This window comes from Podarcis liolepis (genome assembly GCF_965112155.1).
Source record: "Podarcis liolepis genome assembly, chromosome: 8".
Lineage (NCBI taxonomy): Eukaryota > Metazoa > Chordata > Lepidosauria > Squamata > Lacertidae > Podarcis > Podarcis liolepis.
The window spans coordinates 73,292,608-73,364,696 of NC_139560.1; the positions used below are offsets into that span (position 1 = coordinate 73,292,608).

The 72,089-nt window shown below is 43.4% G+C and overlaps 2 long non-coding RNA genes across 2 annotated transcripts; one reads left to right on the forward strand and one right to left on the reverse strand.

The window, feature by feature from the left end:
- Positions 1-29,792: 29,792 nt before the first annotated feature.
- On the reverse strand, positions 29,793-33,128 carry LOC310713659. Its single transcript, XR_014529388.1, has 4 exons — positions 33,055-33,128; positions 31,542-31,599; positions 30,601-30,671; positions 29,793-29,916 (listed from the first exon to the last, which is right to left on the reverse strand). It is a non-coding gene; the product is annotated as an uncharacterized lncRNA (long non-coding RNA).
- A 230-nt stretch (positions 33,129-33,358) lies between these two features.
- On the forward strand, positions 33,359-34,281 carry LOC310713662. Its single transcript, XR_014529390.1, has 2 exons — positions 33,359-33,513; positions 33,965-34,281. It is a non-coding gene; the product is annotated as an uncharacterized lncRNA (long non-coding RNA).
- The last annotated feature ends 37,808 nt before the right edge of the window (positions 34,282-72,089 follow it).

The following is a 72,089-nucleotide window of genomic DNA, read 5'->3' on the forward strand; positions in this document are numbered from 1 at the left end:
TTTTAAGCACCTTGGGAATTATACCTCTGTGAGGGAAATAGGGCTTTCCTAACAACTCTCAGCACTCTTAACAAACTACACTCCCAAGGATTCTTTGGGGCCGAAGCCATGACTGTTTAACGTGGTGTAAGAGTGCTTTAAATGTACAGAGTGGGTTCAGCCCTTTGATGAATGTGGCTGTGCTAGTCTATTACTCAAGCTGAAAAGAACTCAGCTGAGAAGTCTAGGGTTAGTCTACCTGTAATTGGAGCACCTATTCATCTATTTGAACTCTTACAACTGATGTAATTTTCTCCATATATTTTCCAACAGAGCAGAAACTTGGAAAATTACAACTTAGTTTGACTCTAATTAGTACAGTAGGAGATATACCAGATTCATATGATGTGCAGTTAATAATCCTAAACTTGCTTCCTCCATTGAAATTGATGGCATTAACTCACTCATAAGTGTGTTTAGGCATGAAAATAGAGAATTATGAATAAATAATTTCTCCTAATCCTTCTCTTTCGTGACATATCACATTTTCCCCCCTCTGACTCATTTTCACGCTGTAAGTCTAAAGCCTTTTTCTCTTTCTCCATCGACTGAAAGCCCAACATTTACATCTCCAGTCCCTACTTATCAACTTTTAAAGTATGGATTTTACATTTTTAATGCTTCAAATTTAGTGTCAATTGACATATAACGTGTTTCTACACGATTTTTGCCATATTTATCCATTACCCAAAACAAACACAAATGTACTGCCGTAAGACATATGTCTTGTGTGTACAGGAATACCTGTACATAATAAGGCATTACACGTTTTCATTCGCATTCAAGGAATCCTGAGGAATACCATCAAAATGGAAGAATCCACCGCAAATCCAAAAACATTTGGTGAATTCAATGTCACAGTAAGGCAATCGTTTGGTCAGTGCAAGCATTTCTATTTGTCTGGTGGAATGATCTACCCCTCCCTCCTCCCCACAGGTCCTGTTCTGTGGTTTCCCCTGACTGAACACCCCCCCCCCACTCCCAAGCCAATTGATTGATTGATTGATTGATTGATTGATTCCTTTACCACTTAATATCTTCTTCTTTGGCAATCACTCGTAGCCGAGTAAGATTGTCTTCCACAAACACGGTTTTAACAGTGACTGTATAAGTGACTGTGGAGGCCAATTCTGTATCCACACATCCTTCCATAGTGGAGACATAGGTTTCTGGGCAGGAGTTGATCACAGTGAGGGTTGCCAAGCGTGCCTTCCTCTTAGCACGTTTCTCCCTTGCGTCCTGAGTTCAATAGTCTTCAAAGCCCATGACACCTTTGGTAAAGGCTGTTCTCCAATTGGAGCACTCGCAGGCAGGTGTCAGTTGGGAAACACTTACCACTTAATATATTGAAAATATCTCTAAGCAGTGCACAGAAAACTCAAGCAACAACAAACAACTTAAACAAAATATTACAACAATACACAGTTACATACAGTGGTACCTCGGGTTACATACGCTTCAGGTTACATATGCTTCAGGTTACAGACTCCGCTAACCCAGAAATAGTGCTTCAGGTTAAGAACTTTGCTTCAGGATGAGAACAGAAATTGTGCTCTGGCGGCGCAGTGGCAGCAGGAGGCCCCATTAGCTAAAGTGGTGCTTCAGGTTAAGAACAGTTTCAGGTTAAGTACGGACCTCCGGAACGAATTAAGTACTTAACCCGAGGTACCACTGTATAGCAATGTTACATTAATAACCAAGTTACTAATAAATATATTTTGTTCCACGCAGACCAGGTTTTGCTGCTGCTACTAACTATTCTGTATTTTGGAACAAGCCTTGCATTTAAATAGATGGCTTTCTAGTTTGGGAGGATTGGGAGTGAGGTATGTGGAGAAGCCCCATAGCAATAGGAGGACTTGCTCTGCTGCCTCCCAGTACTGCAGCCATTCCATTGATTTTCCCTCTCCTTCTATCTTGAGCTCTGGACATTTGAATAGCTGAGTGACACTATCTATCTATCATCTATATGCAGTATATATATGCGCACACAGACATAATAGTGGGTTGGAATGAGAGGTTTAAACCAGGCATAGGCAAACTACTCAGCCCTCCAGATGTTTTGGTACTACATCTCCTATCATCCCTGACCACTGGTCCTGTTAGTTAGTGATGATGGGAGTTGTAATCCCAAAACATCTGGAGGGCCGAGTTTGCCTATGCCTGGTTTAAACCTCTCTGCTCTGCCCAGCCTTAAGGAGCATATCCACCCCCATTGCTCAGGTCCTCCTCCGAGGGTCTTCTGCTGGTCCCCTCACTGCGAGAAGCGAAGTTACAGGGAACCAGGCAGAGGGACTTCTCCTTAGTGGCACTCTGAAGAGAGTGAGGTACCACTCTCTTCAGATGTCAAGGGAATAAATAACTACAACTTTTAGAAGACATCTGAAAGCAGTCCTGTATCAGGAAGTTTTTTAATGTTTGATGTTTTATTATGTTTCTATATATGCTGTAAACCACCCCGAGTGGCTGGAAAAACCCAGCCAGATGGGTGGGGTATAGATAATAAAATTAGGATTAGGATTGTTGGTGTCATGAAGAATACAAATTGCATCCTTCCTATTAATGTATTATTTGATGAACCAAGGGTGAATGCCGCCCTTAGGCCAAGAAGGGTTAGATACCTGTTCTAAATGCTTGTTCAGAGTATGCAGCCAGAGCATTGTCTCAGGTATACAAAGATGGTTGGAATTTGTCACACAGCCACAGAAGAGAAAGTGGGGATGAGCATCTGCGTGGAAACGCCCAGGGATTCCCTGGTCTCTGTAAACAAGAGCTATATTGATTCAAGATAATAACCATGAATAAACAACCTCTAAAACAACCTTGAACATCTTTGACTGCAAGCAAGTCTTTTAGGCCCTGTCTTTGCCATTAAAAACACTGCAATTCTACTTTGTAGGATGCCTTTCTCTTCCTCTTCCTGGGTGTTTTTTATGTTTTATAGTTTTGAGGCTCAAGAGAATTGTCATTAGTATTTAGCACTGGATCTTTAAATAACCACCCTTCAGTTTTGCACTGTGGGGCATTCCCATGTCTAAGCTGCCCCCCTCTGCCCCATATATACCGGTAGGTTCCATGTCGGTGACCTCAATTCAAGTTTGTCCCGAGAATAAGTGGAAATGGTGGGATTGTAGAACTGTATTTTTGGATTATAATAATAATAATAATTTATTATTTATACCCCGCCCATCTGGCTGGGTTTCCCCAGCCACTCTGGGCGGCTTCCAAAAGAATATTAAAATACTGTGATACATCAAACATTAAAAGCTTCCCTAAACAGGGCTGCCTTCAGATGTCTTCTAAAAGTCTGGTAGTTGTTGTTCCCTTTGACATCTGGTGGGAGGGCGTTCCACAGGGAGGGTGCCACTACCGAGAAGGCCCTCTGCCTGGTTCCCTGTAACTTGGCTTCTCGCAGTGAGGGAACCGCCAGAAGGCCCTCAGTGCTGGACCTCAGTGTCCGGGTAGAACAATGGAGGTGGAGACGCTCCTTCAGGTATACTGGATTAAAATAATTAGGAAGAAATTAAAAATTAGAAATAGACCCTATGGTGATTCTGTTCTCTTCATAGGAGAGGAAACTAGGAGAAAGCTCCATTGAACAAGCAGAAGAGTGTTGCTCAAGAAGAACAGCAGCTTTGGATACAGGATGGGGGGAGGGGGAACTGAAGCCAACAGATTCATCTCCACTTTTGACTGTTTTCAAAAATGAATATTCTCCACATCTGAGGGCAGGGAGTGGAATCATGGGGTGCGGATAAAGAAAGGCGTGGGGTCTGGGCTCATCACTTCTTCTCTAGTCATGTTCTTATCTTGCCAGGGCAGTGGAGTCAGCAGAACAGTGGTGAGTCCCTGACAGCACGACTCCTCTCAAGCTGAGTTAATCGGAAAATCCTATGTTTAAAGAAATATTAAAAACAGCGAGCTGATGGTATTTATATTCCGATTTAATGTGTGGATCAAAGAGTAGAAATCTGTGGAAAACATCCCCAAATTCCTACCAGCAAAAGAAAAAAATTAGTCATCCAATTAGCATTTCATTAGGGGAAGTATTAAGGTGAGAAAAATATAGTAGCATATTCCATGAATACTTAATATAAGAGATGTGTGTTCTCTCTTTATCTAGAAAGGCACCCAAGAAAATTCAATAGCTATGTGGGGGGATGGGGGCTAGTGCTGAGCAGATGGTTTGGCCATTTGTTGGGGTGTTCGCATTCATTTTGGGGAGGAACAAAACAGATCACCTAAGAATATAGGAGTGCTGTGGGAGAACATTGGTGAAGTTTTCATTGGTGAATAGGCATTCGTCTCTTTTTGCTTAGCTCTTACATTACACAGTTTCTGAATAGTGGTGCTCTTTTGTTTGTTGCTTCGTGCCATTCATTGGCATTTCTTAGCCTCCTGTGCTTTTAGGAATGCCCCCCTTTTTTTTGACAGGAGGGGGAAAGACATTACACTATGACAGCCTTTGATCCACGTAATAAATCAGAATTTGAATACCATCAGTCATAGGGTTAATGCATGGAGGATGTTAACAGTACTGTCCCAGTACGACACGCCCTGCTGCCTGCCTTCCATGTATACCTATTGAGATGTATGTTCACACATAGGTGGTCTCTTTGTAGACAGGAGGGAGCGGTGCTTAGTTACGAGTCCTAGAGATGCAAGAAGGCATGATTTGCCATTCATGCAACACTGTTTATCTTCCACTGCAGCTCGTCTTCTGCCAAAATTTTGGTTATTTGTCTTGCTTTCTGCTGCGGTGAAATTACATGAATTGCACATGTTGTCATTAAATTATTTGACCCTATTCATTTCAATGCAAAGGAAACACTATGCAAATTGGGGTATGTGTGTAATTAATTTTAATATTTTAATGTTTCGATATTTTATTGTTGTATTTTAATCTTGTTTTTAAGTTGTATTCATTCAACTTGTTTTTATTATTGCTTGTTAGCTGCCCTGAGCCCGGCCTTGGCTGGGGAGGGCTGGGTATAAATAAAAATGATGGTGATGGTGATGGTGATGGTGATGGTGATGATGGTGATGGTGATGATGGTGATGGTGATGATGTATCATTTGCAGACTGAAAGCAACAGCAGATAATACTGATCATATTTGCTGGATTGATTTCCATGCTGGACATGGGATGAATAAGTAGACATGGATATGTTTTGCTCCTGTTTCTGTTTTCATTGAAATTCTCCAGCAATCCTAATTGTGACTTAATGTAATAATGTTACCTTGGCTTTAATCCCTATCTATCTATTATTCTGAATGTTAACTTGGTTTGCAGAAATGAACAAACAAATACCTTATGGTAATAACATCTTATGTTTATGTTATCTTAGCAATTTTCTGGGGGATATTTGCAGGAAAAGATCCTGGAAATTTTTAACTTTGATTAACTTTGATTTGACTATGCTAAGAAAAATATATTGAACTTTCTGTCCAAACACAGAACAACTATGCCATTCCGTGCGCTTTCAGTGGTGGCAGACAACAGGGGCTATTGAACAAAGAGCAACAAAAATGAAATCTATTGTTGACTTAATAGCCAATGAACCAAGCCAACCAAAAGGAGCATTAAGGGAAAGCCAATTAGATTTACAAAATCACAGCATGCAATTTACTCCCCCCTCCCTCCAGATCAAGTCAATGGTTCAATAGTAAATTAAATAGAGATGTTCTTTTTATGATACACAGAGAAAAATGGACTGCTTTAGTGCCTAGGATATTCCCTTCTTTGCTACAGTAAAAGATATCTCAACATTTGTTGGCTGTAGAACTGAATATGTGATAAAGCAGACAATTGGAATTGTTGAAATGGTGATGAATAGAAGAAATGTATTATTCACAAGCAGAAGGGGGATTTTCTTGGGAGACAGACCAAACACAACAGAAGCTCTCTCTCCCTGAGTTTGCATTCAGAAAAAGAGTGCGGAGCGAGCAATGTGCAGATAAATATTTATACTTCATTCCTATCATTGCCAACGCTCTGATGAAATTAAAGTACAGTGCAATTTATCTCATAGTCTTTCTTAATTAAAACATCTGTTCTGATTCCCCGAGAACCCATGAATGATTCATTGCAGAGATATAATGTGTTTTTATATATTTGCTTCTTTTTTGAGTCAATATTATGCAGATGGTATGATCATATTTGCATTTGTTAACATTAATGAAAATCCATAAAGCTGTAGTAGAATGGGGAGGTTTGGGAACAAACAGGATATAGTATCATCACTATAAGATGATTCCATGCTCTTCATGTCTACCCAAGATGAGGAGCCTTCAGCCCAGAGGCCTAATGCCTCTCTCCAGGCCTATTGATCTAGCCCTCAGAGGTCTCCTCAGACCAATCTCTTTACTTAGGCCACACTCCTCAGCAGCTCTGCTCCATGCCCTCTGGGTGATTTTATCTGTCTGAAACATTCCTTTTAACTATGATAATAATACCTCATTCTTCCCTGGATTTAAGACAGAGAGGCGTGTAGCCATGAGCGTAAATCTCTGCCTTTTGCTTGTGTGGAATGGAGCCTATCGTGCAAAGGCAGAAGTCATGTTCGAAAATGCCCCCGGTCCAATTTACGTCATCTACATTGTAGGTTTACACAAGGCAGGATCTGTCAGAGATCCAGGTTATTAATCGCACAATCCTAAACATGTTGGCCAAGAAGTAACTATAATGGTTTCGCATGGGACTTTCATCCCAGCTCAATGTGCATACCAGATTGCATGCTTAAGGGTATTTTACATCATCTGCAAACCCGAGACAACTCCTGAATTCATTTCCTCTGATTTGCTTACATGTTATAGGGGTAGACCTGGAGGCTAAATGTTTTCTTTAATGAGACAGGTTAATTTCAGGCCTGATTTGGGGGCGTAGCTCATATATGCAGTCTCCCCAACCATGCAACCCCTGAAAATGGCTTTCCAGAAAGTTGGGAGAGTGTCTTCTGAACCATGAGTGTTGGGTCATAAGTGGGAGTGGAGTACACCTAAAATCAGGCAAATGAACCTTATGTAATTCCTCCATCCTACTGAGACACCTTACAATGGACCACACATTTTTCATTAAGATCCCTCTGGAGAGACTTTTCAGAGCTTGCAGGGATTGTAGAAGGGTAAAAGAGAAAGACTGGGTGTATGAGCTGCATGCCCCTAGCCCAACCATTGACTATAACCCCATATCTCTTCAGAAACAACATTCGTGGGACAAAATACCGTATTTTTCAGTGTGTAAGGTGATGTTTTTTGCTAAAGAAATTTAGGCAAAAAATGGAGGTCTTTTTATACATAGTGAATGGGGGGAGGTGATCGGTGGCAGTAGCGGTAGTGGTGGGTGGACGATAGGGGGTGATGAGCGATTGGTATCAGTGACCCCCCACAAAAATCTCAACAACTCAATAAATATTGATTTATTAATTTTGGGTTTTAAAAATAGATGTCGTCTTATACACAGACAAATACAGTATATAAATTACCACTTTCTCATTTGGGGGCTAGTACTTGCCATTTCATATTCACTCTATTTCAACTCTATGCAAAGTCAAAATAATTCAAATAATTCAATTCTGACGAACAACTGGTGCGGGTCTATTTTCCACCTGTCCATAGAAAACAGCAAATTTAAAATAGCGGCAAACATAGAAAAAACACAAAGCTAGCATGTAAAAATGTCAAGAATTTCATCAAGATATGGGTTTAAAGTTCATCTCTCATTATAAAATCTGTCAATATCTAATGTAGAAACACAAGTGAGTCCAATACATGCTTTCTCTCTCTGTTTCTCAGTCTTAGGATGAATCTGTCGGGAGCAAATACTAACAAGCTGACCCATATGTTTTCCAGAGCAAGCTCTGTTAAGCACTTTGCAACTGTAAAAGAGTTACATGCAAGATAAATGGCAGGACTCACCTATTTATTGGAGGTGCGGGTGACAGGCAACAGTACTAGAATGCTAGGCTATTATCGTCTCTCTGAGCTACATAGAATTAGCTCATATTAATGCATCTTGTTTGAGAGAACAGTCCTTAGATTTTTATAAATGATAAATTTATTTATAAGTGCTGAGCGGGAGTGGGTGTCTTTAAAATATACATTCACAAAACCATTTTTGACAGGAACATAATAGTCTACATTAAATCACAACAGTAACCGTTTTGTTTCTCGTCATTCCAGATATTTGTTTACATTCCAATACGCTGCAGCTTTCATTCAATGTGTTCCTACCGTTCATGGAAGGCTCTTTTGATCCAGATGATATTTCCATGAATGGAAGGGGCAGGAAGGCTTCCCCCTTTCTTCTGCAGCTGCCAATGCAGCTTCTCATACTGTTCTAGACAGTCCACCAACTCTCTGAAGCAGATTGGGTGGGCGCAGAGGAGCTGAAGAGAGAAAGGGTAATTTGTGTAAATGCCTCACTCTTCCTCTGCTGGATCAAAGAGCTTTCCAAGAACAGAAGGACAGCATTAGTTATAATACTATGCATGAATGCCAGTTTCCCATAAATATGTTAATGGGCCTAGATCTAGCACGCTGCAGTCAGATAATGGTGCATTAACACTGCGTGCTAAAGTTGCACATTTATGAATGCAACTACAACTTACTACTGTAAGATGTTAACTGTAAGCTGGAGCAAATCACATATTCTACTGCCTGGTTACATGCAGCGGTAATAGCAGTAGTAGTACAGTGGACACTTGAGTTGCGAACGAGATCCGTGCGGGAGGCACGTTCACAACCCACAGCATCCGCAACCCACAGCGCCATGTCTGCACACACACGGGTTGCAATTCAGCACTTTTGCACATGCGCAAAGCGCGATTTAGTGCTTCTGCGTATGCATGAGCGCCGAAACCTGGAAGTAACCTGTTCTGGTATTTCCAGGTTTCAGCACGTCCGTAACCCGAAAACGCGCAACCTGAAGCGTCTGTGACCCAAGGTATGACTGTAGTAGTAATAATAAGTATAATTTATACCCCACCTCACTGCAGGTTTCTGTCCAGATTTTTGTTCCATTTCATTTTTCATTTCTTATTTTTATTTTTTGAATTTATATACTTCCCTATACCCGGAGGTCTCAGGGCAGTTCACAAAAAAGGTCACAATATATAAAATAATAATAAAAACAACAACATAATAATAACCCCCCCCCCCAAAAAAGAGGCACATTGTAAAAGTGTATAGGATGTTGATCAGGTCAACCAAAGGCCTGGGTAAAAAGGAATGTTTTTGTCTGACGCCTAAATGTGTATAATGAAGGCACCAAGTGAACTTCCATGGGGAGAGCATTCCACAGACAGGAAGCCACTGCAGAGAAGGCCTGTTCTTGCGTTGACATCCTCCTGACCTCTCACGGAGGAGGCACATGAAGGAGGGCCTCAGAAGATGATCTCAGGATCTGGGTAGGTTCATATGAAAGAGGTGGTCCTTGATGTATTGTGGTCCTGAGCCGTTTAAGGCTTTATTTCATTGTGTTTTGAATTCTTCTAGTGCCAGACTCCCCTAAATTCCTGGATCCAGCACGTGTTAGAATTAAATCAGAGCTTGGGGTTAAACTGGATGCCAGACTCCTAGTTCCTGGACGCAGCTTACCAATGGGACACTAGGAGAACAACAGGAAGGGGCTGAGGTATTAGGAATGCCAAAGAGAAGGGGCTCTGTGCCAGACAATAAATGGGAGGGGCCCCTCCATCGACACATCATCATCATTTTTAATTTGTATACCGCCTTTCTATCTTACAATACTCAAGGCAGTTTACAAGCTGAAGAAACAAAAAATGTACATCTTATAACAATCTAATGCAATACAAAAATGTGATAATAAAACATAACTTTAAAATAGGCAACCTCCATCAAAAAGTAGCATTCAACAATCATTAGATTATAATAAAATAATAATCAACATATAAAAGTTAAACAGAAATCCACTCAACAGTTACAATAATATCTAAACTATAATCAATAAAACAACGGCAAGCCACAGTACATAAAACAATACAATACACAATGAGAAGCAGAGGGTAGAGCAAGGCAGGTGGAAGGAGGCCTTGCCTGATGGAGTCTCTCCCCTCACAGAATTAGTTAGAAGAAAAAAACAGAGTTTAATGTAGATATTTTAGATTTGGTTGTGCTAGGACTTGGCGGGGACGGTGGTGAGAGAGGTTGCAAGCTGGAGAGAGGATCAGAGCACAATGGCTGATTTATGTTTGAAATCATAGCTGTGGTTATGGGAGAAGCAAGACCCTCTTGAGGTGTTGATACTGTGAACCCCTCCACCAGGTTGCATATACAGTGGTACCTTGGTTCTCGAATTTAATCCATTCCGGGAGTCTGTTCAACTCCTGAAATGGTTCAGCAACCAAGGCATGGCTTCTGATTGGTTGCAGGAGCTTCCTGCACTCAATTGGAAGCCACAGAGACCACGTCAGACGTTCAGCTTCCGAAAAATGTTAGCAAACTGGAACACTCACTTCTGAATTTGCGGCACTCCTAACTGCTGATTTGTTCAGGAGCCAATCCATTTGACTACCAAGGTACCACTGTATGTGCAAATAAGCCCTATAGCATAAAGACACCAGAGTCTTTGCTGCGCCTCATTGCCAAAAGGAAACATGAACCCCCAGTAAGCACCCTGAACTCCTGAAATTCCACTCCACTCAGAGATTAGGGTGGGATGCAACCATCACATTGTCAGGGGAAAGAGAAGCAGGAGCTGTCAGGGCCAGTTCTGCAGACCCCATTCACAATTAGTTACTCCAAGGACTGGGCAAAACACTACTTTTTGGTTACTTTGTGTTCCTCATTTTCCAACGTTAAATTCAGCACTCCAGATTTTCCCATGAGTTTGTATTAAAAAAAAAAGTCATAAAAAATCATTAGCATTTTAGTATGAATTTCTCTCAAGAGACACATGTGTATGCAACTTCCCCTAATATAACACATTTTCATGTTTTTTTCACTAATAGATGTACTTTTATTCACACTTTATCTTAATATAGGTGTTTCTGTACACATTACTAGGCTGGAGAATTGCATTTCAAAAATCACGGGTTCAAATTCATTCAGTTCATCCTTTGATGTGAACTTATCCGATTTGCACTTCCCAAACCAATCTCTTAAACTTCACACGTCTCTGAATTTTGGGATGCAGTGGATTGCCTCTCATGGTGCTCCAACTCAGAGTAGACCCACTGAAGATAATGAACACGACTAAGGGAACAATTGTATGCACAAGAAGCTGGTCTACATTAAACATTAAACCTGCCTAAATTAAGCCACCTTAAAGTTCCATCAGATCAAAACCCCATTCAGCAGTAGGACAGCTACTGCTGGTGCTCTACCTAAGCCTTGTACAGGGGAAATAACCCTTGCAAGACCAGTTTTCTAGGTCATGTGAGCAAGCTGAATGGACTTAGGATGCAGCCTGTCCACCCCCATCCCCTGCTCTAGTCCCACCTACGACCCCCTAACCCCAGAATGCCCATTTGGGGATTTACTTCATCAGCTAGCTTTGGTTCAACTAACTGAGCTCCAGCTGAGCAACAATGGAGCTCAGTGGAGTAGGAAAGCCAGCCAACCAGAAAAGCCTCTGAGGTGGACTTGCCTGGAAGCAGAGGCAGCATCCAAAGTCAGGTCCAGTCCCAGGGTCGGGCAACAACAATCCATATGGTCAGATGGTCCAGGGATCAGGGAATCTGATGATCATGGGGTCAAGGGTCAAAACGAGCAGGAAGCAGCAAGGTAGAGCCAGGATCTGCAAGCGTTGTTATCAGCATTTAACTGCTGCTGGAAGCTCTGCTTAATAAGACTGAATGCAACTGCTTTTCATCAGTGCCTTCTCCTAAATATAGGCTGATCAGCTGCAGGTGGAGTCACTCATCTTTTCCCCCTTCAGGCAGGCAAAGCTGACTCCTGGCCCATGACACAAGATGAGCAAGTTACGTTCATATATCTATGAATGAATGTGGGTTGCGGTCTGGCTCAGCCACAGATTTGCTACATCCAAAGTGGCTAATCCCACTGGACCTTGCAGAGTACAGTGGTACCTTGGGTAACATACGCTTCAGGTTACATACGCTTCAGGTTACAGACTCCGCTAACCCAGAAATAGTACCTCGGGTTAAGAACTTTGCTTCAGGATGAGAACAGAAATTAGCTAAAGTGGTGCTTCAGGTTAAGAACAGTTTCAGGCTAAGAACGGACATCCAGAATTAAGTATGTAACCAGAGGTACCACTGTATTGCCTCCTAATTTAGGTTCATTACTCTGAATAGGACTGGCATTAGGTGCAACCTAATATTCCAACTTTTTTAAAAGCCTACCCAAACTTACATATTATGAAAAAGTGCATGCCAAAAGGTATGCATGAGTGAAAATAATGTAAAATATAATGCAAAAAATGCATTGTATTAGGGAGACATGCTTGCAAAATTGTACGAGATAAAACTCCATACTATATGTGTATATGGAAAGGAAGGTGTGTGAAAATGGGCAAAGATTTTAATCACAAACAGATGCAAAAATGAGGTGAATTGAACATTAGAAAAATGAAAAATGGAGAGAAACTCTAAAGTCACATATCCACCCCAATCTATGTCTGCATCTTTGTTTTCATCAATAGATATAAATACATACAAACACAAACATTTTTACGTAAAAATGTGTGACTTGAATACTAAGCATGGAGTTTAAAAGAATTAAGAAGTAATTTTAATACTGTGAAATCGCCATACTTTTTGATAGATGCATTGCATGTTCTGAAGTGCATCAGAAGTATATATATATATAATGTTCCCAGCCCCGACTGTGCTAATGGAAAGCAGGTGTATGATGACACCCCCCAGAACGCTTCCTATTGCAGTTCAATGGATATTGTGCTTGGGCTTAATCACTCAATTCTTACATCTATAACTAGCTTTGTTTTCCTAAGTGCCAGCAGGAGCTACACATGCCACCGCAATTTCCACTTGCCTGTTCTGTGCTTTGTGCTTTGATTCTTTGGGCGTCTGCCACCCCAGTTGGATGGGAATTCATTTTCACAGGCACAGAACCATGGGAGTGGAGAGGCACAGTGAATGGATGAGAAGTCTTCTCTGGCTCCTCGTTTCTTGGCGGCTTTTATAATCCACTGCTGTGGGTTACTGCTGGGTGAATAGGTCTTTCTGGGGTACTATAGTCTCATGCATTGCCAATGAATTTGTCTGCTGCCTGCTCAGAAAGCCCAGCTGCTTTTAGAGATTTGGGAGTGGGGGTTTGTTTTTGCTCGCATCTTTTTGTGTTGGGGAATGGATAAGGAGCTTTTTTTTGAGAGGGGGGGGGAGGATGAATCTTAATTCAAAGGATCAGTGCATCAGTTTCATTTGAATCATTGCAATTTCCATCAAACAGCCGCTCATCCTTTGTGGTGTTATACATATGTCAGTTGAAGTGGTAGTTCCTTATATGTTCATGTGTGGAAAGATGAGGAACACGGACACACACAGAGAGAAGCCTTCATTCAGATTTCTGGAGTCTCTTTGCAGGCTCCGTTTCAGACTGGACCTTTTCTGAATTGATCTGAAAAGAATCAGTTTCAGATTATTTTGGTTTCAGAGAGTCCTCATTTTCATATCTTTCCCCAAAGGTATTGGGGAGGAGCAAGGAAGGCTCTTTGAAACTGCTACCATAGTCCCTTGGACTTAAAGACCATGGCCAGCAGCATGGATGATAGCTTCAGGAATGCCAGAAGCTATGGTGTGGTGTGGGAAGGAGAAGTCCTTTACCTTGGACTGAAAAGGACACAGACAGGAAGGGATAATCAGAGGTGGGGTGGTGGTGTCCCTGTATGAAAGGCAGGGTCAAAAGGGTCTCCCAGGGTGAAAGATTGGGAGAAGAAATAGGGTCCCAGGTGGGAGATTGGACAGTCTACCTCTCTGTATGTGGATATATATGATATAATTATGGTAAAAGGTCATATGGGTATTTTCACTCTCTTTCTTTTTTCTTTTTCTTTTTTTTCTTTTGGGATTTTTTTTAAAAATATATTATTATTTTGTAGACTAGTATGATTCTTATTTTATGCCCATTTCTTTTCAGTTAAAAATATTTTTAAATAAATGCCTGAAACTACATTCCCCATGCATCCTGCTGGCAGCATGTAGAGCAAGGGATGTGGGTGGCGCTGTGGTCTAAACCACTGAGCCTCTTAGGCTTGCTGATCAGAAGGTCAGCGGTTTGAATCCCTGCAGCAGGGTGAGCTCCCGTTTCTCTGTCCCAGCTCCTGCCAACACAGCAGTTTGAAAGCACGCCAGTGCAAGTAGATAAATAGGTACAGCAGCGGCAGGAAGGTAAACAATATTTCTGTGCACTATGGTTTCCATCACGGTGTCCTGTTGTGCTAGAAGTGGTTTAGTCATGCTGGCCATGTGACCTGTAAAGCTGTCTGTAGACAAATGCCAGCTCCCTTGGCCTGAAAGCGAGATGAACACTGCACCCCATAGTCACCTTTGACTGGACTTAATCATCCAGGGGTCCTTTACCTTACCTTTTACCTAGAGCAAGGGTGTCCAACATGTGGCCCTCTAGACAGTGGCGTAGCATGGGTTGTCAGCACCCAGGGCAAGGCAAGTAATTTGCGCCCCCTAACCCGTGGATTTGCGCCCCCTAACCCTAACCCCCAGATGTTGCGCCCGGTGCGGCTGGCTCCCCCTGCACCCCCCACACTACGCCACTGCCTCTAAATATTGTTGGACTCCAACTCCCCTTGTTCCTGACAATCGACTGGGTTGGCTATGGCTGATTGGAACTGGAATTCAACAGCACTTGGAGGAATCAGCTCAGTTGCTACTCTGTCTCAGAAGGTCCCTTTACTGTCACCAATCAGTAGCTTAGGGAACAGACAGCTGTTGCAAGGAAGGCTGCAGGAAGGCCTTTACATCAGTGTTCTTCAACCTTCGGTCTTCAGATGTTGTTGGACTGCAACTCATTCCTGATCACAGAACTGGGGATGATGGGGTTGTAGCTCAAGAAGATCTGGGAACTCAAGGCTCTGGCTTTGTCCCACTGAATATGTTGCTTCTGTTGTGAGGAGAGAAAAGTGGGGGAAAACCAGGCCTATTTGTAGCATCCCTAGCCAAAATTCAACAGACTGAATATAATCCAGATAGATGGTGAAACATTTCCTTTCCCCTGCCCTCTGGAAAAAAACAAAAAACAATTCCACAAGTTATGAGGCATGTGTTACGTTCCACTGATTTCATTTGTATGCAATTGCAAATAACATGTGGGAGAATTGTTCATCTAGGCTGCAGTCCAGAAACCTGGGCATACAGGAATCCCAGGCATTGAAAATTCATCCACCATAGGCCCAGAGACATTAGCCATCACATGTTCTGACCTCATGGAGTTGAGCTGAGGCCTACCTTTGCCCTTTCCATTGTACAACACAGAGGGACTTTCCCCCTGGGCACCCACAATACTACACAAACCATCACAACCTTTGGGCGACAACCTTACTTCTTTTGGCCCTAGAATTTTTGTGGTAGTCAATAGTTGGAAAATGCAGTCAGTGCCCGTTACTAAAGTTATCCTTTTTATTTCTTATTGCATTGTGACACCTGAAGGATATACATGCTCACTAGGAGTCAGCCTGACAAAGATTTACAGATACAAATGGCCAACTTGGGGAGTTTATATTTTCATTTAGATATCTAGTCATAGATCTTAATTTTGAAAGTGATTTGAACAGCCAGAAGCTATTCCATTCAGAAACAGGAATGGGGCCAAAATAAGAGGCCTTATGAAACAGCTGCTTAGATTTAGGTATCTTCCTTCACAGAGTTAAACCATTACCTTCTACTTGGGGACAGGAACAGCCATTATTACATTTCCACAGCAGAGCTGCTAGCTCCAGTCCTGGAACTCTCCTAACAGATTTAGAAGTACCATGACTTAGTCTCTGGTGGTCCTGATTTTTGATTGGCAAACCTCATTATCTAGTATTGGCTTTTGCTTAGATTCTAGGTGTACCTTTTAAGGGGGGAAATGTGTACATAACAAGCTTCACACATGTGCTACCAATGGAAAGATTCACTTGAACTCAAAGGACAATTATTGTAAAGCTGATGTTCCCTCTTTGCAGTAAAACTCCAGCACCCACAGTGTGATATTTACAGTATTTATTACATCTATACAAAGAACAGCTGCAGTTCAAAATCATGCTTCCGAACCTGTCGAGTCAGATTCGGGGAGTGGCTTCCTTCGATTTCGGCTCCAACAAAGTAGGCGTGGAAACCTTGCGAGATGTCTTTGCTCTTTACGTTTCATTTCCCTCCTTGCCTGTGCTGCCCTTTTCTGAGTCTGAACTTCCTCCTACCGGCTCTGGTGGGTTGAAGGGCTCGTCACCATCCCTGACCCCCTGCTCCTCCTGACTACGCCTCGCCCCCTGTTCTGCTCTGTGTGTCAGTTCCCTGTCTTCCTCTTCTGCCAGTTCCTGCTCAGAACCCTCCCCTGCTACTGACAAAACCACGTGTTCTGGCTCCACCTCCATCGTTCTACCCGGACACAGGTCCAGCACCGAGGGCCTTCTGGCGGTTCCCTCACTGCGAGAAGCCAAGTTACAGGGAACCAGGCAGAGGGCCTTCTCGGTAGTGGCGCCCTCCCTGTGGAACGCCCTCCCACCAGATGTCAAAGAGAACAACAACTACCAGACTTTTAGAAGACATCTGAAGGCAGCCCTGTTTAGGGAAGCTTTTAATGTTTGATGTATCATAGTATTTTAATATTCTTTTGGAAGCCGCCCAGTGTGGCTGGGGAAACCCAGCCAGATGGGCGGGGTATAAATAATAAATTATTATTATTATTATTATTATTATTATTATTATTATTATTATTATTAATTATGGATGGGTTGTCCCCCACAATGTATCTCTCAGAATGGAGTATCGCACAATTAACAAAGTGCATCAACTAATCAGAGCTGCTAGGAGTTTTGCTCATCCCTCTGTCCAAAAATTTGTCATCGTCCCCGGTCCAAAAGATAACTGAACTTGCATCCCTCCTTTTGCAGCCTCTTAGGACTCATCTACACTGGCAAAGAAAAGTCGCTTTATATGCGTTGCTTATGCATTATAACACTGTGACACCAGGTGGGGCTGTGGAGTTCTGTTTTTGCTAACCCAATTTCTCATAAAAAGTTTGCAATGTGTTTAACTGAAACGCTTCTTGGATGTGCCTAGATCCAGCCTTAGTCAGATTGTGAAATGGGGCAGGGGGGTTGAGTCCAGTCTTCGGATGCCCTTATCTCTTCCATCCCCACACCCATTTGTCTGTTCAAGGTAACAAATATTGCTGACTGCATTTTGCCTGCAGCCTTTCTATCAAAATTTCTTAAGAATGAACAAAGTGATAAACAAAGTGATCTGAAGCATTTCTGACCCTGCTGCTTCAGAAAGTAACAGATAGGCTGCATTCACACAGCAGTTTATTCTACTTCCTCAATGTTTTCTGAATGGTTACTTAGAATCATAGAGTTGGAAGGGACCTTCCTCAACCTCGGTCCTCCAGATGTTTTGAGACTGCAGTTCCCATCATCCCTGACCACTGGTACTTCTAGCTAGGGATCATGGGAGTTGTAGGCCAAAAACATCTGGAGGGCTGAGGTTGAGGAAGCCTGATAGTCCAACCCTCTGCAATGCAGGAATGTGCAGCTTTCAGCATTGTATTTGAGCTTTCACATGACATAAAAGCCAGTGTGGTGTAGTGGTTAAGAGCGGTAGTCACGTAATCTGGGAAACCGGGTTCGCGTCTCCGCTCCTCCACATGCAGCTGCTGGGTGACCTTGGGCCAGTCACACTTCAGTGAAGTCTCTCAGCCCCACTCACCTCACAGAGTGTTTGTTGTGGGGGAGGAAGGGAAAGGAGAATGTTAGCCGCTTTGAGACTCCTGAAGGGGAGTGAAAGGCGGGATATCAAATCCAAACTCTTCTTCTTCTTCTTCTTCTTCTTCTTCTGGAAAACTAATGATATATAGTGCATGTTTAGTGCTCATTTCCACGTTGTTTGATTCCAGAAGGAAAATCTGTTTGCAACCCAGTCAACCTATAAAATCGTGGGAGTACAATTGTCAGGGGTTCAGGAGCAGAGGCGAGGGCAAGGGAGGAAACAGAGAGCGAGGGGGAGGAGTCCGAAGAAAAGATGAGTGATGACGACGACCCGAGATCTCCGAGTCTTTCCAGTGAATCAGAAGATTCACAGAAAGGAGCGCCAGTGGCCAGAGCAAGGGGGGAGCCTAGGGGGACACCCCAGGAAGAAGGGTCCAGAGGGGGTTCAGAGGGCAGCAGTTGGAAATCGGGGCCAGCGTCACCAATAGAGCGCAGTGGAGAGGAAGGGCGCCAGGTATCGAGCTCTGGCAGCTCGCAGCAGGGGGGAGGGCATGAGTCAGGAGTGGCCACACCTCCATCGGGGAGCGAAGAAACGGTCAAGCAGAAAGTGGAAGGTTGGGCGCGCGCGCCAAGTTCAAATGCACAGGAAGGCGGCGCAGTAAGCAGCCCGGAAAGGGAGCCAGGTCCTAAAGCCCGACGCAAGGAGACAGAAGGGTCCGGGGGGTCAGCGTCAGAAGAGTCCCGGAAGGAAGAGACCACGGGGGGGCAGAGGGACCCAGAGAAGAACGGTCAGGCGGAAAAGGTGGAGTAAGGCTAGGGTATTAAGTTGGTGTACAGGGGGCGGAGACTCAGACGGAGCTTCGCCGGTCTAGCTTATAAGACGTAGAGCTGCACGCGGCAGCTTGAAAATGGAAACTGTAACTCAATAAAGACTTTTATAAAGTGAACGTTGGCTAGCGTGATCCTCTGTGAGCTAGGATCTGGGAGCAGCTCTGACAACAATGATAAAATTTGAGGCAGTATACCAACACATAGTTCTTTCCTGCTGTTTTCATGGGCAAGCAAAAATACGCATGTGTAGAAAGGGTTGGGGAGTAGGGAATTATGTTCACTGTTGTGTTACACTATGCCCAATGGTGTGAATGTCATTTAGTGCTGCCTGTTGGTATATAATCATAATTTAATAATAATAATTTATTACTTATACCCTGCCCATCTGGCCAGGCCTCCCCAGCCACTCTGGTCGGCTCCCAACAGGATTTTAAAAACACGATAAAACATCAAACATTAAAAACTTCCCTAATCAGAGCTGACTTCGTATGTCTTCTAAAAGTCAAATAGTTGTTCATTTCCTTGACATCTGATGGCAGGGTGTTCCACAGGGAGGGCGCCACTACCAAGAAGGCCCTCTGCCTGGTTCCCTGTTACCTCACTTCTCACAATGAGGGAACCGCCAGAAGGCGTTGGGCCAAAAAGTTACAGTTCCGTAACACAGCAGATACTGCAATGTAAAAAGGATAGGGGAAAAACTAGCATTATGACCAGGAAAACATATGCAATATTTACTGTGTCTGATTGTGCCTATGGTAATATAGAGCCATTAGCAATGAGTAAGGATGGTGGATATGTTTGTGCAAACATAGGGAGAATTCTTTGGAACATGGTACAAGCCAGGATGCTACATGTCATGATGAGGGCATGAAAGGTTGGGTGCAGAACACAGGGTTTGCATTCCTGTTAAAGCCAGGCTGTCATGAGCTGTGCCAATATCAAAAAGTCAGTGTCGGATACTTCTGCACAGACTGTCCAGAAGGAACCTATGTTTTTCATTTGAAGCCCTTCACCAAATTAACACCTGCCAAGTGCCATCTGCCCATTTCATAAAGTATACAGGAGCATGGAGCAAGGGTCTTCTCTAATGTGTCACTTATCGGCTGTGAGACTCAAGGAGGCCTGCCAGGGACCAAGGAGGAGAGCTTCAGGAGACAAGTCAAAACTGGATGTGCTCCAAAAGGGCATCTGAACTGAGGGCAAGCTGGGCAACTCGTTCCCACTTCATTCCAAAAAGAAAAGAAATCACCGGAAATAAATGTTTATACTGGTTTTCCTTGGGAGATTTTATCTTATCTTATCTTGAGTTCAGGTTATTGTCAGCTCCCTGTAGCTTTCCTGTAGGAAAGAAAAGAGAAACCAGGAAAATGAAATAGGATACTAAACTGTGCTTTAGTATGCTACACACAGACATTATGTGCAGCACATACGCCCTTGAGGAAGAGCACATGTTTTGCATGCAGAAAAAAAATCACTTCAGTTCCTGTTATCTCCAGGCAGCGATGGGGAAGAGCCTTATCTGAAATCTGGAGGGAGTAGCCTACAACTCCCATCAACTCTGACCATTGGCCAAGCAGGCAAGGAGGAGGAGAGTCTGTTGCTGCCACCGCTGAGGTTCAGCCTTGTGTGATGTGCCAGCTCTGAGATGCAGGAAGAGGGCTGAGCCACCCTGGGTGGGAAGAAAGGGGACACAGAGCAGAGAAGAAGAGTTTGGATTTGATATCTCACTTTATCACTTCCCTTAAGGAGTCTCAAAGCGGCTAACATTCTCCTTTCCCATCCTCCCCCACAACACTCTGTGGGGTGAGTGAGGCTGAGAGACTTCAGAGAAATGTGACTAGCCCAAGGTCACCCAGCAGCTGCATGTGGAGGAGCGGGGAAGTGAACCCAGTTCACCAGAGTCCACCACTCCTAAACACTACACCACACTGGCACTACAGCAAACTGGTGCAAGGAGTCTTGGCGTTGTTGTTTTTTAAATGCTTTGTGCATCTGCATCCAATCTTGCCCCTTTCCAAATTTTATTCAATGGTGTGTGTATTTTCACCTGAGGAATGTTGGAAGGCATGTAGTAGCAGTCACATTAATAACCTAATTATCCTAGGGGTGGCTAACCTGTGGCCCTCCAGATGAGATTGGCAGCTCTATCACCCTTAGGCAATATGGTTAACTATCAGGAATGATGGGAGTGGAAGTGGAAGAGTACCATATTAGCTACCTCTGGTTGATTATGACCTGCTTAAATCCCGCAGAGGCAGAAGACAAGTCCCAACGAATAATAAATTTCTGTGTTGCTCAATGGCTTCTGCGGGTGATTATCCCTGGCCAAATCTAAATAATTAAGCCAAAGGCCAGAAATTTATTCAAACAGTATCTCTTTGTTTCTGGCAAAATCCAATCACTTTGTCAAAATGATTCTGGACTCAATAATACAGATTTTTGTTGTTATGCTTGTTTTGAAATAAAAGAAAAGAAAATGCATTCAATTAGCCAAAGTATTCTAAAAAGGCCATTTTATAAGCAAGAAGATTTGTCTCATGAAAAAGCAGAGAGGTGTTTGATTTGTTTGTCTTGTTTTTACTGCCCAAGTCTACAGGACAATGTTTTCGACCTGTCCTCCAATGACATCTAAAAACTAGATGCATCCTTCAGAGATACAGATCTATAAATTAACTGGCTCATGTTTTACAACGGAAGTAGCACTGGCTCAGCATAGCAAAGATGGGGCAGGGTAATACTGCAAAGCCATCTCCTCCATTGTACCGCCTGAATGCAGCACTAAATTGACCAATAAAATATCACATATTTGATTAAATCAACAGCTTGTAAGTGTAGTGGGTTTTAGTGCTGGCAGCCTGAGTGATACAAGATCCTGGTGTAACTTAATATAATTGACTTTAACCAAAATATATAGAAGTCAGTGCCATATTTTATCTGCAGCAGAACCTCAGCGCTTTGTGATTGTACCCACAGAGCCGAGAAGAGGATATGGATTCACATCGCAATTCTAATAACTCACAGGACTCATCGTACCATGACGTTTGAACTTTCTGCTATGCAGAATCAGGAAGTGTGATTGATCAGTAAGAACGTGCCTTGCTGCATTACTACTGGAGGGTTACATGAGAAGGGGGAGAAAGTATCCATATTTAAATGAGTGACTGGGATTAGAATGCCATTGTTATTCAGGGGGAAAAACCTATGCCTGAAATGTAAAGGTCAGAATCACTGCTGAGGACTCGCCTGTAGCACCTGCAAGTAAAATTCTCCTTCACATGCAGAATATATATAAATCCCCTTCCTTCTTTTGGTACTATAGCAGAAGCTCCTAGGTGGCTGGAGATTTTTTCCTCTCTTAGTTTCCATCTCCCAGAATTTGTTAGTTAAAGAACAACAGTCAAATTTGCCTAATCCTAGTAGACTAAACCAGGCTTTCCCAAACTTGGGTCTCCATCTGTTTTCAGACTACAATTCCCATCATCCCTGACCACTGGTCTTGCCAGCTAGGGATGATAGGAGTTGTAGTCCAAAAACAGCTAGAGAGTTTGGGAAACACTGGGCTAATCCTATGCACATCTCCTAAGAAGTACCTCCCACTGAGTTCAGTGGAACTTACTGACAGGTAAATATTGGTGCTTACACTGAATTGAATTGAGGCCAAAGGCCTAGACCAAATCAGAAGAAGAGAGAAGAAGAAGAGGATTTGATATCCTGCCTTTCACTCCCTTTAAGGAGTCTCAAAGCAGCTAACATTCTCCTTTCCCTTCCTCCCCCACAGCAAACACTCTGTGAGGTGAGTGGGGCTGAGAGACTTCACAGAAGTGTGACTGGCCCAAGGTCACCAAGCAGCTGCATGTGGAGGAGCGGAGACGCGAACCTGGTTCCCCAGATTATGAGACTACCGCTCTTAACCACTACACCACACTGGCTCTCACCAAATCAGGCTGCTTTGGGTGAATCCTGGTTTTGCTTGAGCCAGTTTGAGACACTCCTAGAGCACCATAGATTGGACAGGGAGGCCAAGTGTGATCTGGGGAAGACAGGGAGCAGGACAACAGGGAGGAAGGAGAGGCAGGTGTCACATGGGAAGAAGCAGATGCCAGACCCTCCAGCTGTCCCTATTTTCCAGAGACAGTCCCAGATTTATAGAAGGGTGGAATTTTTTCCTTACCAGTTGCTAAGTGAAAGATGTGATCCTGTGGAGTGCAGGTTGCTGTTTCTTTGAGAGATGTTTCCCTGCAGGGAAGGCACTCACCAAGTGAGCAGTTCCATGCAGGATCAAACCTTCCTGCTCTCCATGAGGAGTGGGAAGAAGGAGATGCAGTATTCCCTTGTCCCCACTCCCATCCACATATTGAATTGGAGTTTTAAAAACCCTTAGCCCAAACCCTTGAATTCCATAAAGGATGTGTCCAGGGTAGTCCGGTTGGTACATGAGTTTCCACAGATCTGGAAGTCCTATGTCAGACCTGCAGGGCAGATTGGCGGTTTGGCTCACAGCCGTATTAAACACCGTATTTCACCATGTAATGGTCACCATCACATAATAGTTGTAACCCCCACCCCTTTCGAATTCTAAAATTGGACCCCAGAACATTCCCTGAGTAATAGTCACAGGGGTGAAAATGCCTTGCCAGCGGGACATTTTGTTTTGCTCGTGTTATGTACTGAGTTGAATAGGATCCAAAATGCAGAACAATAGGATTCAGAATGCAGCAGTCCGATTGGTCCTAGAACAGTAGGATCCAGAATGCAGCAGTCTGATTGGTCCACAGGAGAATCCCGGAATTAGCCAATCACGTGGAGCCCATTATGTAAATAATGTATATAAAGCAGACATTCTGGGGGAACTTCCATTCCTCCTCACCACTATGAGCTGAATAAAGAGCATGAAATCCACTCTCGACTCTGAGTATATTTCAGCTCAACAGCACTTCTCCGCTTTTGTAAATTAAATGGCTATTGGCGCATTCATTCCCAGCCTCTTTGTGTCCCACTGCGGGCTCAGAACTGCCTGTGGGACTTGCCTTCAGCCTTCAGCCTTCAGCCTTCAGAGAATGAGGCAGTCCAGTGAGGGGAGTGAAGGCGATGGCGAGGTCCTGCCCGGAGGCAGGTGGTTGAGGCCCATGGATGTGCCCAGCCCCCGGTAACTGCCTGCGCTGGGGAACAAGCAACCGGGGGGGCGGGGCATGCCTGAGGCAGGATCTGTGAAGTGGGCCTCCAGCTTCTCCATGTGAGGCTCACAGAGTGGGTTTAGATACCTCAGCTAATCTATGCATTTACTTTATTTCACCGTGTAATAGTCGCCACCGCAGAATAGTTGCACCCCCTTTTTAAAAAATCCCATAAAAATGTGACCATTATGCGGTGAAATGCAGTATGCATGAAATTACAGCCTTGTTTATTTCTTTTTTAAAAAATAAATAAATCTGGGTTCCACACATATCTAGAAAATTACCAATTTGTCCTTCCCTATTCTGGAAAGTAGCACACAGTAATTTTGCTCATGTAACTGTCTGCACACATTTAACAGGAGAAGTGAGGTAAGAAGACAGCTTAATGCTGATCCTTCCATTCATTTCAAGAGAGGTTATTCTGTTAGGTCCCTCTACTGAAACGCTTAAGCTCACAGTGATTTTTTAAATACCAAAATCTATACAGTGATTATGGGCAGCTCTGGGAGATTACATCACCCTTTGTGTTTTACCACACTTTGGAAGGCTAAGCAAAAAGGAAATAACTCCAAGCAGACCAATAAACAAACTGAGATATAATCCTCCAATATAATCTTCCAATAAATTAAGAGAGAGAGAAACTGGTTTCATGATAAATGATGGCTCACCCACTTTTGGGGGTGGGCAACAGTTGTGACCCAGCCCAACTCTTTGGGGCAGGAGGGTGGAAAGGGCGGGAACACTCCCCTCCTCCTTTGTGGCTGGTTGTTGGCTTCGGCCAACAAAGATGATGGGATCACCCACTAAAAAAATACAAATTTGAGTTGGCAAATCATGGCTCCAAATCAAGGCTTCCCTCTGACCTGCCGTTGTAGTATAAAGGCTTCCTGTCCTGGGAGCCGGTGGCTCAGTTGGCGGCAGATCAACTCTCCCACCCTATACATAGGTCCATGAATACAGTGGTACCTCTAGTTATGAACTTAATTCATTCCGGAGGTCCGTCCTTAACCTGAAATTGTTCTCAACTAGAGGCATGCTTTCTCTAATGGAGCCTCTTGCTGCCGTTGCGCTGCCAGCACGCGATTTCCATTCTCATCCTGGGGCAAAGTTCTCAACTCGAGGTAACTATTCCAGGTGAGTGGAGTTTGCAACCTGAAGCATTTATAACCTGAGGCGTTTGTAACTCGAGGTACCACTGTACTGTGTTATTGAGAGCTTGCTATGGATATAATCCGTTGCCATATTTGGTGCCTGCAGACAGGAAGAAATTTGTCTGCAGACAAATTGGGCCCATTTGGGGGTTTCGCCTTCCTCATAGCAATCACCACAACTTTTGGCAGATAAGGCATTGGGTTGAACCATTTAGCTTATTTCCTGTGAAGGGGTGAATTGGTGCATCACCCCCTTTCCTTCCAGAAGGTGTTCTTTCTCAGGATGCCCGAGTAAAAGAGTCTGGATGGAAATTCTGTCCAGTATGCCAAGCGTGAAGCAGATGGGCCACAGAGCTTCCAGATGGTGACCTGGGGGGACCCACCTTACTTGACCCCCATCTTGAGGTGACCCTTAACCCAGGCATGGCCCTGTGCAAACTCCAGCCAACAAGCAGAAGTATGACTCATGATACAGGCCCAGTGCCTAAGCCTAAGCCTGCCTCCATTTGTAATCAATAAATTTGTGGCCATTTTCAATTCCAGAACTTTGTTGTGTCAATTTTCTCACCTCTTACTGCCTCACCCCTTTCTGTCCCCAGAGCACACTGCACTTGGATCCACAAATACCAGTTTCATAACAGCAGTTTTGTGTTAGCTTAGTTTGCATCATTCAGAGATATTGTAGGGCCATAAGAAACCTCCCCCCCCCCCAAGGCCTTTCTGAGAAAGGAGAGGTCCATCAGGAGAACAAGGCTGGCATTGATGGAACAGGCTCAAATGTTTATTATTCAAGGTAGTAAAGAGATAAGCAAACTCAGGAATGCACATGGCCACGGTGTTGTGGGGCCATGGCAGGGAGGAGGGAGGCCAAGACCTTACATGGTAATAGGAACTTACCGTATTTTTCGCCCTATAGGATGCACTTTTCCCCCTCCAAAAATGAAGGGGAAATCTGGGTGCGTCCTATGGGGCGAATGCAGGCTTTCGCTGAAGCCTGGAGAGCGAGAGGGGTCGGTGCGCACCGACCCCTCTCGCTCTCCAGACTTCAGGAGAGCCCCACCACCAGACCCACAAACTCGGGAGACAGCAGGAGGTGCAGCGCGCCTTTCCCGCTGTCCCCCGACTTGGTTAGAAGGCTGGCGGGGGGAGAAGCCTGCTCTTCCCCGTCGCCAGCCCCGCCAACTCGGGAGACAGCAGGAGGCGCAGCGCGCCTTTCCCGCTGTCCCCCGACTTGGTTAGAAGGCTGGCGGGGGGAGAAGCCTGCTCCTCCCCGTCACCAGCCCCGCAAACTGGGGGACAGCGGGAGGCTTCCCCCTCCTCCAGCCCCGCAAGCTCCCAGAGCCATGCCAAAGCTGCACGCAGCTTCGGCATCGCTCTGGGTCCTGTTCTGGGGGCCCCGCGCCTGGGGGAGGGGGAAATAATTTTTTCCCCTTTATTTCCCCCACCCCCCAAATCTAGGTGCGTCCTATGGGCCGTCCTATAGGGCGAAAAACACGGTACTACAGTGGTGCCTCACAAGACGAAAATAATCCGTTCCCCGAGTCTCTTCGTCTAGCGGTTTTTTCGTCTTGCGAAGCAACCCTATTAGCGTCTTAGCGGATTAGCGCTATTAGCAGTTTGGCGGCTATTAAAGGCTTAGCGGATTAGCGGCTAAAAGGCTATTAGCGGCTTAGAAAAAGGGGGGGGGAGTGAAAAATATCGCAAGACTTGCAAGACGTTTTCGTCTTGCAAAGCAAGCCCATAGGGAAATTCGTCTTGCGAAGCGCATCGAAAAATGGAAAACCCTTTCGTCTAGTGGGTTTTTCGTCTTGTGAGGCATTCGTCTTGCGGGGCACCACTGTATAACTTTCGATTTCCCAGGAATCAGGTGGTTTACAAGAAATCAGGTGGTATTGTATTCTGCAAATATATAAAAAGCTGGCTCGCCCAGAATTCGGGGGCAGACTCCGGGCATGAGCTGGTATGTGCCTTTGTGTCCAAGCAATTGCTTCACAAAATAAAAATAAATAAATCTTTTTTTCCTGCTCTCGTTTGACTCTTGCAGCGTCCCTGACGCTCCTAGTACCAGATAAGGCTAGATAGATAGGTCCTTCAATATCAATCCCAAATTGTCAATAATCACCACAATTTTGCACCCAATGGACACCAAGTCCTCCTTGCCATTTTGGCTGGAAAGAATAGATTCCACAGAGTGAGGGAATTTATCCAGGTGGTTTTTTGTTTGATTCAGCCTGGTTGTAGATAAGAGCATTTTCAAATATGTTGCAGAAACCACTGAAGTTCCCTAGAAACATTTTAGGAGTTCCTGAATGAGAAGGGTAATAATGTGGGGCAGTCTTCTCCAAAGTTTGTCTGCCACTACAGATATTCCACTGTAATATTCCACAGGAGGGTTGCAGGTGCCTAGTCAGTACATAAGGCTTTGGTGATACCAAATAACGCTCTCTCATACACCACATGAATTGAACATACACTTTAAATCATGACCCAGAATTCTCTGTACAATGTAACTTGGCACAGGCAGAATAGACATAGCTCCCTGAAGGTGGAAAGACTGAAACTGCTGAATTGTTGTATTAGAAGATTAAATAAACTTACACTAAAACAGGAATGGAGAGAAACCTGCACAAATATTCTAATTGACCTGTGGGAGGTAATAGAATTTTAAACATTAAATACTTTGTAGCAGTAAAATTTATATTGCAAAACTGATCTAGGCAAGTATGTTTCTTTTTTTCCTGGCGACTGGTAACATTATATGCTCAAACATAGCGGATGACATTTTTAATTTGACTCTGCTCATCAGAGGGTTGCAGCTCATACATTTCATTCAATCAGAACAGAATGAGGAGAACATCAGTCAAGGCTTCTCCCTAGCCTGGCTCCAGTTTCATTTGGATTTGAACATTTGCTTAGAATGACCCACCATTGCCTTAACTTCTCTGCGGACCTGAACAAAAACAAAACAGAGATTTCTGCAGTCATCTAAGATAGGCGGAAATGTGAGAATACAGTAAGCACACAAATTTTGTGGGGGTTACATTCCGTGAATCACGCCTAAAGCCAAATTCACATAAAATCAAAACCCACTGACTTCAGTAGTGGGTGATATTACCAAAGTCATTTCCCCAGGAACTCCCTTTCTGCTGCTTAATTATTATTTTTTTGCCATACATGTAAAACTGTGCACAAGATAAATGCCTGTAAGTTGCAGGCTTACTGTACTGAAGGGTGGCTGTGCTTTGATCTGCGTAATGTTTCGTAACGTGCAAAATAGGTAGCTTCACCTTTGACACATCTGAATGAGTTATGATTTTAAAATGTTTTTCTCTTCTTCTATTCTTCTCACCAGCCTTTCCATCTGTGAGAATATGTCTTCATAGAATAATATAATGATATGCTATATGATCAACTGTGGAATATCCTATTAGACATTCTGGATTTGTTTTTTTCACTTTTCAAAGTTATGTTGTTACTTATCACTATTTGTGTATTATTGTTGTTGTTGTTGTTGTTGAAAATCATCCCTGTTGGTATATACTTTGTTGAGCCTGTGACACTTACCGTATTTTTCGCTCTATAACACGCACCCGACCATAACACGCATGTAGTTTTTAGAGGAGGAAAATCCGTAGGCATGCCACCCGTAGGCATTCCCTCCATAACACGCACAGACATTTCCCCTTACTTTTTAGGAGGAAAAAAGTGAGTGTTATGGTGCAAAAAATACGGTATATACCCTAGCCTATGGGTATCTCAGAATTCCCATACAATCTCCTGTTGAAGCACTGACCTTTCTGAAACTTTATTAGCTTTAATAGTATAGCAACATCATTTCTCCTTAGGCTTCTGAAGCAGATCTCATATGCAGAGGTGACTCCAGGAAACTAGTTTGGTTGGTGAGAAGTCTGATGAGAGGGGGAAAGACGATTATTAAGGAAGCAAGAAATTAATCCATGTTATATAGTGACTGAAAGTTACGGGAGCAAATGGAAGAGGGAGCCTCCATTAGTTCTTACAGTCATTTGGAGTCATCCTTAAACAGACCTGATCTGAACTTTAATTCCAAGCATATGATTCATTAGGTGAGATACTGTATTTTCAGTTGTCATAGTCTAGTACTGTACAATATGCAAGTCTGGCAAGTGTTCAATAGCCACAATTTATGCCTTGATTTCTGGACATTAACACGTGATGATGTTGAACCAGTGCTGTGATTATTTACTTGCCCAGTCCCATATTCCAAGCTGCAATGAAAGGCACAAGACCAGGCATTTTTTAAACAACAACAACAACAACAACAACAACAACAACAACAACAACAACAACAACAATAATGAGGCATTTAGCAATCCTAACTGTAACAAACCCAATATTCTCTCCCCGCCCCTAGCTCTGCTGCTTCCAAAGAAACAGAGGCCATGCTATATTTTTTTATTCTGAGCAAGAGAGAGGGGGGAGATATTCCAGGATGAAAATAGCTGCTTTCCTTGTAATCAGCAGGTAGCTCTGTATTGTCTTGTGATGACTTCTGCACTCAGCAGAACAGTAAAAAAAGAAGTCATTTTTCTGAAGGAATTGGGAATCCGAAGCTGTGCTTTGTGTTCACTTTACACAGTGGGATTTCGTTTGGGCTCATCGGAGACAGTCATCTTAGGCCTGTCACATACATTATTCAAAAACACATAGCTTTCTGCTAATAAGGCAATCAGAACAAAGTGATTACCCTTCCAGTGTAGTAACTTGGAGATGCATTGTGAGTTATCGTGATCGGTAGCTTTCCTTTTCTTCTTTTTACACTGCATAAACTCTAGCTTGACCAAATAGTTCACATACTGATTCTTCCTCAGGTAGCAACCTGGACACACACAAAATGGCATACTGTGAGCTAGCTTGGATGAAAATGACCAATATTGTGCAGTTTATAGCTCAATTCACATGACAAGAGGTGGAAGAATTTGAGGGACAGTATGAACAGAGGGAGGATTTAAAGATGACAAGAGAACTGGTCCAATGGCAGCATGACAACGCATACTGAAAAGTCCACCATAGTTTTGTAATCCATTCATAAATGAAGGCCGTGAAAGGTGTATTCAATTTATGATGAAACACAATGGGCTTCCTTAGAATAGGACATTGGTTCCTGCTCAAATCTTGGGAATCTGGGCTTCTCTTAAAAAAAAAATAAAAATCCTTCTAGTCTTAGTGGTAATAGAGAAATCTTGAAGGAATGCTGTTCTCAATATTGTTTAATATAAGCCAATGTGTTTGTGACCTTTGCAATCGCTTCTGCAGTTCTGCTGCAATAACTTACATACATAAATGAGCCATCGGAGAACTTATCCCAGAGATAGCATTTCCATATCAACTTACATCACTTCAAACACAACACATTCCAATGGGAGTCAGTTCACACTATCAAGCACCAGTCACTGAAACCCAAGCAGATCTTCTATGTTTAGAGAGAAGCAATTGATGGAGGGGGGAGTTTGGATTGCACATCCTGGTCCCATCCCTAATTTCCAGACATTGATCTACTCACCATTCTTGCTTGGGCTCTGCATCATGGACCATCTCATTTCCATGCACTGAATCTCACATAAATTAGACGTTCTGTAGAGAGTTAAAGTGTAAGGTAGACTAGTACAAGGAGGAGGAAGTGGAGGAGGGGTTCCTGGTGAGGGGTGTAACCAGGACTGGGACACACCAGGGCAAGCAGGGGATGTGTTCTCGCAGGGTGACAGAGGATGCTGAAGGGGTCAATGCACAGGAACCAGAGCAGCAATACCCATCACTAGAGCCAGAGGAGCCCCTGTCTCCATGATCATGGTGGGCAGGGCACTCCAGGAGGCTGAGGCAGGCATGGTCCCTCAGCACAGCTCCCTAGCTGGACAGATGGAGCTTGATAGCCCAGGGAGGAGGTGTGTGATTCCTCAGCTGGAGTAGGCTTGGAATAGGTGAGGGTCACATGCCTTGTCAATCCCAGATGCTCAGCACACAAGTACAAAAGGAAAGCAGAGCTGCAGTGTTGTGTTGGCTCAGCTGCCCATGTTGATGGACATTGGTTTGGATGCTCCTGGACCATTATGGGACAGTGCTTTGGGATTGACTCTGGACAGTATCCTGACTGCTGGACTTCAGACTTGGCTACTTGGATTAACCCTGGGCTGTACTTCTTGACTTTTGGACTTTGCATGTGTGGATTGACCCCCAAACTTTGAAATTGACATACTACCTTGCTACCAGGTAGGCCAGGGGTTCAGGACAATTTGTGTGGACCAAGGCATCTGTAGGACCTGCAGCTGACCCCAGCTACAGCTGCAAATACTGCCAGACCCACATGTTTATTCTGTAGTGAAGGGCCTGCCAATGTGTTGCCATCTAGACGTTGTTGCACCACAACTCCCAAAATTCCTGCCCATTAGCCATGCTGGGTGGAGCTGATTGAGTCCAACAACATCTGGCTACCACTGCTGTGTATACCTCCAATTTCAAATACTTGGATCCTTGCATATTCTCAACCCATAGTGCCTCCCTTAGCCTGTAGTGGTAAGGAAAGTGGAAGAAGTGGTAGTGGCAGGACTTCAGATCTCTGGTGTAGCATCCAGATGGTAGTGAGAGTACAAGTCCCAGCATTCCTGCAGTGGGAAACTGAGTGGCCACAAAAGGTAACTCAGCCATACAGCATACAGAAAGAGAAGTGGGTGCCACTTGTTTGTGGGTGATTTGGGGGATTCATTCCATGTTCCTACTATGACATTTAAAGACCCAACGACATGTGTGCATGGCCAATCTGTGTCACACAAAGGATTTATTGCACACAAGCAATACAGTGATGATAGGGTTGCAAGGGTCAAATGATATGCCTCAGTTGTTATGTCAGCTCAATGGGATAAACCCATGAAAAAAGTGGTTTCTGCCCCCCTGTGGTAACAACTAAAGGCACGCAGCCTGGAAACTGCTCCTAATTCAGATTTGTGGAATGTACTTTAGAGAGGAGTGTTTTAGGATGGAGCCTTGGTACTCAATATGGCTGCTGGGACTCATCCCTGTTGAGCCCTGTCTCAAATGAAGCCCTGAATGTATCTTCTTTTCTGAAGGAAAAGGAAAATATTGTGGTGCCTGGAGATGGTGAATTAAACCACATCTGGCATATAAGTAAGTTTTCCTACTTTCTGAAGATTAACTTAGAAAAATAAATATACATGTAATGAAAGACAATTTTCTGTGCCAACTTGCATTTCTTCTGTTGGGATTTGCCTATTTACAAGGTGACGCATGCATAAATCTTGCTTTATTCCACTTCCTATATTTGCCTGTGAAAAATGTGAAATCTGCAGTTCTCAGACTCACAAATGAAATCACACATGACAAAGATGCAGAGCTTTTGGTAGGGAAGCCTGAATTGCAACACTATATTTCCATCCTTTGCTGACTGCAGAATTTATGTGGAAGGAGAAAAATTGTAATGGAGCTTTTTTGTAGTTCTCGGTTCTTAAACAATGGCTTTTATCATGTATTGACATTCTCTTCTCTCCCCCAACATTCTTATTTCCCCCCGATAACTCATTTCATTAACAATCTGCAAAACCTGTCCCTTTCACTGTCTACAAACCATGCATCATATTGCCTGTTTGAAAGTATAGAAAGTGATACAGATCTGAACCGCTGTTGTTGCACATCACTTGTACATTTGACACAACTTGATATGATGCAAGAGATCTGTGATTAGGATCTCTCACAGAAGGGGGAGCAAAATCAGAATGAATTCAAGATCATAGCCGTGGACAAGAGTTTGGTTGACTCCAGTCTAACAATATTTTGTGGAACGGATTCAAGTGTATACTGGAAATTTAGATTTGCCGCCATACCTACCCCGAGTAAGTATCAAGACACTGCTTTAAGGTAAACTTGGGGCTATGCAAAGAAAGCCAATTAACCTATCTTAATCCAATTCAGCCAAACAAAACATAGTATGAGCAGGAAAGGCCCCTACTTGGCAAGAACTATGATACCACTTTGTGCAGTCATGGCTTCCCCAAAGGTTTATAAGGCTGTTGTTTGTTAAAAGTGATGAGCATTATTTGTAAATGCCTAATCCCCTCACAAATTACAATTCTCAGAGTTCCCTGGGAAGAGATTGTGACATCACTCTTCTGCTTGACAATCTTCTGTGATTGGCCACTGGAAACAGGGAGTTGGGCTAGGCAGGCCTTTGGACTGATTCAGCAGATCTGATCTTATGCTCTTGTGAGTTCTTCATGTTTTGCCATGGATCCAGATAACAAAATGCTCAAAATGCTAGAAGATGCAGGCTAGAGCTTTGTGGGTTGATAGGTCAAACATTGACAGCAACCTGATACCTTGAAGGGAACACTTACTGTTGCATGCTTGGGGAAAAGGTTGCTCAGCGAGACTTTCAGCTTTTCCACATTGAAGCAGTTGCACTTTACAAGTAAGGACTGTAGTTGGGTTGTCGTTGTTTTAATCTATTCTAAGCATGAGGTTATAAAGAGCCCCAAGATGCTACAGATGCAAGTGAAGTGCCTTTTTTATAGCACAGCGTTTTCAGCCCTGCCACAGAATTTGTTTGAAGCATTAACATGGGCCTAGAAATCTGTTTGTCAATTAGAGAGAGCAGCTAAACCCAAAGTGGAACAAAATGAGCACATGCCATTTATTCATTTAGAGTAATTCTTAAACCTCTCCAAATGTTCTTTTCAGAAAGGCAGCCATCCTTTTTGGCTGTCAGCACTTCAAACCCCATTACCTGTACATATGTCATATGGAGTAACAGGAACTCACTCACTTATGTGCAGTCTTACCACACAAACTCCTTTAAGCAACCCTAGTGTAACAACCTTTCAAGAGAAAAGAAAAGACGTATTTCTTTCTTTCTTTTTCAGGTGTGTAAAACAGAGGAAGTTGTGGGGAACTTGGCAAGCAAAAAGTACGGAATCTAATACTCACAATCTTCCAGTTTAGAAGTTCTGAAGACTATTTAGTTAGAATTCTCAAGTTCTATCTTATAGCCCTAAGAGGGTATCTCAAAGTTGATTGACAGGGTAAAGTCTGCAAAAAAGGTACATGTTAGTGAAAGGAATATGCAAAAAATTGCATCATGTTAGGAGAAAATGCTTTGCAAAAATATGTATATTAGGCCATTTTCCATACAAAAATGTGCATATTAGGAGAAATTTGCAATAAAATGCTGATGAACTTTCATGCAGACGTTCTAAAAATACAAACTCATGTGGAAATATGAAGGCCTGAAGAACTGGAGATGGGGGAAAATGAGAAACAAAGAGAACCCAAAATCCATAGATTTGCCCATCCTTGGATTATACTCATTCCAGATTTGACTATCGCTGCACATGCCTATAACCTCATCCTGATATAGAGACCTTCCCCAGCCACAGCCCTTTTGGACTAGCTCAATAATGGCACAACTCATTCTTCCAAGCCTGGGAAGGTTCATCTCAGCCGTCCAGGGCTGGTTCAGTCATAGAGGCAAACTAAGGAACTGAGGTTGCAAATATCCAGAAACAACAGCCCCTTCTAACAGAGTAGTCCGGTCACTGCTATGACTTTGCCAAGCAGTGGACCTATCTCCCCATCCATAGGCTGGCTACCCACAGTGCAAGAAAGTTCTCCACCATTACTGATCTACTCACTGAGGAAGCTTATATAACAAGATTTATTCTGTGAACTGCCCTGACACCTGTGGGTATAGGGTGATTATATTATATTATATTATATTAGTTCAAAAAAGAGATTAAAAAATCCCTTGTGAGGTACATTCTAGGTGCCACATTCCAGTTGGTGCATGGGTGCCACATTCCAGTTGGTGCATGGGGCCAGAAGAAAGAAAGGTGATGGGACAGGTGATGGATAGTAGATGACATTCCAGTTTATTATTATTACCCCACCCATCTGGCCAGGCCTCCCCAGCCACTCTGGGTGGGTCTCAACAGGATATTAAAACATCAAACATTAAAAACTTCCCTAAACAGAGTTGCCTTCAGATGTCTTCTAAAAGTCAGATAGTTGGTTATTTTCTTGACATCTAATTGGAGGGTGTTCCACAGGGCAGTCGCCACTACCAAGAAGGCCCTCTCCCTGGCTCCCTGTAACCTCACTTCTCGCAGTGAGGGAACCACCAAAAGACCCTCGGAGCTGGACCTCAGTGTCCGGGCTGAATGATGGAGGTGGAGACGCTCCTTCAGGTATACAGGACCGAGGCCGTTTAGGGCTTTAAAGGTCAGCACCAACATTTTGAATTGTGCTCGGAAACATACTGGGAGCCAATGTAGGTCTTTCAGGACTGGTGTTATATGGTCTCAGCAGCCATATGGATAAATCTATGCTTTCTACATCCACATGCACCCATGCAAACTCCTCCCATCCATGCAAACAAGAGATATCATCACATTTAGACCAGGCAGAAGTACTCAGAGAGGGGGCTTAGCAGGGTCTGTGAAGGCTGTGACCTTCTTGAGGCCTGAGGAGAGTCCTGGGAGCCAGATATATAGGCCTGGAGACTTACGTTCCAATCCAGGACCTGCCCTACCAGTTTTCAGTTCCAAAACCCCCCTCAAATGAACCATGATTTCCTGGAATATGGGGCCAAACTGTACTGGGATCAGATCTCCCCCATCTCATTTTCTGTTTTACTTTTGTGGAGAGGAAGGGGTCCACATTTTAATGGAGCAGTGGGGAAGGGCTGGGGAATGCAGGCAATTATCCTCTCATGTCTGCTGTTCTTTGGGCTGCAGTTTGAAACCTTAGTCCTGAGGCAGAAGTCTATTGTACAGTGTGCTAGGAACATACTTTAAAACACACGCACAAAAAACCACACACGTTTGGATCCAAAGCTCTGGTGATTCATATGCATGGTGACTGGCAACAAAACAATGGAGAGACACGGGGAACAAAAGAAGCAATGAGCCGGGACTTGTCAGCATAATAAATGGTAGTTTCAGCGCTCCTGCTGCTTCCTTTTCCTCCAACTTCTTAGAAACCTCAGAGAAGCATTTGACAAGGGGATCTGAAGAATGACAAAGGGAGAGCCCTGCCAATATTTATAGGAACACTGCCAGCCTAGGTAGGTGGCATTCAGCCAAAGACAAAAGTGCTTCTTCAGACTAACTTTTCTTTAATGGGACTGGCACATTGTAATGTAGTTATGTAACAATCCTAACACTAGATAGATAGGCCCATAAAATCAAACCAGTCATTGATGGACACATGATTCCTTCAAAAATGTTCCCAATCTTCCGTAATCTGTACAAATTCTGAATATTCAGAATATTGGATGTTCTCCCAGTACTTCAGCTGAAGGCACTGATGAATAACTTACATGATTAAAAATCCCTCAGACCAATACTCCCATGTTTATTTTGCTAAATTAATAGCCTTCTTTTAATGTGTGAAATGCCACACAGTTTATTCTCATAAAAAGCAGCATCCTGCTTCATGCAATTTTGTGTGGCGTAAATGGATATGTGTCACAGCGTAGATTATGCATCAAAAAGATGTGCCTGATCTTCATGTGTAATCATTTTATTATGCCTTTATATGCATATAATGTGCAAGTGTTTATCATAAGAAACATAATCTGCTCCATCATTCAACCTACAGCCAAAAATTCACTTACGGTTACATGAATTAGCACATTGAAATTGGGATATGAATGCATTATTTGGTCGAGCGAACAGCCACAAATGACACTGGGACCCCTTTAATTTTTAAAAGTTAGGGCCAGGCATTGAGAGGAGAAGGATGTTTGAATACAGCACATAATGCAGCTGGAGTTTTTTGGGGGGAGGGCGGGGAGGCGGACTGGAGGTGTGAGAAGCACTCCTGGCCAGGACCTTAGGCACCAGGGATTGACAGCTGGCAACTTTCAACATAACACTCCATCTCTAACCTCTCATATATCAAGCAGATCCACTGCAAATATCACAAAAGGGCCAGGAAGAATCAAACAGTGGGGCGGTGGCTGAAATGTTGATTGCTCTTTGGGCTTGTTCTTACCTAAGTTATTTACAAAAATAAAGGCAGAGATGGAATCCATGCAGGGCCATCTTAAGCATCTCCAGCACCATGGTGTGGGGCTGGAGGAGGTGGGCAGTGGCTGGAGGGCAGCTCCCCCAGTGGGGAAGAGGCAGAGGCTGGATGTGGTGGCTCCCGGCTCAGCTGGCTGCTTCTTGCAATGGTGGCCACAGTAGGCAGAAGCTCTGGGTGAGGCGCTGCTTTGGGGCGGCATGGCAGAGGCGGGCGAGGGTGGCAAGCTGATGCCGGGAGGTGGTGCGTCCAGCCTCCACCTCTGCCCTGGTGCCCTCCAGAACCTGGTGCTCTGGCACCCTGCGCCACTAGCCTCTATGGGTAAGACGCCCCTGGACCCATCTCCTCTATTCCTCTTTCCCCCAGTACCCGTGACAGGCCAGTTCAGCTTTGTTCATACAATAATTGCAGGGGCAGACACAGGCAGACAGGCAGGCACTGTGCAGGGCTCTACATGCACCCCCTCAGTTCACTCAGGCACTGAAGCCAGAAGGAGTGCGCAAGCTGCAGAGGACATATGCTGGGGTTGAACCCTCGTTCAAGAGCAGGTGTGAACTCTGCCCGCAGTTTAGCCAAAGCCATTGCGGGGCTGTGATGGTCCGGATCATTTGGCTGGGCCGCCGCTGTTAGATTCTGGGGATAGTATCTTCTGTACCTTTGGAAACCTCTCATATATGCCCCCCAGCTGCGAAGTTATAGGCCCAGATGTCCATTAGGCATAGTAAATAAAGTAGCCACTCATAGAGGACTGCCACATGTCCATACATTACCATGATTCCAAAGGTAGAATTGACATCCGGGGGGAATTTTCAAAAGGTGGCGCTTGGATCTTAGGCAAGTCAATAACCATTTTAAAAAATCACATTTTTATGGTGTATTTGGGGTTTTCCTTAAAATAACTCAACAATTTTGGGTTCTTCCTAAACAAAGCTCAATCACTTTTGGGGTGTCCTGCTTTTTACTTTTTGAAATAGGGTAACCCTACGCCTTACCAAAAAAGAGAGAATCAAAGAGAACACAGATTTGCATTAAAAAATTGCACTCTTCTAATTTGCAACATGCTGCCACCTCTCGCCATCCTATGTTACCTGCCTTGTTCCTCTTGATTTATCAGGTAGCTCACAATTTGCTAACTGGGTTCATGAGAAAAGGGGCAGAGATGGCTTCTCCTGCTTTCCAAACTCTTCAGGGTACAACATGTGAAACCTGTTCTTGGTTTCAGGCCTTGTTATTCCCAGAGCCATGACTTTTGGGGCATGTCCAGCTGTAGTTGAACCACATAGTCTGAACTATGCCTTAGTTTGATGTTTTATTGTGATTTTAATACTCTGTTGGGAGCCGCCCAGAGTGGTTGGGTGGCATATACATAATAAAATTATTATTATTATTATTATTATTAGAGATAATTTGTATCTGTAAAAAGGTAAAGGGACCCCTGACCATTAGGTCCAGTTGTGAACAACTCTGGGGTTGCGGCGCTCATCTCGCATTACTGGCCAAGGGAGCTGGTGTTTGTCCGCAGACAGCTTCGGGGTCATGTGGCCAGCATGACTAAGCCGCTTCTGGCGAACCAGAGCAGCACACGGAAACACCGTTTACCTTCCCGCTGGAGCAATACCTATTTATCTACTTGCACTTTGACGTGCTTTCGAACTGCTAGGTTGGCAGGAGCTGGGACCGAACAACGGGAACTCACCCTGTTGCAGGGATTCAAACTGCCGACCTTCCGATCGGCAAGTCCTAGGCTCTGTGGTTTAACCCACAGCACCACCCGCGTCCCAATTTGTATCTGTACGTACAAATAAATGGGGCAGTGCTCTTACACACTGGAGCCCACTGCTCCCTTGTGTGCCAGATCCCAGCATCAGAGAGGGCCGCCGCCACTGAATCCAATGCTTCCTCCCCTGGTTTAGGCTTGACCCATGAGTGAAGCTGCTGCAACCTCTTTGACACTTCCACCCTTGGGTCAGACCTGTTGTGGGAGTGGAACTGCAACCAGCTGGTGGCTTGCCCAGCGGTGGCCCTCCCTAAGGAGAAGAAGCCGCTGCTGCCACCCCCTTTGCCCCAGGCACCTGGTTGCACCCCTCAAAAAAAAAAGGCACCTGGGGCAATGCCCCCCAGCTGCCCCCTCGCTATGCCACTACTAGCAGGGACAGAGTCAAAGTCCAACTCTATTTTACTTGCACTTTAGCCTATCTGTGAATGGATTGGTGGAGAGAGCCAATGTTACTTGTCCTTTAGTATTTCCTTGGTTTAAAGTACAGCCCCTGTTTAAAAAACAGCCTTTCTTAAAAGTTATAGGCACCAAGAGGGAATGCACATTAGGTGGTGGTTGTTTTTACAGATAAGCTGCTGAAAAACAATCTTTTACATGCTAATTAAATTCAGCATAAGTGGAAATAACCAGTGAACATGTTTTACGAAATGTCTTTTGTCATTCTCAATGGCATAAGGCTATTACACTCAGTATGTCAAACATAGCATTAAAAAAAAAGAAACACAACCCACCCCTTTCATAATTGCCTTTGTTTGAACACCTCTTTAAAGAACTGGATATGCATATCTCCCAGTGTGCTTGTTACGATGAGATTAGGATGCTGGAAAGCAATCATGTGCATTCATCCTCAGCCTAACAGAACAGTTTCCAGATGGAGAAGTTTCCGCAACCCCCGAAAAAAAAAATTAACACAAGGCCAGTGCAAGCAGCCTAGTCCTCATGAATAAATTACAGCCCTTGGGATAGCTTTCATCTGAATCATTTCTGGCTACTCTTGAGTATTTCAAGACTTCATATGAAGATCAGATGCACTTTGCGAAGAAGCCATCACCATTAGGACATTCTGCTCTGGGAGATTCCTCTAGGGCTTCAAAGCCTCATGAATGGCTTTTTGTAAATGGTAGCTGAATGGTCCTGGGAATATGGAAGCCCATTGGCAGCCACTAAAAGTCTGAAAGCTCTTCGTTTTGTATTAACAAACTTATTGCAAATTGCTTTTTTTAAAAAGTGTACACCTAAGTACAGTGGAACCTTGGTACTCAAACGCCGAAAACCCAAAAGTAAGTGTTCTAGTTTTTCAACGTTTTTCAGAAGCTGAACTCCCGATGTAGTTGTCGGCTATTGTTTCCGGGGTGCCTGCACCAATCAGAAGCTGCACCTTGGTTTTCAAACATTTCAGAAGTCAAACGGACTTCGGAACAGATTAAGTTTGGCACTTTTGTTTCTGCTATTTATTTTGCGTTTTTGTGACTTTTTTTGCTAATTTGTTTTTGTGACTGTGTGGAACCCAGTTCAGATACTAATTGATTGATTGTGTGACTGCGGAAATGGATAAAAGCCCCCTATCCACACAATGACTGTCATCAGTGCAGGTAAGAAAAAGGATTAATTTTAATTTTTATCATCTACATTACTGTCTTATTTATTTTATAGTACAGGACATTGATCATTGCTTTCATTTTATGGGTCAATGGTCTTGTTAGATAGTAAAATTCATATTACATTGCTGTTTTAGGGGTCGTTTTTAAATGTCTGGATTAATCTGTTTTGCATTACTTTCTATGGGAAAGTGTGCCTTGGTTTTGGAATGCTTTGGTTTTGGAACAGACTTCTGGAACGGATTAAGTTTGAGAACCAAGGTACCACTGTAGTCTTCTACATGCACCCAGAATGCATAATCTCTAAATATGCAAACTCTGGAACACCCTACATTCCTTTGTCTAGTTAATGAACTGTTCACCAGGGTAAGACTGTTTGAGCATATTTCACTGATCCTAGTCTGTGTCCTGAACCCCTAACCTACCAGGCAGCAGGTCAGTATGGCAAGTCCAAAGTTCAAAGCCCAAGGGTTGATCCACATAAGTTAGGTCCAAAGTCTGAAAGCTAGGAAACAAAGTTCAGGGCCAATTGAAGTAGCCAAGTAGTCTGAAGTCCGCAACTGGCACAAGATAACATCACGAAGGCAACAATCTGTAAACAAACAATAAGCCTCCATAAAAATGGTGAAAGTAGTTTCTTTCCCAAATAGGTTTTATCTTAAAAAGGTAAAGGGTCCTTAAACAGTTAAGTCCAGTCGCGGATGACTCTGGGGTTGCGGCGCTCATCTTGCTTTACTGACCAAGGGAGCCAACGTTTGTCCCTAGACAGTTTTTCCGGGTCATGTGGCCAGCATGACTAAGCCGCTTCTGGCGAAACCAGAGCAGCTCATGGAAACACCATTTAGCTTCCCACCAGAGCAGTACCTATTTATCTACTTGCACTTTGACGTGCTTTCGAACTGCTAGGTTGGCAGGAGCTGGGACCGAACAACGGGAACTCACCCCACAGTGGGGATTCGAACCACTGACCTTTCGAGTGGCAAGCCCAAGAGGCTCAATGGTTTACACCACAGCGCCACCCAATGTTTTATCTTAAACAATAGCAAATGCAGCCTGAAGTCCAGCAGTCAGGATACAGTGCAGAATCAAACCCGAAACACAGTCCCATCGAGGAGCATCCAAGTCAAGATCCATCTACGTTATGGTTGCTGTGTCTTTAAGAGCAAAAAAAAAAAAAAAAAAAAAAAAAAGGGAAAGCCTGAGCCACTGCCAGCCCGAGCTGGGAAAGAGAGGCGCAGGTGCACCAGCATGCCTCTTCCCCCAGCTCAGGCTGGCAGCAGCCACAAAATCCAGGGCAGCCCAAACCCAAGACACCCGAAACCCTGTCATGACTAAGGTCTTTGAGGACAGAAACTAGAAAGTGTGGGAAGCTTCTCGAAGCTTCTAGAAGGTTCACTTCTGATGCAAATATTGTTTTGACTATCTCAAGGTCACACTGACCCAAGAATGATAAAATCCTGCACTCAGTGAGCTGCTCTCTCTCTCTCCCTCCCCCCCCCTCTCTTTCCCTTTGCTTGTACATTGCATGTAACAAAGTTTTTGCCTCAGTAAAGTTTTTCTTTTAATGTAGATCATTTGTCTCTGCGTGGTTCTTTGTATTTACTGCAAGACACTGTCCATCAGCCCCACCCCTAAAAAAAATATGTAAATGTGAAAATTCACCTGGATAAGCATTTTGTCCCGTCCCCCCGAGGACATATCCAGGTTTAGTCGGTGGAAGAAGATTGGAAGAAATTTAAAGACTATCTACAGAAATATTGTAAAATTAATGAATGTTAGAATGATGTTGGATAGAAATTAAGTGGTTTCCAGCTGTAATGCTTTAAGGGAAGATAAAAAATGGGTTGTTAATAGGGAAAAATCTAATGTTATTATTTTAAGACCAAAGATGAGGATAAACAAAGAGGGTAAGGATTTGCTGAGCCAACAAATTGAACTGGAATACAAAAAAGGGAGGTATGAGGAGGTCCGGGAAACAAGTTAAGGAAAATAAGTAATAGAAAAATGGAGTGGTTTTTTATTATTATTATTATTATTATTATTATTATTATTATTATTATTATTTGTTTTTCATTTTGTATTGTAATATTTTTTAAAAAAATCTTAATAAATACCCTATAAAAAAAACACAAGAGGACATGTCCAGGTTCTCCCAGACATTTGACAACCCTAATCAACATGGGCAGTTGAGCAGACCCAACACCTCAGCTCTGCTTAGGACTGGGTTTAGGTTTGATGAGGCCCTAAGCTACTGGAGGCAATGGGGCCCTTTATATGTGATAATTTAGGAAGCAGCTAGCAGGCGGGGCCCATTACTTACATCGTAGGAACCTACACAACACAAAACACTGTTGCTGTATGTAGGTTTTATTTTATTTTATTTTTTTATCTTATATTTTGGAAATGTACATCCAGGTTTTTTTTCCTTTAAATTTTTTTGGGGCCCCCAAGAAAGTGGGGCCCTAAGCTATAGCTTGTTTAGCTTATACATAAATCCAGCACTGGCTGCTGCCCTTTCACACTTTCCTCACTGATTGCAGCATCTGGGCTTGATGAGGCAGGTGACTCTCACCTGTTCCCAGCCGACCACAGCTGAGGAATCACACACTTCCTCTCAGAGCTAGCGAGCTCCACCTGGCCAGCTAAGGAGATGGACTATGGGTCCTTGTCTGTCTCAGCCTCTTGGACCATGCCTCCTGTAGATCTGTATGCCTCAGAGCCCAGTGTGCTCATGGAGACAGGGGCCCCTCTGGCTCTGGGTCCCTGCTGCTCTGGTTCCTGTGCACTGACCCCCATCACCTGCCTCGCCATCCTCTGTCACCCTGTGAGTACTTCTTTCCCCATCCCTTGTTTGTCCTTAGTTTCCAGGCCCAATTCAAAGTGCTGGTTTTGGCCTTTAAAGTTTTAGGTGGCTCAGGACTGCGATACCTCAAGGATCACATTTCCACATATGAAATGACCTGGACCCTGTAATCATCGTCTGAGGCCCTTCTTTTGTCCACAAAAGGTCCGCAGGCATAGGCAAACTCGGCCCTCCAGATGTTTTGGGACTACAACTCCCATGATCCTAGCTAACAGGACCAGTGGTCAGGGATGATGGGAATTGTAGTCCCAAACTTCTGGAGGGCCGAGTTTGCCTATGCCTGGTCCAGAGGTTGGCAACACAAGAACAGGCCTTTTCTGCAGTGGCTCCCCATTCATCTTAAATTGGGAGCCTCAGCTGGCACCTTTAATATATATCTTATCCTTTATACCCAGGCCTTTGGCTGATTAATATTCTATAGTCTTTTAAATGTGTTTGTGGGATGTTTGGTATGTTTTTGTTTTATTATATATTTTGTGTACTCTTTGCATTTTTAAGTTGTGATCTTCAGATGAAGGGTGATATACTAATTTAATAAACAAGATGAATAATATAATAAACAATGTAAACTAGAACATTAAAAACTGTTTTAAAACACATAATAGGTGTTTCTGAGTCAGAAAGTATCTTGCAATCACATTTAACGTATCCGGGGATTTGTTGCTTTTTTGAAAAAGCAAAGTTGTCAAGGAATGTCAGAAGGAGTACAGTGTCATGTGTGGAGAGGAGTTTCACTGTACCACAATTGTAATGAAAATCTACTCTTTTTTTGCATGGGTGTGGTATTGGGGGGGGGGGGAGGGTTAGCTACCCTTTCTCTGCTCCAGGGCTGCCAACTGGAATAAGATATTGCAGGGGGCCAGCTAAGCCCTGCCCCACATAATCAATCACATGGCGTGATGCATGCTCACCATTTGAATGGCAATGCCCATCAAATATTTTATTGTGGGGGCCGAAGGATTTGGATCCCATGCTCTGCTCCATTATCCAGTTTAAGGCCCTCCTTCCCCCATATTTATCATTTAAAACAAAAATAAATCACGTCTATAGGACAACTATAGCTTCTCATCAAACAACTGACTACTTGGATTTTTCCCTCATGAGCACGCTCAGCAAATCTTTTATGTTAATAGTAATAACATTGACTTAAATTGTTTTCTTTCCTGGAGCCAAATTAGAGCCATTGCTATATTTTCGATAAGTGATGCATGCATTAGAGTAGATTTTAAAATTTAATTTGGTTGGGTGTAACATTACTTTTAGGCATGAGCGATGATAAGGCGCACAAGTTTATGTAGATCAATATTTTAGATTCTGCTTAAAAATAACATGGATTTCACCATGGATAGAACTTTTTCAATTAATGGGCTGTAATTTTGCAAGAGATACACTGGCAAACATCGCTGTGTGATTATTTTAGTGAGCCTTGCTTCAGTGTTGTTTCTAGGTTGATTGCAGTGGGTCTGGCTGAGCTGAGGCTGATATAAACCCCCATAAAGGAGCATTCTAGCATGGATGGACCAGAGAGGTGGGATCTAGGCTGGCTCCTAAGCCTGTTCAGCTTGATGACATAACCTGGAGATTGAAGACTATTTAAAAAGCTCATTCTACATCTCTCAGGCTAAGGCAGAGTAGCAGCTCTGCTGCTGAACAGGGGCTGAAGCTGGTATAACTTCACGCTGGCTTAATTTACACCAGCTTCTTGCAGACCTTCCAAGTGTCCCTATTTTCCAGAGACAGTCCCGGATTTACAGAAGCCATCCCAGTTTCTGATATGATCCCAGAATGTCCTCCTTTTCCTTAGGACATCCCTATTTTCATTGGAGAAATGTTGGAGGCTATGGAGTTTTGCAACCCTCGAGCCAAGGAGATAAATAACTATACAACCTTGAGAAGACATCTGAAGTCAGCCCTGTGTAGGGAGGTTTCTTAAGGTTTTAGTGTTTTATTATGTTTTTATATATGTTGGAAGCTATCCAAAGTGGCTGAGGCAACCCAGTCAGATGGGTGGGGTGTAAATAATAAAATTATTATTATTATTATGGAGGAGGACATCCCAATTTTCATGTGAGAAATGTTGGAGGGTATGTTCTTGCTCCCACAGTTATGTATGAATGTTTTGCTCATCCCCAGGCAAAGAACACAACAATACATGCCTGAGAAGCCTGTCTGTGGCCTCTGCATTTAAGAAAGGAAGCCACAACTCTATGGTGCCTTCTCAGTTTATTATGTACTAATAAAAAGACCTCATTCTTAGTAAGAGCATAAAGAACATTAAGGAAACATTATTAGCCATAAATAACCTAGCAGACTGTAATGGCTCTGTTATCTTAATAAGATCTGACTTTAATAGCAAGTGGTAACCAATGTAGAATTTGAGGTGTAGAAGCAATATAAAGCTCCTCAGTATCTATAAAATGTGTACTACCCATACATCTGGAAGCAGACAACTCAATGGGGGGTATTTTCTTCACATGATGATTCATTTATGTGTTAGTTGTCCTCTTGCTTCACATAAAAATGGCTCAGAAAGCAATAAAGACAACTCAGGTTTTCCCCAGCCTAGGATGCTGTGCTATTTCTTAACCTTTCTGATATACACTGGTGGACGGAGACAGACATGGGATAGGATTCAAAAGCAATCATTGCCATTCTCCGTTGTATGGAGAAAGGGCTTTTATGGAGCAGCACAATTTCACTGCTACACCTGCTTCACCGGGAACTGGATGAACAGTTGTGAGACAGTGAGCATGTTACATGAGGAACTCCAATGCTCAATATGCCAGGATGTTGTGCAATGGGAATCTGGTTAAAGCAGAGTGGTAAGGTGAAAGGAAGGAAGGGAGGAAAGTTGCAGCTAAAGCAAAAAGTGTAAACACATATATCTGTGTCTTAAATAGGGGAAATGCAAAAAAAATCCAAACATATATATAAAATGCCTATTGAGTGTTTTCTTTTGCTGGGCTATATGGAATTGGGTAATAACCAGCTCAGGAAAGCAACTTGTCGAGATATTGTGGACCATTATTATTTTCCAGAGCTGAGTTCTGCTTTGACCATCAATAAATGTCAACTAAGGGTTTGGTTTTTCTTGATAGAATCCAGAAATGACATACAATTTATTAGAAACACAAAATCTCACAGTCCATTCTTGAGAACAAAGCATTTGAGAGGTGGTTATCTGACCAAACTCTCATCAGTTCCTTTAAGAAATGCCTTTATTGAACTGTATTTCCAAGTGATGCCTAATGATATATAAAGATAGTGTCAGGCGAGCCTTCCTGGGGAGAACATTCCACAAATGGGGAGCCACTATAGAAAAAGTCTGTTCTTGTGTGGCCATCCTCTAGACCTTTTATGGAGGGGTTACATGAAGAAGGGCCTCAGATGATGAACACAGGGTCTGGGTCACATCATACAATTTGTAGAATGTTTCATATTAGATGGTCTCTGGACTTTTATCTTCTATAACATATATTGAATTCAGATGAATTAACCAGAAGTTGTCATCACTGGTATATCCACGTATCTGTCACTGAACCCTTTTTCTGTAGTTACGTAACTTAAGTTTAAACATTTTTTGGGGGGAAACTAAGTGTTCTACATTTCCATTTGCATATTTTTCTCATTGGTTGTTCCTGTGTATAAATATTCTCTCTCTCCTGTTTACTCTCTCTATCATGTTAAGTTCCATCAAGCATCAACTCCATCACTTCTAACACAGCTGCCATTACATTCATCAGCCCTGAATTATATTTCCTGATGAAATGGAATGCTTTTGTAATGAGGTACAGCTTGCGAAATCATTTCTTCCTTCATTAGGGAATTTGGAGACCTAAAATCCAGAAAAACATCAATACTTTTTACAGCGGTCTGAACATAATGAGAATGGTTGAGTGGGAATTGTTAACATTGGCTATCTCTCCCCAACCCCTTTGTGCCATATTGTTGTTTTGCCTCATTAGCTGTTCATAATTCGACTTGTCCTCTGAATTGAAAACTGAGTCAAAAATAGCTACCCAAATGTACACGCATTCCCGAGGCAGAAAGTTAGACCTCCCTTTTGAAGAGAAATGAATTAATTCCATGTTCTGTCACAGAAAACAAGCTCTTGAAACTATTTGAACTGACGATAGGAAAGAGTTATCTTGGAGAAGAGGGTGTCATCACCGATAGTTTGGAACTCTCTAGGAAAAAGACAGAGAGTTTGGGCCCTGGAACTTCCACCCCAGTCCTGAACCCCCCCCCCACTTCACAGCCTGAAAATGGGGCCACAAAATTGATAGGAGCACATTTTGCCCAGCTGTAAAAAGGCAGGTGTTTTTAAATTGTGAGCAGAATGGTGTGATGTGAGACAAGCTGTCAGTGAGCAGCACTAAAGAAATGAAATAAATATTTAAAGGTTTCTGTGCGATCGACACCTTGCTCCCGCAATGGAGGCAGCTGGCTGTGTCTCTGCGTGTGGTCTTGTCTCCTTCCCGTAAGCCTCCGCAGGGGTTGGGTAAATCTTCCATCTCTCTGCCTCAGGTATGGTTGGATCATTCAGTCAGTTCCAAAGCAGCAAAGGTTGCATTTAGCATCTCTGCATAGCAGCACTGCAGCAGGCTTGCCTTCTTCCAATGAAGAGGCACAGTAGGAAGAGTGCTGGAGACTTTTGATACTGGATAATCAAGACTCTCCTTCTTATTAGGCAAAGTGAGGGGTCTACCACAGGAGTCAGACCCTGGGGTTGGAGGCGAGAGGGCTGGAGCAGCAGCCCCCTGGCATTTCCCCTGGAGCACTCCTCCCAGGCCAATCCATTCCATTGGATGACAAAATGTTTGCTACATGGCCTGTCTTGCATGCCCCGAACTAGTGTACAACCTCAGATGTAGCTGAGTATGTTTTTGTTGCATGCCACTCCAGTCTCCACGGTTCCAAGGGTTCTAGGCATACCTTAATCGAGGTTCTGTGTTTCCTTTTGGACAAATGAGGCATGGAGGTGACTGTGGGGTCCTTAGGATATGAGGTTTATTTACACATATATACAACCTGAACCTAGACGGAGGGGCTTCCAGCATTGGCATCCAAAAGGTCACTGCTTCTTCAATAGCCGTAGCCTTGCACTCAAATGGACCTCCTCTCTAGCTTGCATCCCTGCTAACTCCAACCCACTGGTCAAAACCCTCAGCTTTTATTCCCTGAGGGAGAGACAAAGCCTATTCAATTTTCACACCTAGTGCCTTTGATGCTCTGAACTTCCTAATTGTTTATCCCTCCCCAGGTTCAAGGGAGCTTGCCTGATTTAATTAATGCCAAACACATGTTAATTTCTGAGGATTAAGGAGGGGTCACAATTTAAGACTTCAAGCTGTCTTAATTTGCATTCACATATGCTAATATCAGAGGCTTATCAATGGGCCCACCACACCTCTTACTATACCCTAAAACACACTAGGAGCTATCTTAAATACACACAAGCTTGGCTGTTTCCTGCTTCTAACATCTCAACCTGAAGAATTCAGGGTGTATTCAACTCCCAGATTCATAACATTATCCCATTACAAGTGCTGAAATATGATTTCGCTGTCAGTCCAGTTAGCTTCCATATGTGGAATGGTCAGGAGGCACCATCTTTCTTTTCACCTCCAGTGGCCTTGGGCTACCCTGAGGGAGAACAGTAATTCTCCATGCCTCTCAATGCTAAAGTGTTGGTCAACTTAGATTGGCACCTGAATATAATAATAATAATAATAATAATAATAATAATAATAATAATAATAATAATAAATTTACTTATACCCCACCCTTCCGGCCTTTGGGTGGCTCCCAACAGAATATTAAAAACACAATAAAAGAACAAACATTAAAAACTTCCCTAAATAGGGCTGCCTTCACATGCTTTCTAAAAGTCAGATAGTTGTTTATTTCCTTGACATCTGATGGGAGGGCGTTCCAAAGGGTGAGCGCCACTACTGAAAAGGCCCTCTGCCTGGTTCCCTGTAACCTCACTTCTCGCAGTGAGGGAACTACCACAAGGCCCTTGGAGCTGGACCTCAGTCTCCAGGTTGAGCGTTGGGGGTGGGGATGTTCCTTCAGGTATATGGGGCCAAGGCTTTAAAGGTCAGCACTAACACTTTGAATTGTGCTCAGAAACATGCTGGGAGCCAATGAAGGTCTTTCAGGACCGGTGTTATATGGTCTCTGCAGCCACTCTCAGTATCCTTCTCTGACAATAAGAGTCTCCTTTCCTGACAGTAAGTGTCCTAGAATAATCCCATTGTGGTTGTTGCGTTTTCATGACAACTAAGATCAGCTGACTGCAAAAGCTGTTAATGTGTAAGGGTTTGTGCTTGCAGAGAAAAATGACAAGAAAGGGTTAATTGTGGTGTGCTGTTTAATTTGGGTGTGTTTTGTCCTGCATCTGCAGCTAGTTAGGAGTGACTAAGCACAATCTGCAGTATAGATGCTGTTGTGCTTAAGGCAAGCTAGCTCTTGGCCAGGGCATCCGTCTGTTGCTGTAAGGAGACTGTATCTACAATGGTATGTAACTGAAACTGCATTGCGTGTTGAGGTACCTTAGCCACCCCCAATAACTCACACATCACACATCAATTTTGTTTAAGGTTTTTGGCATGATTTTTGGCCACAACTTTATTGAAATACACACATGTGAGTGGTTGCTTAGGCATTGGTTACGACTACCTGTCCTTGCCCCAGGGACAGAAATGACATCCGGATTCCAGTGGAAGCCAGTCAGGGAAACAATATTGGGGAGAAATGAAGCTGGGCATCAGTCCCTCACTTCTCACCTGCATGCTACTGGGGGCTTCCCTGGCCCAAGTCCGATGCCAGGGACTAGGACGAAAAGGATGACAAGCCCCTGGATTCCTTAAACGGAATTCCCTCTCAGCACCACCATTGGAGGGGTAGGCACTTACCCCTCCACAACCAGTTTTAACCAATGCCTAACCGCCAAGCTTACAAGTTGTGATGATTTGCTCCACAGTAGGCAAAAACCAAATGGCATCATCCAATCAGCCAAATGGACAAAATTCCTACCAGGCCCCTGCCTCAAAAGCAGAAAACCCCATGATAGGCATAGCAAGGTCAAAGCAAACAACCCCCCCCCCCAATTCAGGGAGGGTGGGCGGGTGATCCAGTGCAAGCAGCCCAAGAGGACGCCCAGAGCTGGGAGTCCAGCATTTAAAACCTCTGACCCCTCCTCCAAATTGGCAACAAGTAAATCTCCCCAGCGACCCAATTTGGCCAATCACTGCCTGAGTCCCGCCAAACATACAACCATCAACAATGGGGTGGCCTGCAGGCACCACCACAACACGTGCTCTCTGTTAGGGAGAACACGTTTTATAATGTCTGTAAAGTGACTGACTCTTCCTAGAACTGTTTGGTGTTTCCCTATTGGTATACTCCACTGGTATTAGGATGGGCAGTCTGTGCATGCCCCAACCAGTGGCGTAGCGTGGGGGGTGCAGGGGGGGGCGGCTGCACTGGGCGCAACATCTGGGGGTTAGGGTTAGGGGGCGCAAATCACTTGCCTTACCCCGGGTGCTGACAACCCACGCTACGCCACTGGCCCCAACAAAAGCCACCTCAGTCTGCCTAAATATAGGGCCAGACCTCAGCTACCAGATGTCTGGTATAAGCTTTGGCTTCTCAAAACTGCTGTGAGATGGCTAGATTTGGAGGTGTAAGATTAGCTTCCACCACATGCTTGTAAAGTTATATTGTCAAATGCCGTGCTATGAAACATTTGCCCATTACCTCTTGCTAGCGCTTCCTTCCTGGCTGTCACACCACTTTTGTTGTTAATGATTGTGACATCGAGATTGTAATATTTATTTCATGCCAGCTATATGTACAAAAAGCACGGGTGATAGGACAGGAGAGGAGATGGCTTTTGTCAAATGTGTTTATCTGAAATGTACAACACAGCACATCATCAGAAGTACAAGGTCTTGGGTTAGGTAGCAGATTTTCCTGCGAACAGTAAACAAAAAAATACTGTCACATCAGCAACTGTATAAAACGGCAGTTCATCAAAATGCCAGGAATGCGGCATGCCGTTGCAATGTACATATGTTAGAGTAGCCGTATTCAGTAGAGAAGTAGGTACCGCTGCGGCGGGAAGGTAGATGGCATTTCCGTGTGCTCTGGCTTCCATCACAGTGTTCCGTTGTGCCAGAAGCATCATACTAGCCACAGGACCTGGAAAGCTGTCTGTGGACAAATGCCAGCTCCCTTGGACAGAAAGTGGAGATGAGTGCCATACACCATAAAGGAGCCCATAACTGTCCAGGTGTCCTTTACCTTTTATTTAGGCATTATTTGCTTGTATCTATAATAGACACAAAGGAACACGGATGGTGCTGTGGGTTAAGCCACAGAGCCTAGGACTTGCCAATCAGAAGGTTGCTGGTTTGAATCCCCGTGGACGCGGTGAGCTCCCGTTGCTTGGTCTCTGCTCCTGCCAACCTAGCAGTTCAAAAGCACATCAAAGTGCAAGTAGATAAATAGGTACTGCTCTGGCGGGCGTTTCCGTGCGCTGCTCTGGTTCTCCAGAAGCGGCTTAGTCATGCTGGCCACATGACCCAGAAGCTGTACGCCAGCTCCCTCAGCCAGTAAAGCGAGATGAGCACCGTAACCCCAGAGTCATCCGCGACTGGACCTAATGGTCAGGGGTCCCTTTACCTTTACCTTTTATAATAGACATAGGACAGTCTGAAGAGAGGCTGTAAACACATTCCCTGCACATGATTCCTGACTGTAGGTCGGACTGGATTGCAGCCGAACATGCCTACAGTCCTCCTTCGGAGCTTCCCACTCAACACAGGAAGGTCAAGGGGGGAAGCAGTGGGACGGAAGGCCCTTCCACAGAAATATTTAACAAGCACTTTGATGGGGCAACCAAAACGTCTGATATTGGGGTGTCAGCTTTCACTTCATAAACCGTGGGAAATGTTAGGAATGGCTGAAAACTCAGGGATACAGTAGTGATCATTAGTGTTGAAGGCAGTATGCCTCTGAGCACCAGTTGCTGGAAAGGTCCTGCTTGCAGGCATCTTGTTGACCAAAGAATGTAGGTTACCTAAAGCCTTTTCTATGGTTTGAGAATTCCCAACTTAAATGGTTCAAACTTGTTAAGGGTCATGGCATGCTAAAAGGAAGCACATATTTCAGAAGCCCTTCAACCCCCTACAAGATTGTGTAATACATACCTGGAAGGTCAAATAAGTCACAAAGGCCTTGTTACTTCTACCTCCTGTGCGACAGGCATCTTTTTCCTGCCTAAGGGTCCAACTAATTCCAAGTGAGAAGGGCGATTCATCATAAGTATAAATTACTAACACTCCCATAATGGCGGACATGGCAAATATTCACATAGGTATTGCAGGTTCTCTGGCATTTTAGACTTGCGTTGGATTACTCTTGTGCACTGTGTAGCAAACAGATTTATTTTGCATAAATCCAAAGCATGCTTCGGATGGGATGGAAACAAGTCTCCAAATAGGCAGTGTGATATTAAGGAAGTTCTCGAACATCAAAGAGCAGCTGTGGGAGTGTTGGGATAGGGCAGAAAGGGCAATGCCTACAGATGGAACCCCAAAACTTTCAGTGGTGGTTTTCATATGACTGATGAGTCTGTTTTTAATTCCATGTTTTAGGCAGCCAGGATTAGTTACATCTGTTTAGTATAGCTATGGTACTAGACTTTCTTCAGACCTGCACTGGTCCTACTGAGAAACAATGAATGTCTCCAGGCTATGGGAAAGGAATTTGTCTATCTCATATTTCAGACCAAGATTCTATTTATGTGATAACTCACTCTATTAATCCTCACCCTCTTCAGCCCAGCCATAGAGCCATTTAATATTATGAATAAGGTTGCCATGGAATGTTAAGCAAGTAGCCTCTCACTTGGGTTGAAAATACCTTGTTAAATGGTGATTAGCAGCTCCATGAAGCACTTAATCTGTTCATCACAGTGAAGGTTTTTACATTGGTGGATTGTTGGCTGTCAGGAAGTGCGTGTTTTTTTGAGAGACGCAAGCAGGGCCTGGTTCAATGTGAGCCCAGAATTCCTGCCAGATACACTGGGGAGGAGGTTGATACTACAGGTTTTGTTGGGCGGCAGAGGCAGGACTTTGCCCACTCAACTCCACCCTAGCTGTTTCACTCTTACCTTAAATGTATGAAAGAGTTGAGGTTTTTAAAATTTCTTTATGTTTTTAAAAATAAGGGATTCACACCACTCACCATGGCATGGACCTCTCTGTGCCTGCTTCCTCTGTCTACACTTCCTAGAAGAACTTCAGAGCTAGGTGATGATGTATGGTATTGTGCCACTCGAGCACCACTCCAGAAAAGTGTGGCTCACTGCTTTCCCTCTTGCCACATTAACAACAACAACAACAACAACAACAACAACAACAACTTTATTATTTGTACCGCACCCTTCTGACTGGATTGCCCCAGTCACTCTGGGCAGTTTCCAGTATATACATAAACTTAATAAAACATCAAGCATTAAAAACATCTCTGGCTGCCTTCAGATGTTTTCTAAAAGTTATCTCTTTGACATCTGATGGGAGGACATTCCACAAGGTGGGTGCCACTACTGAGAAGGTCCTCTGCCTGGTTCCCTGTAACCTTACTTCTCGCAAGTGAGGGAACCATCAGAGGCCCTCAGAGCTAGATCTCAGTGTCTGGGCTGAATGATGGATGTGGAGACAGGCCTTTAGGTACTACTGCACTGCATCATTCTAAATCCCATCCAGGCAATCTTGGTCCTTCATCTAGCCAAGCAAGAGCCATTATCAGAGTTCAAGGGTACATTCCCAACAGGTAAAAATAGGGTGGTGGTGATGGTAAAGCAGTACAGGTGAGGGTGTGGCTTGGGAAGGTATGTGGCCTTCCAAGAGCCTCCAGGTGTGAAGTTCTCTATGTAAACTATAATTGTTTAATTGGCACTAAAGTGGTGAATGCCTATGTGTAATGCTGAAAAAGTTTAATATGGAGAAAATCCACTGAAGTGGTCTCTGAACTCCTTGATAATTAACTATTGTTGTTTTCTGCCAGCTAACACATAAGTGTTTACCTTAGATCAGGTGACAAAGGTATTTGGTTGCAAATCTCCATTTTGAAAAGGAGTTGCCTTTGGTCTTGGTTCTCAGGCTCTGGGGAAGAAAGGATGTAAATGAAGCTCTCCAGGAGCACAGGCAAAATGGAGGCTGTCTTCTAGGTTTGTTTGGAATTAATTTTATTTCTAAAAAGATAAACCTGTGCTGGACTTGCACAAGATATTGTATGGAGTTATTTGGATGCTTGTTTCATCTTTTGTGCTGTTTTGAAGGAGGTTCTGCAAGTAAAGGCTCTGGATAATATCAAATGGGTCTGGACATTGCCTTATTCCAAAAAGGAGTCAGGTTTGTTTTTTGTGTGTGTTTTTTTGCATCCAGTTGCTTCAAGCTACACAATATTAATATCTGCAATACCCTATCCCTGCTTTTCAAACTCAGAGCCACTGTGCCTCTAATGCATCTAATGGCACTGGTGGTTTCATCCACGTTTTGCTCCTCCCTATGGAGAATAGGCAAAGGGACCAGCGGGGACAGGAGACTCAGAAGTTGTGTCTTACACTTTTATCTCAGAGCTTTTCAAGGAGCAGAGGCACTATTGCTCAGTGGTCGATCTTTTTTTATTTTTATTTTTTTAAAAAATGCAGCAGTTAGGTTCTGCAAAATAAAACTTCTTAAATGGAAGCAAACATATTCAGGGGTCCCCACTGTGGAGTTGCAGCCAGTGCTTCAGATAATTAGCAGCCGGATGCTGGTGGAAGCAGCAGTGCCTGTGAAGTTAAAAGGGTTGTGGCATTTTAAGCTGCTCCTTTAAGAAGCCTGATGTTCATAGATTACTGCTGGGCTTCTCACGTGGTCTTGCCAGGTGTTTTGTTTTAACACATCCCTAAAATATTGACTACGGAGAGAGGATCAAAGTGGGTTTGGTATTCACTTTGTTCTGAATTACCATCCCCGAGTTCAGAGGCTGTCTTTGAAGATCAATAGCAGCCTAGCTTGGCTCTGTGAAATTAAAATGGAAACCCCAAGAGAGGTTGTTCTTGGGAGACTTCCAGTACTATTGTATTCTTCCCTTTTTTGCAGAGATGGAAATAGTAACATAGGCTTTCTCACAACGCCCCTACATTATCAGTGTTTGAAAGGGCTTGGGGAATCCATTATGAATGCAACCTCATTAAAAATGTAAACAAAACTATGGGAAAACAGAAGTTTCTGAAGAAATTAAATTAAAAAACAAACAAACCTGTTGGGAGTTCTAATGTTTGAACTGAACTGCAAGATAAACCACTTTGGGAATATAATTATTTTATTTGGGTGTTATCCTTTTCTATGCCCTTCTCGCTATCCTCTTATAGAGGAAGAGAAGGAGGGGTGTTTCTAGGACTAAGGTGAAACTGTGACACCCCCTTGCTTTTTTACTTATTGGATGCTACATGCTAAGTAATCTTGTTACATTTATAGTATTGGAATGTAGTTTTATATATATATTGATAGTATTAGAAGTGCATATTCGCTTCTGACCAAACTAAGTCTCCTAGAGCAAAATATACATCAGGAGTCTTAGTTTGGTCAGTACGCCTTTCAACCGATGTCAGCGACTGGGCTCAATAACTGGTTCTGCCCCAACTCGGTAAGGCGACTGGAGCACTTTCAGAGATTTTCCAATCCTGGAAAGCAGGTCCCAGTGCACTGGACCCACAGCTGTGCATTGTGAGCACCAGTCTTATGCAGAGTATAAATAACGTGGAAGCTAGCTGTGAAGCGTAACTCCTCTTATTTCTAATAGCTACTACAAACCAACGAACTACTGGCTTACATGAGTGTTACATCTCCCACTCAGCCATCTAGTCACTACACAGATAAGACTCTCTCCACACACAGAGTCAGGAGCAGAAGAGTAGAAGAGCAGTTTCCGCCCCCTCCTTTCTCAAAACATCAGATCAAGAGATTCTGTCAATGGGAGGGGTGAAAATATCAACAGAATACACTTCCGGACTTAACCCGAAATACATTGCTTCTGGTAAATGAGCAACCAAGGCTGCTAGAGGGCCATGAAAATTTGTGTCCCAGGCTTTTTAGACTTCTCATGTACTATCTGAAACCAGAAAGGAGCATTGATTGCCAAATGTGAAATATATTGACATTATTTTCAGCTCTCCTATGCCACTAATCAGCCCTGGAGTCCTTTAATCTAAGTCTGTCCAACTTCGGATTCATTGAACTGAGCCCTCCAGGTACAAGCACCCTGAAATCTAAGTCATTATTCCCCATATTGCAGGTGGGAAGGGGAGTCCCTGCTGAATATTCACCAGGAGATATTAACATTTTGTTGACAGTTTTACTCAGAAGAGAAGACAAAACATTTTATGTCATAGATCATGTAACTCCCTTTGCAAGTAATATTCAGGTTTCTATGTAAGGCTGTGTTTTAATCTATGTTCTCCACTACTGGAAAGCTCTCCTAGAGCCCAACTGCTGGTGAAGGAGATGGATTTGTGTACTGTAATAATGTTCAGTCTCAGGCTTGGCAACTAAGTAAGGAACAGCCCTGCTTTAGCTACATTATAATGTTGAACTGAGTTGCATTTAAATATAAGGTGGTGGTGGGGGGACATACAATGCCTATTGTATATTTTGTTGCATAATTTGTTTAAAATAAACAATAAATTTTTGGAAAAAATGTGGCTCGTACAATTGAATAGGAGCAGGGCTTTCCCCCCCTAGAAAAATAGGTGCCAGTACTCATTGTGAAGTTGTTACACTAAGTGTCAAACTTTTTAACACCCCCCAAAAAAGAGGTGCCAGTACTGCGTACCATTGAGTATCCCCCGGGGGGGGGGACCTGAATAGGTGTAATTTACATCAGGCCTGATTTATAAGCCACCGCTGGTTGAGTTCTTAACTTGTCTCGTTTTGTAGAGGCCTCTCTCCTATAGAGCGCCTTGTTTTGATCCAAAATGTGATGATTCATACAATTTCTAGGCCTAGCCTGTACTAACTTGCTGCTGCTCTCACTTTTAGGTCTCCCCTTTGCCCCTTAGTAAATACCATCTCGAAGCCAAGATTTCCATTGCAAGCTTATAAAATCGCGTTTTAATCTTTAAACGCCCTGTTTATCTCCGAGACCTATTGCTACTATACATCTCAAGCTGTTCACTCAGATAAGCAACTGCAAGGGATCTGATATGTCCACAGTATGGATTTGAAGTCCTTGGGGCTCTGCGCTTTGAATGGCACTGTTTGACTTGTATGGCATCAGTTCCCAGCTGAAGTTTTGGGTTCTGCATTGCCTTTGGCGTTCAGTGCTCAAGGTGAGGAGTATTTTATTTATTTGTTTCCTGTATACTTTACAGAGACCTCCCCACACCCAGGTGCTTCGCAACCTCAGGATGGATATATGTGTATATATATATATATATATATATATATATATATATATATCCCTTCAGGCAGGATAAATTAATGAATAAATAGTGGAAATTTCATTAGTGAACAAAGAAAGTTTAAATTACAGTACCAGAGGGTGCACTTGAGCTGTGGCCTTGCTTTACATAATGGTCTAAAGCTCCCATTTTCTGTCTGCTTTATTGCTGTAGTACTGAGTAGTTGTTTTAAATGGGCACCAAGCATCGCATGCATGTTTGTGTTTCCAGAGCTGCAGGAGTGACCATGAGAGCGATCTTCATTCTGCTTTCCTGCCAGGACTATAGAATATGCCCCCCCCCCAATTATCCTAGCCAATGACAAACATTCATGGTGTTTGTGTTCATTTATATCATACCTCAAATGAACAGTGACTAGCTTCTGTATTTTCAGGCTATACCATATGTGGGGGTCTATACAAATGTTTGCATCACTCAACAGTAAGGCCTCTGTGTATCTGGAGCAAACACACTCCGGTGCTGGAGGCATCCGCCTGAGGTATCCAAAAGGAAAGGGTGGCTGGAGAAGTCCAGAGCATGGGTGAGGAGTTGAAGGGCTTGGGCTGCAAAGAGTTGCAATCCATAGCTGAAGGCCAGAGGAAGATGGCACCTCAGAGTTGGACAGAAACGGGGAGCCTACTGTAAAAGATGGAGCAAAGGGGACTTAGAAGTGTGTGAGAGCATGCAAGGAGAGCAACTGGCACCTTACCAAATCAGTCCTGAATGAAAAGGTGGTGGTTGTGGGAATGTTGAGGCTAGTAGGAGAGGATATATTGATTACTATTATCCTTCCTCACTCACACTAGTGAGCCTGTAGCAGAGCACATTCCCATGTACATAGCAGGAAGCCAGTTGATTGGATTCATGAGAATCACTTGAGTTAAGCAATCCAGTCTGGCTTGTCCAGATTGGATTTGTTCCTGGTAAGTCCCCTTCTGTTCCCCTTTAAAACAATAATGGCACAGTAATCTTCTTTTAAAGTAATGATAAGGTTTACTTACATCCATTCCACAGTGGGATTCAGAAGGCAGGCTTTAGCTTGTAGTTACAGTTACAGAGAAAATGTGTGGGTTCATCCTCTTGTGAGGAATGAGCCCATGTGCTGCTGGCTGACAGCCAGCACACCACAAAAAGGCATCAATATAGTCAAGAGAGTGAGAGAGTCAAGAGAAAATGGCATCAAGAGAAAGATGGCAGCATGACCAGCCCTTTTATAGGATCTCCCTGTTGGGAAATAGTTCCATTCCACCTTAAAAAGGAAACAGGCTGTTGTGTGTCACATGCCTGTTTACTTCCTGCTCACTGGGAGTTTCTGTTTTGTATATAGCTTTTGTTCCGGCTGTTTTCCTGGACACGGAGGCAAGCAGTCATGTTTTTCCTTTGTTCTGATCTACGTTGAATAAAGTTGTAAATATAGTCTCCTGTCTGAAGCTTCCGTTGTGGAGACTGCTGAAAAGGGTGTGCATGAGTCTTAGAATGTCTCTGAGGCTCGTGTCACTAATTGACTGGTGCTGTTCCATGGGAGACCAGTGATCATCTGGAGGCAACTTGGAGGCCTGCCTGATGCCTCCGTCTCCCTGGCAGTATCCCAACACTCCCAGGGTCACGCCCATCTACCTAGTCACACACAGGGGAAGGATGCTCCCGACCAGGTGTGACAGAAAGTCCTCCTGGCTGGAGCAACAATCCCCTGTGTGTCCACTCTGGGCAAACAGGAAATGTATTTGACTGCTTTTGTGATGTTACATCCCACAGTGGTCCCTTGTGTTCCTGCTGAATTGGTGCTGGGGTGGTAACCAGGCAAAGGGGTGCAGCAGAAGGGAAAACACGAGGCTTGCATGCCTGCTGAATTTGGTGAGGTGAGAAACGTGGAGATTGGCATGTAACAGTATTTTAACCAATCCCACCCCAATTTCTTTGCTAACCAAAGCTAGAATATTCTGCTGAGGCAATGGAAAGCTTGATTTGAGTCCTTCTAATGTGCCTACATTGTAAATGTGTTTCTAATAAGTCAAGGACAAGATGAAAGATCAGAAAAGTAGTGAATAATATAATAGTATTGAGCTAAAATCCTCTTGGCTTGTACAGATGTATGTACAATTTGTTCTGTTCTGCTTCCTGGTCTTGGTGCCAGTGGGATCTCCCAGACTTTGCATCCTTTCTCAGCCTTGCCTTTGGAAGGTCTGCATTTTCATTCAAGGTGTGAAAGGCTTATACCTTGATGCATCAGTTTGAATGAGTGCGGAAAGCTCTCATAATGCAGGTAGGTCTTTTCCCTCCTGCAGTTCTCTTGCTGTATCTCTAGGGTGCTTAGCATTCTGTTTCTTGTCAAGGCATTTGGTTCTGTTGTGGTGTTAACTAAATTCTTCCTACGGGTCTGTGGGAAAAGACAACTGAGTGATTTCGCAAGTTGTAATAGCAGCCGAGAAATCATTAGCAGTTTCTAAATCAACAGCTTTGAAAATACATCATCCTGATAAAACACAATAGCCTGAGTGAAAGACACACATTAACGAGCAATACATAACAAGCTTAATTCTCCTTGGAGATATTTGCTTTTTAATCCCATGAAACCCCTGTCTGCTTCTGCTTGTGTAACTGAAAACGCTATGCAACTAATAAGCTTTACAGAGTAAATGATTTTTTTGTGTAGCCTAAAGCTACTTATGACACCTGAAGAATTAATAACAGTTGTTGGACTAGGTCAGCTCAGAGTCAGATGCTCCCAGTTTTCTTTAAATCCGGGCAGGGCATTTTTAAAATGCAGTACCTCCCACTCTACTGAAGTTATATTGTGTCTGGTAATAATGATGGTTGTTAAGTGCTAGCAAAGACGTGTGATGATAAAGACACTCCAGCAGAAATATAGCTAATGGCGAACAGTGGGAGAGCTGGGTATTAAAAAAAGGCTGTTTTGTCGGCACAGAAACAGCCAGCACTCTAATATAGCAGTATGAAAATCAAAAAAGTGCTGGAACTGGTCAAAGGCCTTGGTCATATGTTAACTGATTGTAGGGTGAGGAAATCCTAGTGGATTACAACACCACAGCTACATTCACATAGTCATACTATTCAGGTTGCAATCCGAATAGCTTTCATTTTTCTGCTCTTGGATGCTATTCTGTTATTTTTAGGGGAAGGTGCAGACCGTTAATTGCACTGAAAAAGTCATTAGATTTCACAGACCCTCCAAGCATCCCTATTTTTCAAGGACATTCCCAGATTTACAGAAGCCGTTCTGATTTCTGATTTGATCCTGGAATGTCCCACTTTTCCTTAGGATGTCTCTATTTTCATCGGACAAATGTTGGAGGGTATGTGATGGTGTGTAAAAAGATAGGTCTGTATCAGGCTTATAACTAAGGGTTTACATCCGATTTGGGAGTGCCTATGAAAAGTATTTAGAAAGTTTCAAAGCCGACCCAGAATACAACAGCAGGGATTACTGATATGTACTACGTAGGGAACAATCATACTAGCTTGTTTATCAGAGTACTGCTGTGGTTATCGTTTAGTTTTGGTGCCCAACTCAAAATGCTTGAGTTGACCATTACAGCCCTAAATTTCCTCGTTCCTAGATATCCAATGGACTCTTTCTTCCCTATGAGATCTTCAAGAGAGGTCTTGCTATGGATGCCCCACCATGTAAGAAACTGGGTGGTCCCCACATCCAATACCTTCTTGACAGTGATTCCATCCTTATATAACTCTTTGGCCAGAGTAGCACACCTGTTGAGTTCTGCAAAAAAAGATTGTTTAAATCTTTTTATTCAGGTTGGCATTTGGTACTGCAAGAGAAGCTGACCACTTTATTTTGTGGACTGGTTTCTTTTCTTTCTTTTTTTAACTTTAAAAAATGGAGTTGCATAATTAATTGCTTTCCACTGTTTTTGGAGCCTTTGGTTCTCTGTTATAACAACATTTTTTTAATAATGTAAAACTTATTTATTGATTATTTGGAATTGCATGGAATCTTTCACAAGCTTTTTGTAAGCTTCTATGAGAATCTCAGTTATAGAGGAGAGCATAAATTTCAGAAGTAAAATACAATTATATTAACTGAGGGGTTTTTTAATGAAACTGTAATAAGTTGTCCTAACAGTTTATTTTTAGAGGAGAACAGCAACTATCAGAATATTCAACTTAAAATGATTTCCCCTCTTGGCATTCAATTATTTCACACAATAAATTTCCACAGATGGGAAGGTGAATCTTGCAATAGATAAAGGGTCTTGATAAGCTGGGTCACTTTTTGTGTTATGTTTAAAAAGATTTCAGAATAACTGATTCTTGTCAACACCATGAAGTTAAAAGTAAATAGTATTTAAAAGAACTACTAAGAGTTTACTGAAATCAACATATTTCAATTCCTGAACAAAACTCCGTCACTTTCTGTTATCTTACTTTGCCCACAAAAGGAATAGGTGAATTCTAATGATGGTGTGAGATGCCAGATGTGGGGGAAACTAAAAATGCAAAGTTCCCCCACTCCAAAATACTGGCAAAAACTATTGGAATTTTGCAACTTTCTGACTAGTTGCAAGACCTTAGCCAGACCATCAGAGTAAACACAAAGTTCACAAAAGCAATTGACAACTTGGCTGCAGACAGGATGGACGAACCAGGAACCAGGAACTTGTAGTTAGGTGTTTATTATATACAGTGGACTATTTACAGGAACCGAACAGAACACAGATCTTTGACTTGCTCTCTCATACACGACTCACAACTCCTACACTGACACTCGAACTACGTACACTGAACGAACACTGTTAGTAGGCCATAAATCATTATTCCCGTGAGAGAGCTTGACCAATCATGGAGCTGTCTCCATGCCTCTGTATCACCAGGCAGACTTACTCCTTCACATTGCCTTGGCTGTCTGCCAAACCCTAACTGACTCCATGTGAGTAGCTGCACGTATTCAGATTCCCAACACAAAAGCTGTCCCTAGCTTGAGTTAGGTCCAGCACATTTTAAACTGGGCTTCACCCCATCTGAGTCTCTGTTTAGAGATTAGCCATGGACAGTAACCCAAAGTGAATTGGGAGTCAAGAACCCATAACTATGGGGCAAAGCTGTTAATCAGGACTGTCACGTGAGGATGAAAAGGAACACCAGAAGTCAGAAGCAAGGAGCTCCATGTTGAAAGTAAAAGACAAGCTAGGAGGCTGGACTGAGGAAGTAGGCAGTAGTCAGCACCAAAGAACAAATCAGGAGGCAGGATCAGAGAAAGCCAAAATCTAGGAGCACTGGAACATGCTAGAGCTTGGGAAGCTCTTGTTGCTCTAGCAAAGCAGAACTTTTAGATGTTTTCTAGACCTTCTTGTCCAAGATGATCCTACCAGGGACACATTTAGGTCTGTGCAAGTGCTGAGCCAAGGGGGTGCTGTTGGAAATTCCTAGAGTCCTCCCACCTCCTTCCCAAAGCCTAGTTACTGCTTTTTCTCAGCTTTGGGAAGGAGGTGGAGGGGCCACAGAACCCTATCAGAGCCCCTGTGCCCTCTTCCCAAAGCTGGACACCTCCTTATTCACCTTTGGGGAGGCAGCATGAGAGCTGGGAAGGACAATTTTGGCCTCACACAGGGCACTATAGTACCCAAGTCCACCACGGATCCAACCATTAACCTGGGTGGACAGTCGAGATTTTGAGATTACTGTGCAGCCTAGATAATAGCCTTGGTACGCAGTTCAGTGACCCATCACATGGGACAACTGCACAAAAACCTGTAGGTTTCCAGTTTGAACTCCTGACAAACTCTTAACCTGGCCGTGCTACTACACAGTCCTGACTGTCAGTTTCCCCCATATTTCCTCAAAAAAACCTTACCTCATGGGAAGAGAAAGGAGTAACAGACAGCAGGGAAGTCTCAATTACTTGCAAGAGAGGCCCTGAAAGGCTTCCTCTTGACTGGAAATGATCAGTAGAGAGTCATTGCCTCTTGAGGAGATGGTGGGGCTTTTCATGGGGGGGGGGGGGACTCCAAGAGAAGATTTTGACAGGAGTGTGTGAGAAGCCCAAATACTTTTCAGGATAAGCCGAATGGGATTCACAGATCAGTAATGCATTCACTTCAGTAGCTCCTGGTACCAGTCCAGAATCTTCTCTGTTCTTGTGCTTCCTTGTATTAATTTTTTTTTTATTTAAAGGAGACAGCTCTTTTAAACTACAATTGTTACTATTTAGCAAGAGTGGTCTGTTTTTGATATATATCCCTGTTGAAACCATGTCAGAATTTCAATGGGGGAGGGTTTGTTTGTTGTCTGTCGTCGTTAGCCTGAATTTCAGAGGTTGCCAACATTTTTGGACCAGTTGGCACATTTTGAGAAAGTGCTGTGCATACCAGTCACAAAATGTCTTCCTTAGGAATGTGACATAACACAAATGGCTGCTGGGGCAGGGGGCATGGCATAACACAGAATAAGAGAAAGAGCAGTCATTGCTGTTCCCCTTTGCCACCGCCCCTAGACAACCGCATACTTGCTGAGGTATGTCATCTACGTCATGCTGGTTTTTGTTGTGGAGATCACACAACATTGATGACACCCAATCATCAATACTGTTGCAGTCCACAAGGAACCTTCTCCAGTACACACACACACACACACACACACACACACATATATATATATATATATATATATATATATATATATATATCCCCATCACACCTACTTTTGCACATGCACACATTTGCCTTACAAATACAGATCACAGACATCTCTCTCTCACACGAGGCACACACTCATACATCTCTCTTGGCCCAAGTGAATCTCTCCTCCCAGTCCGCACATATAAACAGACCACTGTAATGGAACTTGTGGAAGAACACCAAGGTATCGACAAGTTACTATAGCATGCTGAAGCTTTCCCAACAGCTTCAAACACAGGCTAGCAACCCCTTATCTGTTGTTTACAGATAAGAGGAGCTTTAAGGCCAACATCAGGGGCACCAACTCCTGGGGGCCCTGCCCTTTTGGGGGCCCAAATATTTTGGGGGGAGGGGCCGAGCCTCTCCAAGGTCCAAAAAACATGGCGGTGAAGCATGGAGTCACGTGTCATGAGGCTCTAGTGACTGGCTCTTTCTCCTGCCACAGAGGGGTGGAGGGTCAGAGCAGCCTCCCAGTGATGGCAGTGCCACGAGGAGGCAAAGGAGGAGCTGCCCACAGTTGAGCTGCCCACAGCAGCTGCTGTGTTCTGCTCCACTCCTGGCTCTTTCCGATGTCATGTGCGTGATGTTGCCCCTCCAATTGCCCTCATAAGAGGCTCCTTTGGCCAACATCTACTGGCTTTCCCAGGGCTTTGCATTTTGCTTGGCAGATTCTCAAGGCCCAGCAACCCAGCTGCCTTATCCGATGCGTCTGAATAGCCTCTGTTGCTGCTGAGAGTTGTACTTCAAAACCTCTGGAGCACACCAGGTTGGTGAAGACTGGTATAGATGACACTGTACTAGATGCACCATTGGGTCTGACTTGTTATAAGGCAGTTGGCAAGCTGTCCAGGCACACAACAACAAGCCTATTCAAAGACCACATTGCACACAGATTGTTACCATCTGTTAACAATCTCAAAGCAGAGAAAGAAAAAAAAATGTCTGAATCTGCCATTTGTCAACCCCGGCAATATGGCATGGATAAAGGAGGAAGCTTTCTCGAGCAGCAAACTTTACAAAATAAAATGTAAGCTATTTCTATGGGCATGGAAACCAGAAGTAACCAGAACAAATGCAAGGATGCTAAGCCTGACAAGTATCAGTAATCAGAGTTTGCATAACAGGCAGGCGTATGTTCAGAGTTGGACTAAAACCCACATGGAATAATTGTGCATGAGGACAATCCAATGTGATGGTCAGAGTATCAAAGTAATGCAAAATTAGGGAGCAGGTAACACATTGCCGCCACCCCCCAAAAGTTGCTGTGTAACTGCAAAGGATGTCAAGCATTTCATTCATCTGGAAATGGAGTAGACACCAGTATGCTTCTCAATGAACAAAAGCGAGAAAGACAGCAATTCAGATGACACTTATATAATAGGCTGGTACCTTTTCTATTGGAAAATAAAGAACAGGGATATATGACAGACAGATTCTCTGCAGTCCTCAACAATTGCAGAAAGCAGCAAGAAGCGGAAATCACCCGTGCCAAGACGAAGAAAAAAGTAACCTTATTCTGTAGTGGTGTTTGCCATGTGACACTTACAGAAAAAGATGAGCAGTAGCAAAACTGGGCCAAAAAATGTCAGGGCATGAAAGTGGCAAGAAAGCCAGAGCTATTCTGCAGTTCATTCTAAGACTGTAGCTAAGGTCACACCATATTTTTAAAAGCCTTTGACTCTGAAGAATCCTAGGACCTGTAGTTTACTAAGGACATTGAGAACTGTAGCTCTGTGAGAATTCCCAGGATTCTTTGAGGGAAGCCATGTTCTTAAAATAAATGGTGTGGATGTGTTAAGATCCCCATGGCCTCAGGATCAACCAGTCCCCATCTCTTCTTTTGCTTCGTCTGAGGAGGAGTTCTGAAGCACTCAAAAGCTTACACACCATTTTGTCACATTTTGGTTGGCCTGATAAAGATATTGTCCTCATGGGAATTGCTCCTCGGGGAGATTTTACATTCATAAAACAGCCCCCCCCCCCAAGTTTTTGAATTCTCCCCCTTGTAAACTTAGGCTACCTCTTGGAGCCCACAACCTATAGGCCGTAATCTATTCTACAGTCGTGAATATATAGCCAACTATGTGCAAGAACCTATGGATTCAGGCAATAATCCCATAGTGGCATTAGAAGAAGAACAGACAGGACCACACTCTGATTACCCTCCTAAAGCCACATACAGGGAAACACAAACAGTTCTGTCTGAAATCCTTTCTTCCCAGATCACTTTGCGATTATGTGGCAGTAAGAGTGCAGTTGGGGCTGGGGGTGGGGGAATGCAGATGGGACCCCCACCAAGCTGCAGAGAAATGTATTTATCGAGCCTCACACATTTTGAACATGTTCCTCAGAGGCTCTCCTAGGAATGAACAACTTCATTTTTTGCTTTCAAAACTCTGCTGTGAAAGATGATATTCTAAATGTGTTGGGTTCCTTTTCCATTTTTTGCTCTGTTTCACTTCCTGACTTGGGGTTCTCCAGTAAGAGTGCAGTCATCCATACAGGCTCATCACCAACCCTTGACACCCTTTGGATCCCAGGAAACCAACAGAGTCCACCAGTACTGGCACCTGTTCCAAGCACCCCTACCTCTTCAGCAATATGCAGCCAGGAAGCCACATTTTGAAATATATGTACTGTAATATCTAAGAGCGGCTCTACATTGAGACATTGTGGGTAATTAACAAAAGCAGCAAGCACTCAGCCATTGGCTACAGATTGTAGTGCGGCTGCCTTTCACCATCTTTTTTTTAAATGAAAATATATAAAGAGAGTTTATAAGAAAGTAGACAAACCTTTCCTAACAACAATTCTCACATGCAAGGGGTACAATTATAACTATCCAAAATGAGAATGTTTATAATAATTGGAAGGCAATTGCATAGTATCTAACTGCAAAGACACTTGTCTCCAGTTGATATAGAAAGTTTCATTTTGGATAATTCTTGCAACAGTAGTTACTACAGCATCACTGCATGTGAGAATTGCTGATAGAAGCTGCTAGAAAAAAAGACCATGCCATTCATTGAAAGCACATGGCTTCCTCCAAAGAATCCTGAACACTATAGTTTGCTAAGGGTGCTGGAAAATATAGTTCTGTGATGGGCAAACTACAGTTCCCAGTATTCTTTGGGGATATCTGTGTGCTTTAAGTGTGCTTTAAATGTATAGCATGGATGAATCTTTAAAAATAAATAAAAATAAATGATTTTTATTGGTTTTACATATAATCACATTATGTAACATCGTGTCCTCTTGTTTTATCTCTTTGGCTTGACTGAGCCTAATGACTTCCCTCCCTCTCATCTAATGATTTACAGATGTAAACTTTACATCTTTACATTTCGCTTTGTTTCCTATCCTTGTTACATCATTACCTAAAATATTATATTACTCAACCTGAATAGGTAGCAATTTCACCTTACAGATCTTCAGATAATCCTGCTAATGATGTTAATTGCTTAGTTGTCTTTCAAATACAGTGGTACCTCAGGTTAAGTACTTAATTTGTTACGGAGGTCCGTACTTAACCTGAAACTGTTCTTAACCTGAAGCACCACTTTAGCTAATGGGGCCTCCTGCTGCTGCCGCGCCGCCAGAGCACAATTTCTGTTCTCATCCTGAAGCAAAGTTCTTAACCTGAGGTACTATTTCTGGGTTAGCGGAGTCTGTAACCTGAAGCGTATGTAACCTGAAGCGTATGTAACCTGAGGTACCACTGTATAATATAAATTTGTTCCAGTTATTTGGAACGCTTGGTCTTGCTGGTTCTGGATTCTTCCCATCAGTTTTGCCAGTTCTGCAAAGTCCATCATTTTCATCTGCCACTCTTCTATTGTTGGTAGCTCCTGTTGTTTACATCTTTGGGCTAACAAAATTCTTGCTGCAGTCATTGCATATAAGAATATTTTTTTTATCTTGTCTCGGTATCTCTCTACCCCCTATACCTAATAAAAAAAGCTTAAGTCTATTTTCTAGTTTATATGCTGGATGGTTAAGTATCTCCATCCATATATATATACTTCCTCTCTTTTCCAACACATGAAAGAAACAGGACACGAAATTAATTTTGCAGATTCCAAATTGCTCTTTAACATGGAACATCACCACAAGAGAATAATCATGGAAGCCATCGAGATAGAGAAACACCCTCACAACATGAACAAGCGTGACGACACGTCCCGCCTGCCAGACATCTGGAAATTAGCCCTCCCCACAAAAACCGACACCAGAACCAGAGGCACACAGAACGCCATCACCAATCAACCACACCAGACCCAAACCCAGACCCTCTCCACAGATAATTACAGACACCATCCAGTAGCCAAACCATAGTGGCACCTCCGGATGCTGCACCCCCCTGCAATCCCTACACAGATCTGGCTGGCACAGGGCACAAAACCACAGCTCGCCCCTATACACGAAGCCAAGCCAGAGCACAACTAAGTGCAGTACAGCCATCTTCTCAGAAAAACTCTTCACAAGCTCAAGAGGTCAAGACACGAAAGCTTTAGCAACTAATCCACACTTAATGACCCTCCTAAGTGGTACTCAGAATATCACTCAAGAAATCACTCAAGATATCCCTCAAGTAATTAAGGAACAAAAGAAGAAAAGGCACACTAACCTGGGAACTTCCTCTCTGCCCAGAACGTTGGAGGCTATACACCACACCCCCTCAACAGTATTTATAGGAACTCAAACACTGAGATCCTGCTCTGTTCCAGTAACAAGAAGCCGAAAGCACCAGCCTGAAGATGACGAGTGAGACCTCGTCGAAACATCGCCTAGACACCCCAACTCTTACACGGGAAGACACCCGAAGACACCAAAACCTGCATTCCTGTACCCGTGAAAATCTACGAAAGCAAATATATATATATATATATATATATATATATATATATATATATATATATTTAAAGGTCTTGATTGTAGGAGTCTTGTTTTTATTTTGGTTTCATTGATACATGTGATAGTACATTTTGACATATAAAGCCTTATGCAGCTGAGGACCCCATAACTTTAACCCCATAACTTTGACCACCTCTCCCCAGTGAAATTGTCGAGGGGCTTTTGTTATGTTTATGTTGCTTTTGAGATGTTCCATTCTACAAATCATTTCACCAGTTGCCTCCACTCTGCAGCCTACTAAGGTTTATGTGCTTCAATTAAAATCCAGGGGAAGCTATCATTAGGCAACTCATCCCATGGAACTTTTTCAGATCACGAAGCAAGCTGCAGAATGCTTGAAAAATATTTGTTGTTGTTGTTGTTGTTTAGTCGTTTAGTCGTGTCCGACTCTTCATGACCCCATGGACCAGAGCACGCTAGGCACTTCCTCCCACAGTTTGGTCAAACTCATGCTGGTAGCTTCGAGAACACTGTCCAACCATCTCGTCCTCTGTCTTTCCCTTCTCCTTGCACCCTCCATCTTTCCCAATATCAGGGTCTTTTCCAGGGAGTCTTCTCTTCTCATGAGGTGGCCAAAGTATTGGAGCCTCAGCTTCAGGACCTGTCCTTCCAGTGAGCTGATTTCCTTCAGAATGGAGAGGTTTGATCTTCTTGCAGTCCATGGGAGTCTCCTCCAGCACCATAATTCAAAAGCATAAATTCTTCAGCAACCAGCCTTCTTTATGGTCCATCTCTCACTTCCATACATCACTACAGTGGTGCCTCGCAAGACGAAATTAATTCGTTCCACGAGTTTTGTCATCTTGCGATTTTTTTCGTCTTGCGAAGCACGGTGTCGGGAAAGTTTTGGAAAAGCTTCAAAAATCACCAAAGTCTTTAAAAACCTCAAAAAAGGCTACCACACCGCGTTCTATGGGTTGCTCCTCGAAGTCAAGTTGCAACTGTATTAACGGTGTTAAGAAAAAGGAAACAAACTTGCAAGACATTTCCGTCTTGCAAAGCAAGCCCATAGGGAAAATCATCTTACGAAGCAGCTCAAAAAACAAAAAACCCTTTCGTCTAGTGAGTTTTTTGTCTTGCAGGGCATTCATCTTGCAAGGTACCACTGTACTGGGAAAACCATAGCTTTAACTATACAGACCTTTGTTGGCAAGGTGATGTCTCTATTTTTTTAAAAAAAAAAAATTACTTGAAAGAAAAACACCACCCTTGGACACCTCACAATGATGAGGTGAGCTTGAAATACTGCACCATCAAAATTATACAGTGCCCTGAGAATGAGGCAAAGAAGAAGAAGAAGAAGAAGAAGAAGAAGAAGAAGAAGGAGGAGGAGGAGGAGGAGGAGGAGGAGGAGGAGGAGGAGGAGGAGGAGGAGGAGGAGAAAACTTTTGAGAAATCTGAGGATGAATTTTGGCACAGCACTAATCCAGAGGCTTTATACTGCCTGCCAATTGCAGGGAGAGATACTGATGTCTGAAGAGGGCCCTGGGCACATGTAGAATCTCATGTCATACACTAAGCTTCATGTTCCAGGTCATGAAGCTTACCATTCAAATCTCCAGCATTCCCAACTCTCTGCACCTGGCACCAAAGGACATCTGAGCCTATATGCAAGAGCCACGTCATCGTTTTCAAATTATGAGGCGTGCACAGCTACTTGAAATAACGATCATGTATTACGTATGCCTTTCATCCGTATCTGCACTGATCTCTCTCTTATTCAAGAGATTCACTTGATTTAGAAGTGCGAGTTGTAAATTTGCAGCCTTGACAGAAACCTATTCATAAAGGATGGAGATTTTGCCATACATTTTGGAGGAAAGTCAATGTTGCAAAGTGAAGTGTAAAATTATTCCTGTCTCAATGTTATTTTTGAGTCATATATCTCTGCCTTTTATGAACAGCCGGCATATTTGGAAGAATTATGTCTGAGTCATAAATCCCTATTTGCTCAGGACATGACTAATAGGTGTCTTTAACACAGTAAAATGATATTACTGTCTTATCTTGCAGATTTTTTTTTTAACCTCTGAAGCACTCACAGGACAAAATGAAATTTAAACTGCTTGACAAGTCTTAATACACATTCTGTCTAAAAAATACCAGTCACATTCCTCCTTTTCCGGTCCATTGGGTCTTGTAAACAGATACCATAATTTATCTGTAAGGGCTTTCAAAATTTATGCTTTCAATATTTAGCAAGGAAAATTGGCCTGGTTGTTTTTGGGTTGTTAGCTGCTCCAAGAGACATGGAATTTGCTGAACAAAGATGCTTGAGTAGTCGGGAAGGGACAGCAGAGATATTTAGCCAAGCTTTCCACCCACATAACGCACCATTCTCTCATTGAGTTCAATGGAAGTTTCTCTCAATGAAGTGTCTGTAGGTTTGTAGCCAGCATATCCAACACTATCGCACAATCATATTTTGAAAATCATTGCTGAAGTCACCGAGACTCAGTGTGTATTAAGAATAGAGCCTTGCAGCTTACTAGTGCAATTCAGTAATGCCTACTTAAAAGTCCCATCAGGTTCAATAGGACTTACTCTTGAAGTGTATCAGAGATTGCCAGCATGGTGCCCTCCACAGGATGCTGGTGTGCAACTCCCACCATCCCTTCAGAGATCCACTGTGACCAAAGTGTTGCTTCACACTTGGAAGA